The sequence below is a fragment of the Miscanthus floridulus genome, chromosome 17 (genome assembly GCF_019320115.1).
Source record: "Miscanthus floridulus cultivar M001 chromosome 17, ASM1932011v1, whole genome shotgun sequence".
Lineage (NCBI taxonomy): Eukaryota > Viridiplantae > Streptophyta > Magnoliopsida > Poales > Poaceae > Miscanthus > Miscanthus floridulus.
Window position 1 is genome coordinate 25,287,288 of NC_089596.1, and position 71,151 is coordinate 25,358,438.

A 71,151-nucleotide genomic window follows, 5' to 3' on the forward strand; every position below is an offset into this window, starting at 1 on the left:
GAGGAACCAGGATCGTTCTCTAGCTTAGATTCTAGTAGGGGGAGCCACCACCCTTCTCGGGAATGCTTCATGGCGCAGACCCCTGAGGGTCACGTCGAAAGTGTCTCCAGGGAAGAGGTGACCCCCACAAACAACCCTGACGGCGGATCCAGGGATGAGACGGCAGCCCCATCTCGCCTAAGGATGGAGCAGCTGAGGGCCCGTCAGCAAGAGACCGATGAGGCCGGGCAAGGGCTCGTCCGGGAGTACGCGGACATCAATCGCGAGATTGAACGCCACAAAGACGGGGGGCGCGCGCGTGCCACAGCCTGCACCGTACACCAAAGGATCCTCACCGATGATGGGACCCTTCCTCACTTTGCCCAAGCCAGTCAGCACATCTCCGCAGCAACCGCATTGCTGCATGGCCTTCCGGAGGCCGCGACGTCCGAGGATCGCCGCGCCCGCCGAGAAATTCATACGTTGCTCGAGCGGGCGGCGGCGCAGCAGGCGGAAAGTTCGTTGTCTCGACGACGCGAACCCGACACCAGCCAGCACATGCCCTCGGTGCGTCCCACCAAAGACGCGTCCGTCCACCAAACACCGCCAGGCGGCAGGCATCCCTCCGCCATCCCAGTGCATCAACGCCTCGGCTGTGACCGCGACGTACGCAACATCATCGACGCCTGGAGACGCGCCCACAGTGACGATGGAGAAGCAGCACGCCGCGGCTACCATCCCCGACGTGGTGGACGCTACGACAGTAACGAGGACCGGAGCCTAAGCCCCGGCCTACCAGGCCCTTAGGCCTTCGGTCGACACATCCTCAACGCTGCGTTCCCCCTAAGGTATCGACCGCCTACCAACATTCCTAAATATTTTGGTGAAACAAATCCTAGGCTTTGGCTCAAAGACTATCAGCTTGCATGTCAGGCCGGTGGTGCGAGTGATGACAACTTCATTATTTGCAATCTCCCGCTATTCTTGGCAGATTCGGCGCGAGCATGGCTGGAGCACCTACCGTCCAATGCTATTTAGTGTTGGGCGGATCTGATGGAGATCTTCATGGGCAACTTCCAAGGCACGTACAAATGCCCTGGCAACCCATGGGACCTCAAGAACTGCCGCCAGAAGGCCGATGAAACCCTCCGCGGGTACATCCGGCGCTTCTTTCGATAGTGCAACGAGCTCTCGAATGTCGCCGACGCTGACGTGATAGGAGCCTTTCTATTCGAGATGACCTGCGAATCCCTGGTCCACAAGCTAGGACACATGGGCCCATGGACTACCAAAGAACTCCTGGACATTGCCACTAGTCACGCCTCTAGAGAGGAGGCGGTCGGAGCCATCTTTGATCGCTCCGACGGAAAGACAAGGTAGGACGAGGACGCCGGCAAAGGCACCTCCAATCGTCCCGCCAAAGGGAAAAATAAGAAACAACAGTGCAACAACTCACTCGCGGCCGCTACTGACCGCAAAGGTGGATGGAAGCCAGTGGAGGGCACTCTGAACCACTTTGAGAAAATGCTCGAGGGGCCATGCCCAAACCACGCCTTCCCGACCAAGCATCTATACAAGGAATGCGGCCTTATGCGCAAATACTTGGCCGGGGGCCTGAACAAGGGGGAGCAGGGGAAGGAGCCTGTTCCCACCATTGACGACACAGAGGAGAAGGATGACACCTTCCCAACACCGACCGGCACCCTCATGATCTTTGGAGTATCAATGGCCTACGACTCCAGGTGCCGCCAAAAGGTCGCACGTCGTGAGGTCTATACCGTAGGACCAGCCACACCAGCCTTTCTCCGATGGTTGGAATCTGCCATAACCTTCGACTAGACTGACCATCCAGATGCCATCCCACACCCGAGAAGGTACCCGCTTGTTGTCGATCCGATCGTCGGGCCAAAGCGGCTCACCAAAGTACTGATGGATGGGGGCTACGGCCTCAACATCATGTACGCCAAGACGCTCAATGAGATGGGCGTCGACCGAACGAACCTCCGTCCCATCCGAGCACCTTTCCATGGCGTCGTGCCTAGAAGGCAAGCCATGCCACTGGGGCAGATCGACTTGCCCGTCACTTTTGGGGATCGGTCCAATTACCGGACTGAGACCCTCACCTTCGATGTAGTGGGGTTCTCAGGGACTTTCCACGCCATATTGGGGCGACCATGCTACACAAAGTTCATGGCCGTACCCAATTATATGTACCTAAAGCTGAAGATGCCGGGCCCCTGCGGAGTCATCACCATCGGCACCTCCTTCCAGCGCGCTTATGAGTGTGAGGTCGAATGCTGTGAACACGCATCCGCGGTCATCGCCTCTGAAGAGCTCACCACCCTTAGGGAGAAGGTCGTCGAAGAGGCACCCGACGCAAAGAAATCAACCGGGTCGTTCGAATCGGCAGAAGGCTCCAGGGAGGTCCTCTTGGATCCCAGCAGCTCCGAGGGCAAAAAAAGTCCGTATCAGGACCGCGCTCTCCTCCGAATAGGAAAGCACGCTCGTCGACTTCCTCCGCACCAACAAGGACATCTTTGCATGGAAACCCTCGGATATGCCAGGCATCCCGAGGGAGGGCTGTCAGGGTCTGGTCAGTAATGACCGGACGCGTCCGATCACTCTTGGATGCTTACTGTACTCGACCGAATGCTGGATACTCAGGGTCTGGTCAGTATTGACCGGACGCGTCCGATCGCACTTTCTCAAGTCTGGACCCTTATGGAGTCGACCGGACGCTGGCCCTCAGTGTCCGGTCACACTAGACTTGTTCTCCTCAGTCAAATGAACTAACCGGACCCTACGGTCAGCGTCCGGTCGCACCGGAGCCAGCGTCCGGTCAGTATTTGACCCTCCATTCACTTTCAACTTTCGAACATATATGAATGAAGTTTGCTCCAAAGGATCTTAGGCATTCATAGGAGCTACCTAGAGCTAGTTTTAACAAGTGTGCACCACACCTAACTCACTAGACTCAACTAGGTCAAGCTACCCATTCATACCCCCCTTAATAGTACGGCCAAAGAAAAAACAAAGTCCTAAACTACTCTAAGTGTCTCTCCAACTCCAATCGACACTTAGAACTAGTTATCCTTAACCTTGTCATCCATCCTTTGAAAACCGAAACGATTTCCATCGTAGGGGCATGACAACCTTGATTGCCCAATCGATCTCCATTACCATGACCTAACTTAATTGCCTCTGCAAAACACACGTTAGTCATAGTAATCTTGTATTGACATTAATCACCGAAATCCAACTAGGGGCCTAGATGCTTTCAATCTCCCCATTTTTGGTGATTGATGACAATACTACCTCGAGTATGTTATGGAGTGAGGTTTTTGATGGGCTTAGTTCATATAAGCTTTTGTCGATAAGAACAAAAGAGTTAGGCAAGCTTATATGACCCAAGCCAACACAATGTACTCAAAGGATATGAATTAAGCATGAGTACAAATCACAAAGCTCATTTGCTTCGAAGTATAAACGCGGAAGCAAAGCAAATGAGCATAACACAGTGATATGACATATAGATAATGCAAAGTAGAAATCACACATGTCATATATCACAATCACGTAGATAGCACTATCACATAAATATAATAGTATGCATGAAAGTAAACACACAAATGCATAAGTAATAGTGTATCACACAAATAAAACTTCAAATGTATATAATAAGCTAATACTATATAACTAGCTCCCCCTAAAACTCGCTCCCCCTGAGTCTACATACTCAAACCCTCTCCCCCTTTGGCGTCAAACACCAAAACCTAAGGGTCGGTCGGCGGGGCTGCAGCGGACGAGTCAGGCGCTGAAGTACGTGGAGCAAGATGGAACTGGGCGCCATCATCATCTGACCCTGAGCTCTGAACTGACTGACCCTCTATAGCAGGGAGTGTCGCTGAAGCGGTCTAGGTCTGAGCTAGGGCTGGTGCTGCCTGTGAAGCTGCGAGAATGTGTCGTAGGATCTGACAAGGCAACAGACGAGGGGAGCCTCTGAGTAGTCATGATAGCTGGAGCTGCTGTAGACGAACCAGCGGTATGCATATGAGGTGGAGTAGGCATGCTGGTTAACTCGCTGAAGGATGCTCCAAGACTCCTGGAGACTGACGTCTTAGGCACGAATAGCGAGGAAGACTACTCAGGTGTGAAGCCCGTCTGAAATGGAGTGAACTGTGGGGCTACACCAGGTGAGGCTAACCACTGAGACACTTGTACAAGAGGTGAAGTAAACTGAACTAGAGGCTATCCCTGACTCTGAAGCCCGATGGGCTGTACTGCTGGAGTCATCGAAGTGGTAGGAGACTGTGCAAGCTGGGGCGAAGGCTATGGTGGTGGGACCCCAATAGCTGTCACTACATGCTGCATGAATCCCATGAGCTATTGCTGCATAAGTAACTGCTGGTGCTGAAGGAGCTGCTGAGCCGCTGGAACTTGTCCTGACGAGCCTAAAACTGCGCGAAGTTGGCAGCTGTCTCCTATGCCTATCGTGTCTAGTCCTGCTGCATCCGCTCAAGAATAGCTATGAGAGCGGGGTCTGTCTATAGAGCAGGTGGAGCAGAACTGGAGCTACCGGCCTCTGCATCGTGTCTGCATGGAGGCATCTGAGGTATAGGTTGGTAGTCGTCGTCAGAGCTGTCACTATACTCGCTCACCTCCTGCTGTGCCTCTAGCTCCTCCTCCTCTGTGGCGACAATCCTCTAATAATCTCATCCTGCTAAGCTATGGACTCTAGCACATCGGGACGATGGCTAGGCTGTCTGGGTGCCTGAGGAGCGGTGTGTCTGATCCTCTGGATAGGTTGTAAGCTAGGAACTCTAGTGGTGGCACCTATATACTCATCCATCATGCCAGGGGGCTTATCAAGCATAACTATGTGGATGAGGAACATGATCTAGTGAGCATAGGGAAGCTGCCTATGACCCTTGAATCCCTCAGCTATTGTATCCTCCATCTCTGAAAGCAGGAGATCCCAGATATCAAATACTGTCTGCTGCAAGATGGCATTGAGAAGCCAGAGCTATAAGCGATTCAGGCCCTCCCTGTATCCCAACCTAGGAAGCAATGTCCTCCTGATGATGGCCTCTAGCACTCTCGCTGTTAGGAGTCAAGTCACTAGGGTTCCTGCTCGACCCCTCACCAAAGGGCTCCTTGAAGCAATGGCGCACTAAATATGTAGGGGGCACCTGCCCTCCATGAGGACGCCTAGGAGGCCCCTGCTGTCCATAACAAACCTCATGCATCTTGATGGGCTGCTCCTGTAGCCTTAGTATCTCTCTGGCCCTGCCACTCATCACTCTGTAGTCTTATCTCTGAAAGCAAAGTGAATAAACTGTGATGTGGATCGATGTAGAGTGAAGCATAAAACTGACAGACCCAAGATGGTACATATATGCCCATCCGTCAATCAAATCTGTCAACCCTAGCAGATATGATAAGTAAGGCCGAATGTGCATCCTCCGGCTGTGGCCACAATGGACTCTATGCAGCAGACTCCTCTGCGATCTGAACACTGCCCCAATGTTGAGATAAGCATTGTAGAAATCCTCCTGTGTGGCGTGTAGAAACTCTCAGCTACTCTCTCATCCCTCCTCGGAGGAAACCAAACCTCAAACTCAACAAAAACGCAGCTGCTGAACCTGCCTGGCTATAGCGGCCCTCAGTCGAGGTGAACCACTGGAGGCGGACCCTATGGTCTGGGCGAGGGCGTGACCCCCCTACGCTGTGTAACTGGCCTTGGTGGAACTATAGCACTGGTATGACTCGAGCGCCGTAGATAGGTGCCAGCTCAGTCTCCTTGGTCTGCTGGTCTGCAGGAGCCTGCTCGCTCTCCTGAGTCTGCTGAACTGGCTCCTGCGCTACTGACGGACCCTCCTCAATGGCAACCCGTCGTCCTACAAACGTGGCAGTCCTAGCTAGACTTACCGTGACGACGCTCAACATCCTCAATCAGTAGCTCTCAGTGCTGGTGAAACGGCTGATCTGCAATTACAACTCCGCTGTGGGCACCACCTCTCTCGGCACGCTCTGCGGCCTCTGCAACAGCTGCTGCTCTCGCTGTCTCTGCATCGGGGTAGGTACTTCCATCCACTTCTTGGATTGTCACCCTGCTTGGTTGACTTGCCCTTTGACTCCGGCTGGCTGGCGAGGCAAGGGCCTCTGATCATCATCACCTGGGCCACCACCAACATTCTTGGTGGCGGGCCATATGAACTGACAAGATGATGAACTGACGCTGATGAGGATCAACAGACAAACTGAACCTCTCGAGGCTTGGCCTCGATCCTTACTCTATGAGCTTGGCTCCGAGTTGACTGCCAACTGCCAAAAGAACCACAACGGAACCGACTCGCTGCACGATAGAATAGATGGATATACAGATAAATATAGTATGTCTAATAGATGTGAAACCCTAATAGAGAAAGCAATGTAGATGCGAACTTGAATCGAATGGCTTTCTACCTGACGATCCGCGAACCGAGAAAAGATAAGTTGTCGCGCGGGGAACTCGGAACCGGCTAGGGTTAGGTCAACAGCCCTGAATGCAATGGGGAATCAGTGCATTGAAAATTTGATCTAGGTCACAATTGTAGGGATCAAGATTGAAAATAAATCTTGCCTTACCAATCAAGGAGATGGTAGGGCTAGGGCACTTGGCGTGATGACCAGCAACCTCGGCAACGGCACCGAAGAACTCAGCGGGCTCGGCTTGGGCGGCGACGTGGCGAGAGGACCGGGCGAGCGTTGTGGTGCGTGAGCTATGGTGGCGCGGGCTGTGCTGGAAAGCTCAGGAGAAGCTAGCTGGACGGCGGTGCGGCGAGCTTGGGCGCGAGGTGGCCGACGCGGTGCTGCAGAGGCGCGGCGAGGCAGTAGCACGGCGGCACGGTGAGCTTGGGCGCGAGGAGGGCGGCGGCACTGGCTAGGGCAAAGGCAAGGTGAAGGGCTGAACAGGGTACGGCTACGGTTAAATAATCTCCCAAACGCGACAAAAAGGAAACCGAAAAGAGTCCTGAAGTCATGCGAGATCCACTGATCGGACGCTCCGGTGGTAGTGACCGGACGCTACCACCCAGCGTCCGATCGATTCCAGAGAGGTCCAAATCCTCTGGAATCGGGACCGGACGCGTCCGGTGGTCCATGACCGGACGCAGACAGGGTCCGGTCAGTACTGCTTGTCCTTCCTTCGATCGACCGGACGCTGAACCCTTCCTGACCGGACACACAGACGCAGCGTCCGATCACTCCTTCACCAGCAGTTCACCTCCTTTGAACTGACTGGACGCTGGACAGCAGCATTCGGTGCAGCGTCCGGTGCACCTTTTCTAGCAAATCTTCAAACTTCCTTCACGCTGCCTGTTCCCAATCAAGTCCCAACTTGAATAAGATCCAAATAAACACTAATTGGGACTGATGTGAGTGACCTCTCTCAAACCCTCATATTTTTCAAAATATTTTGCCTTAGGCTATAATTCTTTTTAAGAAAATAGGCAACAAGAGGGCAAATGGAACAAAACGACAAAACAACATTCATGCATATGCACTACTTGTAAGTAAATCTAGTTGCTTGTCAAGTTTGATCCAAGGTTAAGCTTCTTCACACACTTTTGGGCGGTTATCTTAACCATGTTAGACAAGCCCTATATGCATTGCCACAAATTAAACATGTTGTATATTACAATGAATGCAAGGGACAACACAAGCTCAATTTTTAGTGAAGTTACTAAAATCAAGTACATTGAGCTCATTCCGCAATCTACAAAATGTAGCCTCATCTAGCGGTTTAGTGAAGATATCCGCTAATTGATCTTCGGATCTTACACCTTCTAGTGATATATCATTTTTAGCCACATGATCTCTTAGAAAGTGATGTCGGATATCTATATGCTTGGTGCGAGAGTGTTGAACCGGATTATTTGCAAGTTTTACCACACTTTCATTGTTGCACAAAAGAGGTACTTTCTCTAGAACTACTCCATAGTCTAGCAAAGTTTGTTTCATGTATAATATTTGTGCACAACAAGCACCCGCGGCAATGTATTCTGCTTCGGCGGTGGACAAAGCCACACTATTTTGTTTCTTGGAGGACCAAGACACAAGTGATCTACTAAGCAAATGGCACCCTCCGGATGTGCTCTTTCTATCAACTTTGCATCCGGCGTAATCCGAATTGGAGTAGCCAATTAATTCAAATAAAGCTCCTTTGGGATACCAAAGACCAATGCTTGGTGTGTGCTTAAGATACCTAAGGATTCTTTTTATGGCAATTAAATGAGTTTCCTTAGGACTAGCTTGAAATCTAGCACACATACACACACTAAACATGATGTTGGGCCTAGATGCGGTTAAATATAACAAGCTACCAATCATAGAATGGTAGAGAGTTTGATCAACCGAGTTACCTCCCTCATCTAGGTCGAGATGTCCATTAGTAGGCATTGGTGTCTTGATTGGCTTACATTCATCCATCTTGAATCTCTTGAGAAGATCTTTTGTGTATTTCTCTTGAGAGATGAAGATGCCTTCTTTCATTTGCTTGACTTGAAAACCAAGAAAGAATGTAAGCTCACCAATCATTGACATCTTGAACTCCTTCGACACCAATTCACCAAATTCTTTGCATGAGTCTTCATTTGATGATCCAAAGATGATATCATCAACATATACTTGACAAATGAAGATATGCCCATCAAGCTTCTTGGTGAATAGTGTGGTGTCGACCTTCCCAATGGTAAAGCCCTTCTCAATGAGGAAGTCCCGAAGGCGCTCATACCAAGCTCTTGGGGCTTGCTTAAGCCCATATAGTGCCTTGGACAACCTATAAACATGATTAGGATATCTAGGGTCTTCAAACCCAGGAGGTTGATCAACATAGACTAGTTCATTAATAAAGCCATTTAAAAATGCACTTTTCACATCCATTTGATATAATTTCATTTCATGATGTGATGCATATGCAGGAAGGATATGTATGGCTTCTAATCTTGCAACCGGTGCAAAGGTCTCTCCAAAATCCAAACCTTCAACTTGAGAGAACCCCTTTGCAACTAGTCTTGCCTTGTTCCTCACAACAACACCTTGATCATCTTGCTTGTTGCGGAACACCCACTTCGTTCCAATGACTCTTGCACCTTTTGGTCACTCTTCAAGAGTCCAAACTTCATTGTGAGTGAAGTTGTTCAACTCTTCATGCATGGCATTGATCCAATCTGGATCTTTAAGAGCTTCTTCTACCTTGGTAGGCTCATAGCAAGAGACAAAAGAGTGATGAGCAATAAATGAAGTAAGTTTTTGAGATTGAGTCATCACACCCTTTGATGGACTCCCTATGATGAGATCTTGTGGATGATCTTGTAAGAGAGGTGTGTTTCTTCTATTGACCACTTGAGGAGGAGGTTGTGGAGCATCAACATCTTGTGCTTGTACCACCATTTGCTCATGGGAGATATGAGTATCTTCATTTTCCACTCTCCCATCTTTTTCACCATCTTGTGGTACATTTGATGAAGAAGGTTGGTTAATGACTTGTACATCATCTTCATCATCTTTTGGCTTGATGTCTCCCACCAGAATATTCTTCATAGCCTCCCTCAATGGTTCATCACCTACATCATTAAGATTCTCATGTGCTCCTTAGGAGCCGTTAGATTCATCAAATTCCACATCATATGTTTCTTCAACCAAGCCGGTGGCATGATTAAATACTCTATATACTTTGGACTTCAATGAGTAACCAACAAGAAAACCTATATCACAACATCTTTGAAACTTCCCTAGGTGTTGCCGCTTCTTGTAGATGTAGCACTTGTAACCAAACACCCTAAAGAAGGAGACGTCCGGCTTCTTCCCATTGAGCAACTCATATGGTGTCTTGACAAGGAACTTTTGAAGAAATAGGCGGTTGGATGCATAACATGCGGTATTGATTGCTTCCGCCCACAGAGCTTCAGGGGTGTTGTACTCATCTAGCATTGTCCTTGCAAGAGTGATCAAAGTCCGGTTCTTCCTCTCAACTACACCATTTTGTTGAGTATAGGTTGCGGAGACTTCATGTTTGATTCCAACTTCATCACAATAAGCTTCTATGTTTGTGTTGTCAAACTCTTTGCCATTGTCACTTCTTATCTTCTTGAGCTTCACTTCAAATTCATTTTGAGCTCTCTTGGCAAACTTCTTGAAATAAGATGCAACTTCGGATTTGTCATGAAGGAAGAATACCCATGTATACCTTGAATAGTCATCCACAATCACAAGACAATAGAGATTTCCTCCCAAACTCTTGTATGTTGTTGGTCCAAATAAATCCATGTATAGGAGTTCTAGCACTCTTGTGGTTGACATGAAAGCTTTGGTTGGATGAGTGTTTGCAACTTGCTTGCCGGCTTGACATGCACTACAAAGCTTGTCCTTCTCAAACTTCACATCCTTCAACCCTCTCACCAAATCATTCTTCATAAGCTTCTTGAGTGAGCTCATCCCAACATGAGCAAGTCTTCTATGCCATAGCCACCCAAGTGTTGTTTTGGTGAATAGGCAAATCTTCAAGTTTGCATCTTCGGAGGTGAAGTCAACTAGATATAGGTTGTTGTATCTAAATCCATTGAATATCACTTGATTGTCATCTACCTTGGATACAACAACCTCCTTCTCGGTGAATAAGCATTGGAAGTTAAGATCACACAATTGCCCAACGGATAACAAGTTGAAGCTCAATGAAGCAACATAGAGCACATTGGAGATGGAATGATCATTTGATATTGCCACTTTGCCCAATCCTTTAACCTTGCCCTTTGAATTATCTCCAAATGTTATTTTCTCTTGTCCATCTACCTCTTCATCTAGTGAGATGAACATACGAGGATCACCGGTCATATGTTGAGTGCAACCACTATCAATAACCCAATGACTTCCACCGGTCTTGTAGTTTACCTACACACATGAGATTCAAACTTTAGGAATCCAAACTTGTTGAGGGCCCTTCACCTTCTCAACAAGTGACTTAGCCACCCAAATCTTCTTAGGCCGACTCTTGTTGGGGGGTCCTAAGAACATGACTTTCATCTTTCCACTAGAATCTTGTCTAAGCATGTAGTGAGCATTGAAAGCAAAGGGTCTAGCATACTTGGGCAAGGGTTGTGGTGGTGGAGTTTGACACTCATGAGCAAAGTGGCCTTCTTATCCACACTCAAAACATCTCTTTGGCTTTGGCTTTGGCTTTGATTGTTGGTGTTGAGCTTGAGCCTTCTTCTTCTCTACACTTGCCATATATCCAATGCCACTTCTATCCATCTTCATGACGGTATTCATGAGTAGCTCACTTTGGAGATGCTTGCCTCTAGCAAACTTGCTCAATCCCACCTTGAGATGCTCTTTCTCCATCTTGAGCTTCTTGTTCTCTTCCTTGAGAGTCTTATTGTTCTTCTCTTCCTTGAGTTTCATATTTTCTTCTTTGAGCTTCTCATTCTCAAGGATCAACTCTTTGTCATGATCAAGAGTTTCTAGCACAATGGTGTTGTGACTTTTCATCTCTTCAAATTCTTTCATGAGCTTCTCATTGTCACTCTTGAGCTTGACATACTCATCATAGTCATTGCACTCAACCACTTGCTTGCCTTTGCTACTAGATCCATGCTCAATGCTCTCATCAATTAAATCATCACATGAGGGAGCTATATCAATCTTAACAACATGGTTAGTAGCATCATGTGGCTCATTTGGTAAGAATTCTTGTGCAATAACAAGAGTATCATAATTGATCTTTAGAGTTGTATATTCATCTTTTAGCTTGTTGTGACTAGTGATAAGCTCATTGTGCACCCACTCAAGTTTATCATGTTTATCTTTAAGCTCTTTCTTAGAGGATTTTAGCTCCTTGAGTTTGGATGATATAGAATCATTTGTTTCTTTGAGCTCATCATTAGCCTTTTCTAATGTATCACACTTAGCTAAAAGTAAATCATTTTTAGCATCAAGTTTTTCATTTGTAGCTCTATTCTTTCTAATGATCTTAGTGTATTTTCTTAATATTTTGACAATATCATCATATGTAGGTGAGTCATCATCGCTATCGCTATCATCATCACTAGCTTGCTCATCATCACTACTATCATCACTCTTAGTTACCTTGCGTTCACCCTTGGCCATAAGGCATAGGTGTGTAGAGGATGATGGCGATGGTGGCGGTGAGGATGCACGATCAATAGCAATGGCGGCCACCTTCTCATTGTCACTCTCATCATCGGATGATCCACTTGATGAATCAATGTCCGTGAGCCAATCACCGACAATGTAGGCCTTGCCACTCTTCTTCTTCTTGTAGAAGTCCCTCTTTTTGCCATCTCTCTTCTTGTATGGCTTGTTCTTTTTCTTTTCATCTTCATCACTTGAATCATCTTTCTTGCCCTTGTTTTTGAACTTGTCTTTCTTGGGCTTTGTGCATTGATGAGCTAGGTGGCCAAGTTCGCCACAATTGTAGCAATCCATCTCGGAGATTGGCTTTCTTCTTGAGCTAGTGAAGAACTTCTTCTTGCCGTCAAACTTGATGCCACTCTTGTTTAGCCTTTTTAGCATCTTGGTGGTCTTCTTCACCATGAGAGCAAGGCTTTCTTCATCATCTTCATCACTTGAGCTCTCATACTCAAGTCTTGCTTTGCCCTTATCTTGGCTAGCTTTGAATGCTAAGTCCTTCTCTTTCTTCTTTGTAGAGGATGAGCCATCTTGAGGTGTGATGTGCATGTACATCTCATGAGCATTGATCTTTCCCAAGATTTGTGTCGGTGTAGCGGCGGAAAGATCACCTTGATGTAGCATGGTCACAATGTGCCCATATTTGTCAATGGGGAGGACACTCAAGATTTTTCTCACAACATCGGATGGTGACATTTGAGTAAGTCCAAGCCCATTGACTTCCTCTACAAGAACATTTAAACGAGAATACATCTCATTAGCACTTTCTTTGGGAAACATCTCAAAAGAATTTAGCTTTTTAATTACAAGATGATAGCATTCCTCACGCTCACTCTTGGTTCCCTCATGGAGCGCACAAACGTCCGACCATAGTGCATGGGCGTCTTTGTGGTTCCTTACACGATTGAACACATCTTTGCAAAGGCCTCTAAAGATGGTGTTGCGAGCCTTTGCATTCCATTTTTCATAGTTTACTTCATCACCTTGAAGTTGTGCGGCATTCTTAGGTGTTGGGAACCCTTGAGAGGCGTCTCTAAGAATTCCAACATCTAGAGCTTCTAGGTAAGCCTCCATGCGAATTTTCCAATATGGAAAATCATCCCCCTCGAAGATAGGAGGAGGTCCATCCCCGTGAGATATCTTGCTCTAAGCGGTTAGGCTTAAAATGTGAGCACGAGGCTCTGATACCAATTGAAAGGATCAAGATGCCCAAGAGGGGGGGTGAATTGGGCTAATTCGAAATTCTCTTGCAATAATCAAATCCTACGGATAGCCCAATTAACCCCTTGTGCCTAGAAAAGTGTTTCTATCAAACTAATACACAACGAACTTGCAACCTATGTTCCAAACTTACTCTAGCAAGCAATTCTATGGATGTAAAACAAGTATTGAATTGCTCAAAGTAAATACTCAAGGTAAGTGCTCAAAGTAAATAGAGAGAGAAAGGAACGCGGCGATGTTTTGCCGAGGTATCGGAGAGTCGCCACTCCCCACTAGTCCTTGTTGGAGCACCCATGCAAGGGTGTAGCTCTCCCTTGATCCGCACAAGGATCAAGTGCTCTCTACGGATTGATTCTTCGACACTCCGTCATGGCGACTCACCCAAAGCCGCTCACAACTTGAGTTGGGTCACCCACAAGCTCCGCCGGGTGAACACCAAACTCCCAATCACCACCAAGCCATCTAGGTGATGGCGATCACCAAGAGTAACAAGCACGAACTCTCACTTGACCACGCGAAGCCTAATGAGAAGATGGATGCACACTTTGCTACTCTTGATTTGCTAATGAGGTTTCACTCTTGGATTCTCAAATCACAAACATCTCACTAGGACCTTGCTCTTCTTAGCACTCACAAACGTGTTTCTCAGCTGTTGGAATGAGCAAAAGTGACTCCACTCATGAGTGGAGCTTCTATTTATAAGGCAGTCTGAAAAACGAACTGTTATGAGCTTCTGTGGGACGACCGGACGCTCTGATCATTTTGACCGGACGCTCCGGTCAGTTCAACCCACGCAACAGTTTTCAAGTGGTGACCGGATGCTGTCAGGGTCCGGTCAGCAATGACCGGACACGTTTGGTCGCTCTTGGATGCTTACTGTACTCGACCAGATGCTGGATACTCAGGGTCCGGTCAGTATTGACCGGACGCGTCCGGACGCACTTTCTCAAGTCTGGACCCTTACTGGAGTCAACCAGACATTGGCCCTCAGCGTCCGGTCACAACGACCCTCCAGCGTCCAGTCACACCAGACTTGTTCTCCTCAGTCAAATGAACTGACCGGACCCTGCGGCCAGCGTCCGGTCGCACCAGAGCCAGCATCCGGTCAGTATTTGACCCTCCATTCACTTCCAACTTTCGAACATATGTGAATGAAGTTTGCTCCAAAGGATCTTAGGCATTCATATGAGCTACCTAGAGCTAGTTTTAACAAGTGTGCACCATACCTAACTCACTAGACTCAACTAGGTCAAGCTACCCGTTCATACCCCCCTTAATAGTACGGCCAAAGGAAAAACAAAGTCCTAAACTACTCTAAGTGTCTCTCCAACTCCAATCGACACTTAGAACTAGCTATCCTTAACCTTGTTGTCCATCCTTTGAAAACTGAAACGATTTCCATCGTAGGGGCATGACAACCTCGATTGCCCAATCGATCTCCATTACCATGACCTAACTTAATTGCCTCTGCAAAACACACGTTAGTCATAGTAATCTTGTATTGACATTAATCACCGAAATCCAACTAGGGGCCTAGATGCTTTCAATCACCATCGGCAGAATCTGTCCTAGGAGGGACAACCACCTTTGTAGGACTGATCACTTTGGGTAAGGTTGCAATTGGATTGAACACAGTGTCCTCCCAGTCATTGCTATCAATTGAATTGTAATGGTCCATAAAAAGCACATAGTTCTTGACCTTAAATGCAACTTGCTTCATTATCTATGCTTCTTTATTTGATTCAATCAAACATAAACTGGTTGACAAGTCCATCTTAGGCAACAACCAATTCACCGGGACACCGAGATCATAACCTAGCACCACTGATATCTCATCTACTCCAGAAAAAGACCAGTACTTCACCTTGACATGATCGAACCAATCAACCTTGCCATCGAGCTACACTAGATCTACACCAGACCCACAAAAAAAGCCACCATGATGTGCTTCCACTGAAAACTCTTCATCGTTAGGCCCTAAAGAATGAAAATCAACCCTAAAATCAGGCATAGAACCAGAGCATAGCCACCAAAATAGTATGCTGCCTACCAGACCTACTACTACGGCTCCAAATTGATAGCAATAGTTAGCATTGAGTATAGGGATACAGCTCCAGGACACTTACCATAGATTGGTGTCATTTCCCCTTTCAGCCGTCGATGACCTAACATGGTGCTGTCGCGCCGCAATTTGTGCGACCGGGCGGCACCCACTACGGAGCTCGCTGCCACCGACGGACTCGCGCCTTTGGCTTCACTACTCCCTTTCTGTGAGTTCGCCGCTGCCCCGACCCACCCTCGTCTTCTGTCCCAGCTAAGAAAGATTGGGGAAGAGAGCGGCTAGAGTTGGAAGTGAGGAAGACAACGTTCGCAGTGGTTTTTTGATAAGGGGAAATTGGCTCCGGACACCGTTCAACCGTGGCTTTTGTCATAGAGCACCAAAAAAAGAGAACTTCATGGAAAAACACTCTTCAATCGTATCAATATGTTGTTGCACGCCACACATCTTATTTTATTCAATTAAATTGGAAAGACAACCGAATGATGATTTTGCCCCTTATCTCTTTAGGTGGACTCACACACACGCACAGAAGCATTCATCCAGAAGCATTCATCCCATTCTTCCCATTCACTTCTCTTATCCAAACTGCTCTCTCTCTCTCTCTCAACTTCCAGGCGGCAGCGCAAGCACAAGGAAGCAGCAGGCCCTCCCCGTGCAGCCCACGCCCGGAGCCCACCCACAACGCATGGCAGATCTTTCATGGGTTCCTGAGGGGTAAGTTTTCTCCCAATTTCTCTAGGGTTAGTGCTAGCATGGGCTCGTATTTGCAAAGTAAAGCATAATATGTTTTGATTCCGCTTCGATTTGTGCCAATGTGTGTGTAGGATGGATCCCAATTCGTCCTACAGGCTTGCTATGCGTGTGGGTGCTTATGTGAAATTTACTGATGATGGTGGTTGTGAGTACCATCAGGCATGTAACATTCCTAGGATTTTAGACTGGGATATGACAAATTGGAATGACTTGCTGATTGACATTGGTACAGAAATTAATCTAAGCTCTAAACACAAGTTGCGTGTCACTTATTAGGATAATATGAGTCGCACTTATGAAGAGATCACTTTTGACCAAAAATTGCTTCATGCAATTGATATATATTGGGAGATAAGAAGGCTCTCAGTACAAGTGTGTGTTATGAAGAATGATGATTCAGATTGCTTGCATGATATTGGATGGCTGCAGAGCATGCCTTGTGTGCTGCAGGGAAGCACCGATGCCCCAGCCAACCAAATTATTGCACAACCTCCACTTGACATTGCATCATCACTTGTAGAGCCTTCAGTTCAGAACAATGCTAAAGTGGCATGGGTGGATGATGATATAGAGTATGTTGGGCTAGATGATGAGGATTCAGTATATGATTCATCTGATTGTGAAGTGTGCAGTGATGTAGATTGTGTTGGTTTAGAGGATGAATTAGTTGTAGAGGATGCACAGGGTTGTGAGACAATTATCCATGCAACTGACCTAGAGAAACCAACAATAAAAGTCGGTGTAACTTTCATGGATAGTACTACTTTTAAGAAGGCTATTAGGCAATATGCAATAAAAGGCGAATATGAAATTGTAGCTCCCTATTCTAAGGCAAAAAGATATAGAGGCTATTGCAAAGCTAATGGGTGCAAGTGGCGGATACATGCTTCACAATTGCAGGATGGAAGGACTTGGCAGGTACTGATTTTTGTGCTGATTTTTGTTCTGATTGTTTTTTTACATATACTTTTGGTTGATCTTTTGTCCTGATTTTTTCCTTGACGTAGATAAAGAAGATTCCTGTTGATCACACTTGTCAAAGCACATGAAAAGTTGAGAAGAACTGCATGGCGACAAATCATTAGGTCAGGGATAGGGTTCTTGATTGGCTTGCAAAGGACGCTACAATTGGGGCTAAAGCATTGCAGAAAAGGCTACAAGAACAGTATCATCTACAATTATCATATTGGGTGGTGTGGGATGGAAGAAATATGGCTTTGAAACAACTCAAAAGGAGGTGGGATGATAGCTTTGCACATGCTTTTAGATTCAAGGCTGAGGTAGAGAGGACCAATCCTGACAATTTGGTTGACATTGAATATGAGCAAGATAGGAAGAAGATGAAATTTACCAGAATGTTTGTTGCCTTCAAAGCCAGTGTGGATGGTTTTTTGAATGGTTGCAGACCTTTTCTTGGTGTGGACTCCACCCATTTGACTGGGAAATGAAAGGGTCAACTTGCATCTGTGACTGCTATTGATGGGAACAATTGGATGTTTCCAGTGTGTTATAGTGTGTTTGGATCAGAGACAACTGAAAATTGGGCTTGGTTTTTTAGTAGACTTCATCAAGCTATTGGATCACCTCCAGGCCTAGTGATATCAACTGATGCAGGCAAAGGAATTGATTCTGCTGTTACTAAAGACTTCTGTCGAGGACCTAATACCGGGGTACCCCAGAAGGTGGAACAAATAACCACCGAACGTTAAAAACTTCTGGATGCATAAGAGCGTTGTTTCACCTCTTGTTCGAATGACAGGAGCTTGGTTCTGCCTCGCCCGACGCCTTTAGGGCAGGCTTGGTCTCGCCCGGAGGCCAAGGGATAGACTCCACCTTGCTCGACGCCTTTTAAGATAGCTCTGCCTCGCCCGAGGGCCCAGGGCTAGTCTCCGTCTCGCCCGACGCCTTTTTGGCGGGTTTGATCTCGCCCGAGGGCCGAGGGATAGACTTCGACTCGCTCAACACCTTTGAGGTGGCTCTGCCTCGCCCGAGGGCGCAGGGCTAGTCTTCGTCTTGCCCGATGCCTTTAGGGCAGGCTTGGTCTCACCCGAGGGCTCAGGGATAGATTCCGCCTCGCCCGACCCTAGGGGGGTAGGGTCAGTCTCGCCCAGGAGATAGGGATTGGTCCCCGTCTCGCCCGATGGCAAGGAACGAGCCTCACCCTTCTCCATATCTAAAGACTGGATTCATCTTACCTAACCACTTCTCCCCGTTCCCTCAAGAGGATAGGGACAGGGCACGACAAGACGTTCGGGTCAAACCGTGGCTCTAAGAGCTATATCCTGCGCTCTGGCAGGAAAAGTACTGCCAGGGGATGACGGGACAGGTACTTTAGACCCTTCCAGGCGCCATAGGGCCTGAAAAGTTGAATAGGTGCATGCTCCTCGCCCTGTAGAATTGTAGGCGCTGCCTTCTGCCCTGGGACGCGGAATCCGACGAAGATATACGACAACCGCTACACTCCAGAAGAAGATTTGCTATCTCCACGAACGACGGATATTCCGACACCATGCCATGGACCCGAGGGAGCGGCGCCCGCTTCCCGACCCCTCAGGTTTGCCAAGATAGAAGGCCTTGACCACGACATTACTCCGGACCCCGACCCCTTGTCCCTCTGACGAAGACTCATAGGAACCAGAAGGCGTGCGGAGCAAGGTTGGGAAAGCCCAATAAGTCAAAACCACTATACTACAGCCCATACCCTGTGTAGGGCAGCATTCTATAGTCAACCTAACATTCTACAGAGACATCGACAATGTTGTAGGCACTTATCTTCCTTAGCACTCATCAGAATGAAGGGCCAGGCCGGGTAGACGTGAACCACAAGATTAGATAAAGCACTCATCCTTGTAAAGCCAGCCCCTTGATCTATAAAAGGGGATGCGCTTCTCCCATAAAGGGGAGGGAAACAAGACCATGCACTCATTCACATAGTCAAGCGGCTATGAAGCTCTTGACCTCCTTTCAACACTTCCATCAGAGACTTGGGACCAGTCCCTCTCTTGATCATTTGTACCCCTTACTACAGACCGTTCACGGTGCTAATAACACGAGCAGCAGCAAACTGGAGGTAGGGACATTCGGCCTGAACCAGTATAGATCTTGTGTCCTTTAGCACACCATCCGAGCCTAACGCGCATTACTATAAATTTACTTGCCGGTGCTTGTACGAAACACCAACAGTTGGTGCGCCAGGTAGGGGGCTTACGTGTTCCAAATCAGGCCTCGGATGGCCACCCACACAATCACCTAGGCCCCGGGCGCACACGTGCGTTTCAGTGACCTAGATTTCATTATCACACTAGGAGGAGAGCTGGCGCTGACTCACTCAGCCGCCCCATCTCCCCCTTCCATCAACCTCAGTCGTCTTAGGCTTGAGGGCCCGCCGAGCAACTCCCTAGGAGTCCCATCATCAAGGGAGGCCTCTCACAACGCCACCCTATGTCCGAAAGGGTCCATACGGAGCGCCCCGACAACGTTTCCGATTGGTCTCCGCAACGCTGCGGCGACCGCTGGCCACCTTCTGGCGCTACGTATGGTTCAATCACCCACGGACATCGAGTTCGTGGGGGTGATTGAGCAGGATATGGAGACTCCCTATGGGCTCCTCAACGAGGAACCAGGATCGTTCTCTAGCTTAGATTCTAGTAGGGGGAGCCACCACCCTTCTCGGGAATGCTTCATGGCGCAGACCCCTGAGGGTCACGTCGAAAGTGTCTCCAGGGAAGAGGTGACCCCCACAAACAACCCTGACGGCGGATCCAGGGATGAGACGGCAGCCCCATCTCGCCTAAGGATGGAGCAGCTGAGGGCCCGTCAGCAAGAGACCGATGAGGCCGGGCAAGGGCTCGTCCGGGAGTACGCGGACATCAATCGCGAGATTGAACGCCACAAAGACGGGGGGCGCGCGCGTGCCACAGCCTGCACCGTACACCAAAGGATCCTCACCGATGATGGGACCCTTCCTCACTTTGCCCAAGCCAGTCAGCACATCTCCGCAGCAACCGCATTGCTGCATGGCCTTCCGGAGGCCGCGACGTCCGAGGATCGCCGCGCCCGCCGAGAAATTCATACGTTGCTCGAGCGGGCGGCGGCGCAGCAGGCGGAAAGTTCGTTGTCTCGACGACGCGAACCCGACACCAGCCAGCACATGCCCTCGGTGCGTCCCACCAAAGACGCGTCCGTCCACCAAACACCGCCAGGCGGCAGGCATCCCTCCGCCATCCCAGTGCATCAACGCCTCGGCTGTGACCGCGACGTACGCAACATCATCGACGCCTGGAGACGCGCCCACAGTGACGATGGAGAAGCAGCACGCCGCGGCTACCATCCCCGACGTGGTGGACGCTACGACAGTAACGAGGACCGGAGCCTAAGCCCCGGCCTACCAGGCCCTTAGGCCTTCGGTCGACACATCCTCAACGCTGCGTTCCCCCTAAGGTATCGACCGCCTACCAACATTCCTAAATATTTTGGTGAAACAAATCCTAGGCTTTGGCTCAAAGACTATCAGCTTGCATGTCAGGCCGGTGGTGCGAGTGATGACAACTTCATTATTTGCAATCTCCCGCTATTCTTGGCAGATTCGGCGCGAGCATGGCTGGAGCACCTACCGTCCAATGCTATTTAGTGTTGGGCGGATCTGATGGAGATCTTCATGGGCAACTTCCAAGGCACGTACAAATGCCCTGGCAACCCATGGGACCTCAAGAACTGCCGCCAGAAGGCCGATGAAACCCTCCGCGGGTACATCCGGCGCTTCTTTCGATAGTGCAACGAGCTCTCGAATGTCGCCGACGCTGACGTGATAGGAGCCTTTCTATTCGAGATGACCTGCGAATCCCTGGTCCACAAGCTAGGACACATGGGCCCATGGACTACCAAAGAACTCCTGGACATTGCCACTAGTCACGCCTCTAGAGAGGAGGCGGTCGGAGCCATCTTTGATCGCTCCGACGGAAAGACAAGGTAGGACGAGGACGCCGGCAAAGGCACCTCCAATCGTCCCGCCAAAGGGAAAAATAAGAAACAACAGTGCAACAACTCACTCGCGGCCGCTACTGACCGCAAAGGTGGATGGAAGCCAGTGGAGGGCACTCTGAACCACTTTGAGAAAATGCTCGAGGGGCCATGCCCAAACCACGCCTTCCCGACCAAGCATCTATACAAGGAATGCGGCCTTATGCGCAAATACTTGGCCGGGGGCCTGAACAAGGGGGAGCAGGGGAAGGAGCCTGTTCCCACCATTGACGACACAGAGGAGAAGGATGACACCTTCCCAACACCGACCGGCACCCTCATGATCTTTGGAGTATCAATGGCCTACGACTCCAGGTGCCGCCAAAAGGTCGCACGTCGTGAGGTCTATACCGTAGGACCAGCCACACCAGCCTTTCTCCGATGGTTGGAATCTGCCATAACCTTCGACTAGACTGACCATCCAGATGCCATCCCACACCCGAGAAGGTACCCGCTTGTTGTCGATCCGATCGTCGGGCCAAAGCGGCTCACCAAAGTACTGATGGATGGGGGCTACGGCCTCAACATCATGTACGCCAAGACGCTCAATGAGATGGGCGTCGACCGAACGAACCTCCGTCCCATCCGAGCACCTTTCCATGGCGTCGTGCCTAGAAGGCAAGCCATGCCACTGGGGCAGATCGACTTGCCCGTCACTTTTGGGGATCGGTCCAATTACCGGACTGAGACCCTCACCTTCGATGTAGTGGGGTTCTCAGGGACTTTCCACGCCATATTGGGGCGACCATGCTACACAAAGTTCATGGCCGTACCCAATTATATGTACCTAAAGCTGAAGATGCCGGGCCCCTGCGGAGTCATCACCATCGGCACCTCCTTCCAGCGCGCTTATGAGTGTGAGGTCGAATGCTGTGAACACGCATCCGCGGTCATCGCCTCTGAAGAGCTCACCACCCTTAGGGAGAAGGTCGTCGAAGAGGCACCCGACGCAAAGAAATCAACCGGGTCGTTCGAATCGGCAGAAGGCTCCAGGGAGGTCCTCTTGGATCCCAGCAGCTCCGAGGGCAAAAAAAGTCCGTATCAGGACCGCGCTCTCCTCCGAATAGGAAAGCACGCTCGTCGACTTCCTCCGCACCAACAAGGACATCTTTGCATGGAAACCCTCGGATATGCCAGGCATCCCGAGGGAGGTCGCCGAGCATACTCTCCAAATCCTCCTGGGCTCCAAGCCGGTGAAACAACGCCTGCGCCGCTTTGACGAGGAGAAACGCAGGGCTATCGGTGAGGAGATAGCCAAACTACTGGCCGTAGGATTCATTAAGGAAGTATACCACCTAGAGTGGTTAGCAAATCCTGTTCTTGTCTAAAAAAGAGCAGGAAATGGAGAATGTGCGTCGATTATACCGGCCTCAACAAAGCGTGTCCAAAGGATCCGTTTCCTTTGCTACGAATAGACCAAATAGTCGATTCCACCTCGGGGTGCGAAACCCTCTGCTTCCTTGACACATACTCTAGCTACCATCAGATCGCAATGAAAGAGTTCGATCAGCTCGCGACATCTTTTATCACTCCTTTCGGATTGTTTTGCTACGTTTCAATGTCGTTCGGTCTGAAGAATGCCGGAGCAACGTACCAGTGCTGTATGCTCAATTGCTTCGGAGACCTCATTGGACGAATCGTTGAGGCCTATGTCGATGACATCATAGTCAAAACCAGACGAACTAACCACCTGGTCACTGACCTTGAGCAAACCTTTGCGAAACTCTGGGCAAACGGCATCAAACTCAATCCCAAAAAATGTGTTTTCGGGGTCCCGAGGGGCATGCTGCTCGGTTTTATCGTCTCCGAGCATGGCATCGAAGCCAACCCAGAGAAAATATCAGCCATCACAAGAATGGGCCCGATCCAAAACATAAAGGGGGTTCAGTGGATCACAGGGTGCCTCGCCGCCCTTAGCCGATTCATTTTGCGCCTCGGCGAATGAGGACTCCTCCTTTATCGACTCCTGAAGAAAGCCGACCGCTTCGAGTGGACAGCTGAGGCTCAGGAAGCACTTGACATGGTTAAACAATTTTTAACTAAACCGCCAGTCCTAGTCCCTCCATGCAACGGAGAATCCCTCCTACTGTATATATCGGCCACCACCCAAGTGGTTAGCTCTGCCTTAGTAGTAGAGCGAGAGGAAGAGGGGCACACCTTCAAGGTATAGCGCCCTGTATATTTCATCAGCGAGGTGTTATCTGACTCCAAAACCCGCTACTCCCAAATCCAGAAACTCCTCTACACCATCCTCATCACCAAGAGGATGCTACACCACTACTTCGAGTCACACCCCGTGACAGTAGTGACGTCGTTCCCCCTCGGCGAGGTCATCCATAGCCATGATGCTACGGGGAGAACCGCAAAGTGGGCACTCGAGCTGATGGATCAGGGCATATCTTATGCCCCTCAAACAGCGATCAAATCCCAGGTACTAGCTGACTTCATCGCGGAATGGACCGAGGTCCAGATGCCACCAGCAGCCGTCGATCAAGAGTACTGGACAATGTACTTCGATGGATCACTAATGAAGAAGGGTGCCAGAGTAGGACTGGTCTTTGTATCTCCCCTTGGGGTCCACATGAGGTACATGGTTCGGCTCCTTTTCCCCTCATCAAACAATACTGCAGAATACGAAGCGCTCATCAACGGCCTATGAATCGCCATCGAGCTGGGCATCCGATGCCTTGACGTCAGGGGCGACTCTTAGCTGGTTGTCAACCAGGTCATGAAAGAGTCATGCTGCCATGACGCTAAGATGGAGGCATACTGTCAAGAGGTCCAATGGCTGGAGGACAAATTCGACGGCCTCAAACTCAATCACATCCCCAGGCACCTCAACGAAGCAGCCGACACGCTCGCAAAAGCAGCATCTGGCCGAGAGCCTGTCCCAATAGGTGTCTTTGCCAGTGATCAACACAAACCCTCGATACGCTACGCGGGGTCGGAACAAGCCGATGATGGCCTCTCTAGTCCGACCCCGGGGGCCGATCCGCCAACTGCTCCACCCGACCCTGAGGTCATGGAGCTTAAAGAGGACCCAGCAGGGGAGTCTGACCCTCCCGATGACTGGAGAATGCTTTACCTCGACTACCTCCTCCATGACATACTACTGGCAGACAAGATGGAAGCCCGACGGCTCGCACGACGCGCCAAGTCCTTTGTTCTTGTAGAGGGCGAACTCTACAAATGAAGTCACATCGAAATTCTGCAACTCTGTATCCCTGGCGAATAGGGAAAGCTCCTGCTGGGTGACATCCACGGTGGAGTATGCGGTCATCATGCCGCACCAAGAACCTTGGTTGGGAACACATTCCGACAAGGCTTCTACTGGCCCACCGCAGTAGCCGATGCTAAGCAAATTGTACGCACCTGCGAAGGGTGCCAGTACTACGCTCGGCAAATGCACCTCTCAGCCTAGGCTCTCTAGATGATCCCCATCATGTGGCCCTTTGTGGTCTGGGGACTCGACCTGGTTGGGCCACTCAAAAAGGCGCCCGGGGGCTTTACCCACCTGCTTGTCACCATAGATAAGTTTACAAAATGGATTGAAGCTCGACCAATATCCACGATCAAATCCGAGCAAGTTGTTCTGTTCTTCCTCGACATCGTCCATTGCTTTGGAGTACCAAACTCCATCATCACAAACAACGGCACGTAGTTCACTGGTAGGAAATTCGTTCGATTCTGTGATGAACAACACATCCGGATCGATTGGGCAGCCATCGCACACCCCTGGATGAATGGGCAGGTCGAGCGTGCAAACGGCATGCTCCTTCAAGGCCTCAAACCCAGAATTTTCAACCGATTGAACAAGTTCAGCGCACGCTGGCTCGCTGAGCTCCCAGCCGTGCTTTGGAGCCTAAGGACAACTCCTAGCCGGGCCACCGGCTACACACCTTTCTTCATGGTCTACGGTTCTGAGGCCGTTCTTCTGATGGACCTTGACTATGGAGCGCCAAGAGTCAGAGCATACGACGAGCAGGGAGCCGAGGCATCCCACCAAGACGCCATGGACTAGCTGGATGAAGCCTGCAACATCACCCTCCTCCGTTCAGCCAAGTACCAGCAAGCATTGCGGTGGTACCACAGCCGACGGGTGTGAGGTCGAGCCTTCAACGTCGGAGACCTCGTCCTTCGTCTTGTGCAGAGCAACAAGGACCGCCACAAACTCTCCCCGCCCTGGGAAGGGCCCTACGTCGTCGCAGAAGTACTCTGCCCAGGCGCCTACCGGTTGAAAACCATCAACGGCGAGGTCTTCACCAACGCCTGGAACATTGAGCAGCTACATCGTTTTTATCCTTAAAATAAGCATACACTCTTCCTTATCAGTTTTTGTCATAATAAAACCCTGATCCTTAGTGACTTCCGACCCCTGCAAATCACGAGGGGTCAGACCTCACTCGGGGGCTGACATGTGGTCATAACATGTGACATATGAAATGCAACTATTACGCTTGCAAAAAAACCTCCTGTGTTATAGTTGCAAACATTTGCTAAGCTTTCCATTCTTCTCATAAATAAGTCCTAAGGGCTAAGATTTTGGGAACAAATTCTGAATACAACTAGTAGGATTGCGGGAGACCCGCGCCCCAGCGGCTGTGGCCTCTTTGCTCACTAGCTCATGTCGGAACTGGTTCGCCCATGTTCTTAGTTTCTTACGACTTAGATTGTGAGAAGGGTCGGAGGACACTAAAACCATTCCTACAAAAAGAGAGAAAGTTATGAAACTACTTGCCATAGGCAATAGATGAAGATTTGTCCATTTTTTGCGCAAATTTGTCACTTACAAAGTGATCTCATTACAAAAAGGACTAATATACTTGTAAATTCAGGACTGCTTACTTAGGGGCTTCCCCCATAAAATTATTCAATTACAGTCTCTGCTTAGCCTACTACAGGTATTACTGCGGCCGCCACGCCACGCTCTCCATCGGCGACGTCCGGGGCGTGTACACAAGCCAGCTCGTCTACCCCGGTCGCCGTGCCACGCTCTCCATTGGCGACGTCTAGGGCGTGTACACAAGCCAGCTCGTCTACCCTGGTCGCCGCGCCACGCTTTCCATCGGTGACATTCCGCTGCTTCGTAGGATCCTCGAAGGCGCCATCATCTACAACGCCTCTGCCTGGGCGTCCGGGGACTACGCCATCGTCGACGACCGTGACCCCGACAGCGACGTCTCCACTAGGGCGTCTGGGGACTACGCCATCATCGCCGGCCACAACCCTGACAACGGCGTCAGGGCAGGGAACCCCTCCCGCCAAAGGAGGAGCACGGTGAACGACGATGAAGTCAACGACGCACGGCGCCCCCCAGCACCCCTTCTCCTTCAGCAGCAGCGACTCTTCACCAAGGGCGGCATACACCATCTCATCTACATTGGATGACCTCCGGCTTGACATCATGCTCCAGATTCATAAACGGATTTGTGAGTTTTTCTCTCTCTCGGGCATTACTCTTCCTCACTCAGGAACTGCCACGACGCACGGATGCATTCGGCGGAAAGGAAGAGGAAGGAGATAGCGGCTCAGAGGCAGAAGATGAGGTGGGATAAGAACTCCCCTCCCCCTCCCTATTTAAAGAAGAGCCACTGTAGCTAAGGAAAGGCGAAAGGTTGGACGAAAACCCCTCTCCCTTCTCCTCTTTAAATACAAAATCAATGCTGATTGATACCTAAGGGGACGCGCCGGAACTGACGGGACATGCCCCGGTCGACGAGGCTTTCCTCCCCGGTCAAACTGGACACTGCCTGAGTATGGCCCACCACTGACCTGCTCCAGACGCGGCAATTAAGGCGCCCACGTGGGCAGCCAACCCTTCGCCTCCCCAAGCAGGACCACGGGACGGTCCGACGACTGGACCTCTGTGAAGCGGAGCCCTAACGGATCTCCTGGGTCGGTCATCCTGCCCAGGAAAGACGACGGATGAACGTCCAAGGAAAGATAAGCATCCCTGCCTTCTTACTTTACGCGTTAAAATTCATTCTCGAACTTCTGACCCCGTCAATCGGTGGGGACATGAGCATCACTCGGGGGCTGTTGAGGATGTCCGCCAGTCTAGACATCCTCCTCACCCGACCCCTCCATACGTTTGAACTAAGGGCATGACATACGGGACTAAAACTTTGAGTAGAACTGGACGAACTAGCAGACCCTACGCCTCGGTAGCTACGGTGCTCCTGTTCACCAGAAAAATCATACTCAACACCCCCCGCATCTCCAGCTTCGATGCCTGCCTTCGCAAGAAGGATTCGGAGGGGTCCACCTATAGAATCTCCCCCATGGGAGAAGCTGTCAGGCTGCCCAAGTCAATTAAATGGCTCGGACCACCACCGAGATACGAAAAACAAAGAATAGCGATTTTTATACAGGTTACTCCGACCTCATCATCAGGGCCCGAACCCCGCACGAACATACCGCCAAGGTAACGTTACCGACCCTGCCTTCATTTCAATTATATTATACATATACAAGACATCCTGACGCTTCGTGTCACATCATGAAATGGCCGTCGCCTCATTCGATATAAGCGGCAACAGGCTGAGGTTTGAAGGCCGGCCCATGAAGGGCTCGAGGCCGCCTCGTGCCGAACAGAGCTAGGGAGAAATAACTAAGACAAGCCCCAGCGGCCCTGCCCGACCCCGCTCAAAAGCGGACAGGGACGTCTCAACCTTTTCTTGTTCGATTCTAACCCCGAGCCAAACCCACAGAATCTCCATCGAGGAGAGGCCATCGGGTCGCCTGAGCCTGTCGAACGGCTCAGGCATCTGCTGGGAGGTGGGTTAAGAAGTTGTGGAATGCCACCAGAGGGCTCTACCGACCCCATCAGCAAATGATGGACCCGGATTCCACACGAACGTACCCGTTAGTGAGCTCGTTGAGCGCGATACTCGAGCCATCGAGGCAAGTGTCATTTACTCAGCCCCTCCGATTGCGAAAATTGAGGATGGGGTAACACGCAAATTACGCCGACCCCCATCAGACCCTAACAAGGCCCGGGGGCTCGAGCCAATCAATGCAGGGACACAGGTTCAAAGGCCCCACCTTGTCGAGCCCATAGAGTCCCCGGTTGGGGATTTCTGTTGGAAGACAGGGCAGGGAATAGTTAAATGACATCCAAGGACTTCGTCAACCCTGTCACCAAAACCACAGTTCCAATCTCCAGTAACCCCCGACCCCAGCAAATGCAGGGGGTCGGACCTTACTCGGGGCTAGTTAAGGTACGACTACCTCCTTTCTTTCTTTCAAAACAATCTCCTTGCATCAAGATCAGCGGCATGATCCGGGGGAACAGGTTGGTAAGATCACAAAAAATAAAAACAAAACAAAATTACGACACAAAATCATGAAACCGCGTCCAGACTCGAAAATACCGACACTTGTCCACATATTACATATAAGTTGCTTTCAAAATTGTTCGACTAACTACTCCCGCGGAGGGAGAACTATCTATTTCAAATTATCCGCCAGGTTTTTCGCAAGGGGAGCAACCATCTTCTCCATCTCCTCCAGCTCTTCGTCTTCATAGATGGATGGGAAACCTTCACTCATCACCTTCAGGTTGATTTCCTTCTTGTAATGAGCATGAGCGACGGTGAAGTCCTGGGTGATCCCGGCGTGAAAAGCACTCTCCTCAAGCTGACCCACCCGAGCCGTGATACCTACGGCACGAGCCGCGAGCGGGCTAGTCTCCACCGGCTCTTCCACCTTCAGGGCATCAAGGACCACCCTGACCGTAGCTTGCAGGAGATCGTGCTCATCGCTCTCAGCCTGAAGGGTCCTTCGTGCATGGGCAAGCTCCTTTTCCAGCTTGACGGAGATGTTTTTGGCGCTCAACCTACGGCTTACCGTGTCATCGAGCTCCGCCCAGAGAGAGCGGACCACCTCGATGTCCTCATCCACCTTCTGTTGAAGGGCCATGGCCCTACTCTCGGCTTTCCACTGGAGGTCCCGCTCCATCTCCAGCTCCTTTAGGACCTCGCCGGCCTTCTGATTAGCCGCAGCATTCCTCTGCAGCAGCTCATCCCGCTCCTTTTGGAGCCTGGCGATCTCCTCCCCATCCAGCTTAGACCTTGCCGACAAATCCTCAAACATCTCATGGGCCTCCTCCGCATCCTGACGCGCCTGGGCCTCCCGCTCCTGGGCGGTAGCAAGCTGGGCAGCCATGGCCGCTCGTAGCTGGGCCTCCTCGGAAAGGCGATCCCTCTCCGCCTTCTGCTCGCGGAGAAATTGGGACTTTTTCCGGCTACGAGCAATAAGAATCTGACGAGGAAGAAGACTGGTATCAGAAAAGCGAAAACACAAAAACATGCGAAGAAAGAAGAAAGCCCAGCAAATACCTGAGTAATAGGAATAACGATCTCACGGAGGGCTCCTCTGGCCTGGTCCAGGGTGTCCAGCATGGTCGAGATCCCGATGTCAAGACCCTCCCGCTCCATGCTCTCAGAATGATCATCAAGCGAGAAAAGAGCTGACGTTGGGTCCTGAGCGGCCATCCACTGGAGTGACGGTTCCCCCCGCGCAGGGGAGCGGTCTCCTCCCAACAAAGGGGTCGGGGGCGGCTCCCTCCTGACCCTATGCGGCACCACCGCCGCGCTCAAGGATCCTCCTCCATCTGGGCCACTTCGAGCACCATGGGCGCCTCCACCTGGGCCCCCGATGGCGTGGATCGAACTACGCCCTCGAGCGCTACCACGGCCGTGCTCGGCTGGTCCTAGCTTGGCGCGGTCATGACCACCTCCACCGGTGGTATACGACCCTCGGCCGGCTATACCACGTCCGCCATGGAGGAAGCAGCCTGCTTGGTAACCTCCACGGGTGTGGGCGTCACCAAAGACGCCGTCGAGTCGGCCAACGCGGCCCCGATGTCGACACCACTCCTGCCTAAAACAGGGGTGACGGCAGGTGACGCCATCTGTCCCGCTTGAATGGCGAGGCTCTTCTTGGGCGCCAGCCCCAGAGGGTGACCCATCCGCAAGAACCTATACAAAGGTAATAACCATTAGGTCAAAATAGAAATGGAAAAAGGATGAAAACAGGGGAATCAACAACTTACATTGACGTCTTCGGCCGGCGGAAGCGTTTTGGGGACCGATCCCTAGCTCCCTGCCCCAACTCATCTGGGCGGGACCATTTCGAGCCTGCCCCCTGCTCTGGGGCACGGGGGCTCACCTCATGGAGCGCGGCACTAGAGCCGCTCCCCTCCATCGTCCCATAGGGTGTGGCACCAGAGCTGCTCCCCTCCATCACCGCACAGGGCACGGCATCAGAGCCGGGCGTAGCTCCAGAGCCACCCCCCTCCACGATTGCCTCGGGGTCGGCGGCAGCAAGCCCGCCCTCCCTCATCCACCGATCCTCGGCCAGCACGCCGTGCGAAGCGGCGAACTCGCCGGCCTCCACCGACCTCATCGATTCACTTCCCTCCGCATGGAAAGGGAAGGGCCCCTACACGGATGGGTGGCCACTTGTCAGCGTGTCCTTGTCCTCCAGGACGTCCCAATCCACGCCGACAGCTACCTCATCATCGTTGTCATCATCATCATCGTCGTCGTCCTCACTGCTCACGTCCTCTCCCCGATCCTGTGCCTCCTGCTTTAGCCGTTTCGCCTTCTTCATCTCCTCCCTTGCTTTCTTGTCCCGCTCGGCCATGAGTCGATTCACCGCCGCCATGACCTTGTCCTTCGGTAGTAGAACCGGACTATCCTTGAAGACTAGCCCCCTCGGCTGGTCCCAACGTCACAAAAGCAAGTATTAAAAAAGGGAGATTCAGGAGAAAGAAAGGAGCATGGGAGAAGAGGGCTTACGAATTCAAAGAACCTAGGCTCCGGGCACATTAGGGGATGTTCGGGCATCGGATACACGATGTCGAGGACCCTGCCGGTGGAATCCTTCGTCGGCTCCATCGCCTCCTTGATGCGCTGCGCCACTTCCGAGTAAGGGAGCGCCTCATCAACGAGCGCCGTCCCCTCGAATGATATCCCTGCATCATCCAATGTAGGGGAAGCACAAGCACCATCAGTGGCGCCACCCTCCTTGCGTGGTAGGCACCGATAATCCCCGTCCCCTTTACACCCTGACCCTTCAGGGCTTGGAGGGCGGAAAGAAGGTCAGAGATGTGTTTCTTGTCTTTGGATTGGACACCCCAGCCCCACGACTCCGGAGCATCCACAATAAGACATCCAGTGTACTTCGGTAGGGTGGCACTCACATCATCCCTAACATAAAACCACTGCGAGTGCCATCCCTTGTTGGATGTCGCCAGACGCATGTATGGGTAGCCCTTCGACCGGGTATGGCACAGATGAATGCTGGCACACCCCATCGGCGCATGCACATCTTTCCCCCCAATCTCCCTCTTCGACAGACTAATATTAAAGAAATACCGCCACAAATCAAAATGGGGATCGATCCCCAGGAAACCCTCGCACAGGGCGACAAACGCTGCCATGTGTTGAATCCCATTGGGAGTTAGATGCTGCAGCTCTACCTCATAGTAATCCAGCAGCCCCCGAAGGAATCTATGCGCGGGTACCTCGAATCCCCGCTCATGGAAGATGGCAAAAGAGACGACATACCCTTCAGGCAGCACCGGCTCGCCCTCGTCGCCAGGTAGTAGCCACTCCTGGACGGCGGATAGTGGGCGGAGAAGGCCACGGCGGACGAGGCCCTCCAAACACTATGGGGTGATGTTAGATCTGCCCCACAACTCCATTAAGGCAATGGGGGGGAAGGACGGGCGTGAGCTTGACGACGGCTGCAACACGAGCGCAAGACGGACGATGGTGGCAACACGGGCATAGGAAGCTAGGGCGATTAGCGGCGGATGTTTCAGGACTCAAAGGCAGGGGAGCAAAATACGGAACCCTAGGGGCAAACCCCACGGTTTTATAGGGGGCGATGGACGTGAGAAGGGCAACCGTCCGCCTCAATCTCCGGGCCTGCCACGCGCACCACTGCGTCACATCGCGGGATACGCGCCCACAGTCCCTATCCTCTCACCCCTAAAGTCACGGTGGACGGTTCACCTTCCCCAGGTGAATCCAGACTCTCTACCCACCTGGGAAACGCAAGCCACAAAGGCCTTTTCTTTTCTCTTTGGCCCACCTAGGGCCCAGAAGCTCGGTGGTCGGCCCAACTAAGGAAGGATCCGTGAACGATCCGAAATCAAGGGCAGAAGCACCAGTTAGGTCAGCCCTGAATCAGTTCCCAGCGAACGGGATACCACGACCCACTCAGAAAAGCATCCAGTTGACGAAAAACCAAGTCCTTCAGCCTTACCCACGAAGGGACCGATACAAACCCCCGGGCGACTCTACTCGAATCACCCGAGGGCTCGGGGGCTACACCCATCGGGTGCGCTCGCGCGCACCCTCTGGCAAAGTAACTTCAACAAAATCGAAAAACACCCTCTAGAAGGTTCTACTCGAATCACCTAGAGGCTCGGAGGCTACTATCGGGGACCTAATACCGGGGTACCCCAGAAGGTGGAACCAATAACCACCGAACGTTAAAAACTTCTGGACGCATAAGAGCGCTGTTTCACCTCTTGTTCGAATGATAGGAGCTTGGTTCCGCCTCGCCCGATGCCTTTGGGGCGGGCTCGGTCTCGCCCGGAGGCCGAGAGATAGACTTCGCCTCGCCCGACGCCTTTTAAGATAGCTCTGCCTCGCCCGAGGGCCCAGGGCTAGTCTCCGTCTCACCCGATGCCTTTTTGGCGGGTCCAATCTCGCCCGAGGGCCGAGGGATAGACTCCGACTCGCCCGACGCCTTTGAGGTGGCTCTACCTCGCCCGAGGGCACAGGGCTAGTCTCTGTCTTGCCCAACGCCTTTAGGGTGGGCTCGGTCTCACCCAAGGGCTCGAGGATAGATTCCGCCTCACCCGACCCCGGGGGGGCAGGGTCGGTCTCACCCAGGAGATAGGGATTGGTCCCCGTCTCGCCCGACGGCAAGGAACAAGCCTCACCCTTCTCCATATCTAAAGACTGGATTCATCTTACCTGACCACTTCTCCCCGTTTCCTCAAGAGGATAGGGACAGGGCACAACAAGACGTTCGGGTCAAACCATGGCTCTAAGAGCCATATCCTACGCTCTGGCAGGAAAAGTACTGCTAGGGGATGACAGGACGGGTGCTTTAGACCCTTCCGGGCGCCGTAGGGCCCAAAAGGTTGAACAGGTGTGTGCTCCTCGCCCTGTAGAATTGTAGGCGCTGCCTTCTGCCCTAGGACGCGGAACCCGATGAAGATATACGACAACCGCTACACTCCAGAAGAAGATTTGCTATCTCCACGAATGACGGATATTCTGACACCATGCCGTGGACCCGAGGGAGCGGCGCCCACTTCCCGACCCCTCAGGTTCGCCAAGACAGAAGGCCTTGACCACGGCGTTACTCCGAACCCTGACCCCTTGTCCCTCCGACGAAGACTCACAGGAACCAGAAGGCGTGCGGAGCAAGGTTGGGAAAGGCCAATAAGTCAAAACCACTGTACTACAGCCCATACCCTGTGTAGGGCAGCATTCTGTAGTCAACCTGACATTCTACAGAGACATCGACAGTGTTGTAGGCACTTATCTTCCTTAGCACTCATCAAAATGAAGGGCCAGGCCGGGTAGACGTGAACCACAAGATTAGATAAAGCACTCATCCTTGTAAAGCCAGCCCCTTGATCTATAAAAGGGGATGCGCTTCTCCCATAAAGGGGAGGGAAACAAGACCACACACTCATTCACACAGTCAAGCGGCTACAAAGCTCTTGACCTCCTTTCAACACTTCCATCAGAGACTTGGGACCAGTCCCTCTCTTGATCATTTGTACCCCTTACTACAGACCGTTCATGGTGCTAATAACACGAGCAGCAGCAAACTGGACGTAGGGACATTCGGCCCGAACCAGTATAAATCTTGTGTCCTTTAGCGCACCATCCAAGCCTAACGTGTATTACTATAAATTTACTTGCCGGTGCTTGTACGAAACACTGACAACTTCAAAAGTGGGGTTGAGCATAGAGAGTGCATGAGGCACTTAGTTGCAAACTTCCAAAAGCGATTTCGAGGCGAGGTCTTTGAGAAGCACTTGTGGCCAGCATGTAGAGCTTTTCAAAGACATAGGTTTGAAGAGCACTATAATCTAATGTATGAAGCATGCCCTGAAGCTATGAAGTGGATACATGACAACCATAAGCATCTCTGGACAAGGCACTTGTTCTCTGAAGCAAGCAAATGTGACTATGTGACAAATAACATAGCTGAAACATTCAATAGCTGGGTTAGGCATGAAAAATCCCTCAATGTAATTGAGCTTATGGATAGGGTAAGACAACTATGCATGGAAAAAATGTTCTTGAGAAGAAAAATTGCTCGGAAGCTTGAAGAGAAGATATTGCCAAATGTTATGAAGGACCTCAATGCAAGGAGCAGGGGGCTGAAATATATGTGGAGGTATTCACACAAAAATGGTGGCAAAAGATACTGATATGTTAGGTGAAGTCGAAGGTGTTACAAGGGATCTAGTTCATTGGAGGCATAGTGTTGATCTTGAGGAGAGGAAGTGCACCTGCAGGCGATGGCAAGTTACTGGTCTGCCATGTACACATGCTTTGTGTATTATCACATCAATTCGGGGGTGCAAGATTGAAGATTATGTTCATGAATACTACTCCGTGCCAAAGTTCAAGAAAGCCTATGAAAAGTCTATAAAGCTAATGACTGATAAAAAACAGTGGCCTCAAGTGAATCAAGGGTTTAAGCTATGGCCTCCAGTTCTAAAAAGGCTAGCTGGGAGGCCAAGGGTGAGAAGGTTAAAACTAGTTGCAGAAGGAGGATCTGGAAAGAGAACCACAAGATGCAAAAGGTGCAAGCAGCTTGGACACATGGCGAAAACATGTAATGAATATGTTTATGATTCTGATGCACCACCTCCTGTCCCTTCGAAGCCAAAAAGAAAGAGAGGCAAGAAAAATGCCACAACAGTGCCATCTAGTATTTCTGAGCCACCACAGGAACAACCATCACATGCTGACCCATTGTAAGCTTTCAACTGCTTTATGAAATTTTTTTACCTAACTTACAAATGTTTCCACCCATAACTTACGTATCTAAACGACTTGCAGTGCTACACCAACTAGAGCCATCACTTCTATTCCTACAACAAGCCCTGTGACAAGGAGGTACATTATGACAACTTTAAATCTTCCTTTTTTAAAAAAACTGCACATGTGAATGTTTCTTTCTATGGCAATTTTGCATGCTTCTACATCTTTGCAGTATGTCAAGGAGGTTATTGGAATATGAAGCATCTACACCGACTAGAGCCATTGCCTCTATTTCGACACCAAGCCCTCTTACAAGAAGGTACTACAGCTTCAATTTTTATGCCTTAATGTTGGCCATCTCCATTTATTTGACACAACTCTATATCCATTTACAGCCGTATAAGGATGCTAGAACTTGAAGGCAATATAGGACCTGTTCAATGTCTTGCTCTATCTCCAGATCCTGCCCATGAGAAGGGAAAGCCAAACAAGTTGAAGGTTGTCAGATCCAAGAAAGCTTAGACCATTTAGTACCATGTTCTTCTAATGTTGCTGTTCAAACCATGATCTTGTGATGTATGGATCTGGTACTGTACTAGATAGCCTAATGTGGCCGGAACATGTTGTTTTGCTGGACCAGCTACTTTAGTTTGAACCTGCTATTCTACTATGATGAAATATTGATGAAAATCAATCTGTTATGATGCTGAAATGTTCCTTGTCATGCTCATGTATTGTTGCTGTAATGTTGATATGAAGGGGTAAGGGTATTCTTGTCCAGAAATCATGTTTGGATGAGAAACATTATTATAAGAGCTATAGTGTCCAGCATTATATTGTCATGGTTGAAGAGTGTGTTATAGCACAACCACACTTTTCTAATGCCTTGTAGCAAAAGCCACGGTTGAAGGATGTCCGGGAGCTAATTTTCCCTTTTGATAAATTGCGATGCGAGGAGCTTCCATATGCCACTATGGCACCGCCACGTCGGACTATGTGGCTCGCTTGGATGCACCGTAAATATTTCGAGGACTCACTTTAATAGTTCGAGGATGCAGATGTGAAGGCACCAAAAGTTTGAGAACACACCGTGCATTTTACTCAAAGCTAAACTTCGATCCATTGTCCAATTTTTCTTGCTTTCTTATTGTTGTCTCGTTGTTGCTTCCAAATATGTTATTTTAAAATTTAAATTGGCATGCTTCTCTCTCTGGGTGAGGATTTTATATCCCGTTGTTTTGTGCGAGAGGGGGAGAAACAGAAACAAGAAAGCTGTTGGGCCTAAATTGGCCCAGAAATGGCACAAGCCCAGATACTGTTCCATGGCTTTTCATTTCAAATCCCCTTCTCTCTCTACTCCCACCCATCTCTAGTAGTCCAGTCCACTCTGCGACTGTTGTGGGATCAGCAAATCAAACCAACCCATCAAACACCAAAAATCCCCGCACGAGCTCCGGTTTCAAATTTCCTCGGCAGAGCTCGCCGCCGGGGATGGAGGCAGCGCGGGAGTCCATGGCGGCGCTCCTCGACGCCGGCCTCTTCGGGCTCGCCGAAACGCTGGTACGTGCCGCGATCCCTGCCTCCCCTTCCCCTCCTTGCCTTCCATCCTCCCTGCGCCTGAATCTCTAGGGTTTCGGGGGAGCAGAAGCGGGTTCGGGGTTCGCCGGGAGCGTCTGGGGCAGGGCTAAGCCCCTTACATGCGACGTGTGCGAGCGGGGTTGGGTTGCTGAATTGGGTGATGGAGCGAGGTTTCCGTCGCAGCAGTGATTACTCATTTACTCTTCTCCTTCACTTGCAGGGGTGTTTCCTTGTGTCGTCGGCGGGTGCGGGCAACGATGCTGGCATGTCCATGAAGGTGGAGAGCCTGGTAAGCCCAAGCTTCCTTGACCAGCAGCTCTGCAAGTGGTGCTTGTTTGGACTAACTTATTGCTATGATTCTGTCAACTCCTTTTCCTGTCTCACTTCTGATGCCATATTGCGGAAACTAAACGGGTTGCAATGCACAGATTAGTTTCTTGATAGTCAATGCACGGATTGCCCCTGCACCCAGTTCTGTTCCTTACAGGGCCTTTTTTTTTGAGCTGATGTGCTTGTTGGCCTACCGCGCAGGTCCAGCATGGTGATGCTTTGTATGGAGAGAAAGAGTTCCGCAGGGCACTGGTTAAGTGGTTATATTTCCAAAAAAAAAAACTCATGATTTCATGATTGGCTTACAAGAAGTTGCAGAAGTAAACACATCAATTGCTGATATCTCCGTTGCTAATTTCCCTTTCTTCCATGGCAGAATGCGTACAAGCAAGCTATGCAATATAGTAGAAGTATCCCTAGGCAAGCAACAAGTAACACCAGAAGTTCAGTATCCGCCACAGGCCGGTCACCTTCTCCAAATTCTTCGAATCTCTTATCATTCAATGAAAATGAGGTGTGAATGGCTGAATATGGCACTCTTGTGTTCTCATGTTGATATCTATTATTCTATTTACGTCATTCAGTTTTGCTGTGCTGTTGCAGGTGAAGTTTAAGATCGCTCTTTGCCATTCTGCTCTATATGAGCACCGTGAAGCACTTCATGAGGTTACTTGTTTTTCGTTTTCTTATGTCTATTCTTCATTTTCAACCTTATTATCCTGTTTTAAGAATACAGATGATGTGATATATATGCTTTCTGCAGATGGAAGGTATTCCTTCGAAAGTGAGAACACTGAAAATGAATATGATGTTAGGGAAGCTTTATCGAATATCAAAAAATAGCCGTACAGCTGCTGTCTGTTATAAGGAGTGCTTGAGGTATAACATATCAAAGAAATTGCTTCCTTGGAGATTGTGTTCTCCAACTTCATCGACATAAGTTGCCCAATTTGTTCTTCTATAGCAAGTTCTTTCTAAACTTGGTTACAGAAACCACTCAACTTTTCTATGCTCACAAGACTGTCTACATCTCCATACTTCTCTGTCAGGCAATGCCCTTATGTTTTCGAAGCTATCACAGCTTTGGCGGAAATGGGGCTTTCAGCAAAGGAATTTTCTTTATTATTTCCACAAGTAAGTGTATGTTTTGTTTGCTTATAAGCTGTAAATAGGAAGTTCTGAGGGCAGATAAGTTTTAACTTCGCATGGTAGAATTCAGGGCTTCTCTGTGCTTCATTGTCAGATGTCCTGGTCGTCAACTTTATTATTTGTTTGAGCTATCAGAATCTATTCATGCTCTACATGCCTGCCAGATTTGCAACAAAACTTGATAGGCTGTTTCAACAAATCCGTCCGTTTTGAACTCGAAAGTTTTTCCAAGAGATGCTATTGTTTCCTCTAATCTATTGTACAACATTTGAGCTATCAGAGTCTATTCATTTTTTACATGCTTGCCAGATTTGCAACAAAAATTGATAGGCTATTGTTTCCTCTAATCTATACTACTATAAAAAACCATCACTTTGCATTTTATACCAAAAGATGTTGATATTGTCAATCCTGTGAGCAAGTTCTTACTTTTTCCATTTCTGAACGCTGAAATTTTCTTCTCATTTTGTACACAGTACCTTAGCATGATCTGACAATCACAGAACCATATCCCGTTAAACCTTTTATATTTTTTACATTTGTTCTGTTTCTGTACATATAATCCATATGGACTGTTGGGTTTCATTTTTGTTTGAACACCACATACGACACATGTAAAGCTTTATAGAAACAATAATACGCATACATCAGTTTATTCAACAACCTTTTCTCTGTAAATTTTAGTCATTAGTCAGTTAAACTTCCTTGCAGGCACCAAATAGAGGAGGCAAGGTGCCGGGTGACTTTGTAGATGCACAACGTTGGTGGAGTGTAAGTGAACAATGTTGAGGCATAAACGTGCATAGCACTCGATGCTTAGTCTTAAACATCCTTCTCTATCAAGTAACTAGATTCACAACATTGGTGGAGTGTAAGTGAACAATGTTGAGGCATAAACACTCATGCCACTCAATTTTTAATCTTAAACAGCTTACTCCATCAAGTAACTAGATTCGTGGTAGCCATCTTATGTTTGATTTGCTATTAATTCTCATAAACCATTGGACTCCAAAACCACATTTTGCATATATAAATGCTAAACTCTGTTAAATTGAAACTGTATGCCAATGAAGTCATCACCTTTTTAGCTCCCATGTTTTGAAACATTGACACAGCCCTGAGTATAGCTAGGGATGAAGCCCACTGGTGGTGTATGGCAGGAGCAAAGGGTCTTTCCTTTCTCACTGCTTGGGGCTTTTAGTTTTTTAGCCCGCTCGGTCGTTGTATACCCTAGTGACTGATTAGGGGTACCGTCGATTTGTACAAGTCGTCCGATTAATAGTGATTAATTGTCCTAGTCGGTCCCATGGCGACTAGGTTCGACTGGACGACTTGAAAACATTGTTGTATACTCAGAAACAGGTGCTTAAGCCTTAGAAAACAGGGAAGGTGTGGAGGGGTGTGTGAGTGTGTTTGGGTCTATGTATGACTCCTTTTTCTTCTACTAATACAATGATACGCAGCTCTCCTGCGTGTTCGAGAAAAAAATGCTTATTTTTGTGTGTTAGGGGTGGGGAATGCATCTGGCCTCTTTCTGATTATGTAGATTGCATAATTTGCCACCAATTCTGCAACTTATGTGCATGTTTATGTCTGCCACGTTGCACTGTCATTGATGAAGTGTGATAGATATGTTTCTTTCAGAACAGTACTTGTTATTGCAATTTTAAATTTAGTTATGGTTTTCAAGAAACTCTGTCAACTCATCCAGAGATATCATCATACTGCATTGTTCTTTTTATAGATTGGTTCAGATTGATTATTCACTTAAATTATAATTTTCTTGACAGCGGTATGTTGAGGCGCAGTGTTGCATTGCTTCACATGATTATAAAGGTAACATAAGTGTCCTTAAACATTTTATCTGAGGATTCCAACATATAGTTGAATTTTGTTGAACTTTTGAAGTTATAATTCACATTCTCATTGAGAGCGTCCATTATTATTATTGTTAGATGATAAATGATCTAGAATCAGCATTGACTCTTGGCCACTGAATGTAACTTTGTAGTTGACACTTCCTAACTTTTACTTGTATCTGTTAAACATAAACTTGTAGCTTTGAAAGTATTTTTACAGGGATGTCATTTCTTTATATTTACTAGTTAAGTGCCCGTGCGTTGCTACGGGTATACATAGAATCTCATGACAGATAGCCGCACGTGTAGAACATATGTAAAATCTCATCCATCCATTCATTAACAATTTATTTGACATAAAGCTAAATATTAACCATAGAAGAAAAGAGGCATGTTAGAAAATAATAACCATCACGCTACAAATTAAACATAAATTCACATATAGTTATTGAAAATATATTATAATATAATGAGTACATCCTCTCAGTAACATGTCCACAAGATCATCATATGCTACTTGTCTCCTATTGTTCCCAGACTTCTTCTATTATCTGAAATGCAGATGGATACGACAAATGTCAGTAACAAAGGACACAAATGTAAGAAAATATAACAGTTATACAAAACAGAAGACAATAACTTTTATAGAGTGAGGACCTCCTTGTAGACAATATTTTTCGTGTATATACCATTTATTTTCGTCTTTTTTTTCTTATCCTTGTTATCACTTGGTGGGACAGCAAGGATCCTAATGTTCGATCCAGCAGTGGCTCTAGATAGCGCAACATACAACTGACCATGAGAGAACACCGATTCAGGCAAATACACACCAGCATGGGGGATAGTCTGCCCCTGAGCCTTGTTAACCGTCATGGCAAAGCTGAGTCTAACCAGAAACTGCTTCCTCTTGAACTGGAATGGGAAAATCTCGTCATCCGCGGGGCATAACGGAATCCGTGGTAGGAAGATTCGCTTTCCGCCATGGTCTCCGACCATAATTTCTGCATCGATGGTATTTCGTTGGAACCCTTGAACCACCAGCCTCGTTCCATTGCAAAGTCCACCCGCAGGGTCGATGTTCCTTAGCAATATGACCGGGCACCCAATCTTGAGCTTTAACACATGTGGAGGGAGACCGTTGGGGGTCAAAGTGTTGAGGAACTCAGATGGGTAGTAGTTGTGTGGATCATCAACCGCACTGTCAAAGCTATGATACACTATCTCATTCCCTTGGAAACGGCTTATCATCTTCATGTTAATCATATCAACCCAGTCGTTCCGCGTAGATAATATTGCTCGTGAGGTGATGTAATTCTTGTTTGACATATTGGCATTGAGGGCAGGGAATATGCAGTCAATTAACGTATCAAGATCACTGTCTTCCTCGGTCTGTGGTATCATTATTGCAAAAGCAGTATTCCACGGGAAAAATATATTGTTCTATCTTAGGGGCAGGTTCATTATTGCAAAAGCAGTATTAAAGCATGGAATATACAGATAGGCACACATAGAGTACTCACTGCTCAAGAGTACTGGATGCTAAATCTGAACAGTGTATGTAAACTAATATAATGTATGTTCAACAATCTATATAACACTGAGGCAAGTTTAGGTAACAAACAAATAGGTGTGACCAAATTCAATAATTTTCATCAGTAGCAGCCCAAAGATCATTATCGAAATATATGGAACCAAGTTGCAGCTCTAAAAGCTAAGTGACGATTTAGATTCTGCAAACTTCCACAAGTTTCTAACAACTCATAAGTGGTGCCAAAATCATCAAATGGGACCATGTGTTCCTGAGAATTCCTTTAAAATTAAATACCTAAGAAAGTCTACTTATCAGGTCTGTGAATCAGTTAAGGATTGAAATTCATATGTATCCATATATGAGCTGCTACTGCTAAAACAAACTGACTGAATTCTAAAAATGATGTAGCCGAACCACATACCAGAAAAAGATGGAGCAAACAGCAGGGATACATGTTTTGCATTCAGTGAATCCAAAGGTTATTCAGAAGTAAATCCAAGGTAATCAATGTAATTTCTTGATTATTTTCAGTTAATCGTAGCATTCACAGGTATAGGCCGAGGTTATTCAAAATGAATCCGAGGTTTCTCACATCTAATGCGGACTCTTACTCTCACATCTACAGATTCTCTTAAAACTGCAGTTGACAGAGGCAACACTGAGGTCTATAAAATTAGTTTCCCCATAACACCACTGAAGTTAGCTTTCGAAGCCTGGACCACTGAATTGAGAGCAGTCTAATTTTTAAGGGACTATCATTAAACATTATTGACTATGTAATGGTCTATCATTAAACAGCCATCGTATGCATGTGTGTGGACCTGGTGAAATTCAGAAGATGGGTACATCTAAGATAAGCAAGTCCCAAGTTAATCTGTGATACGTACTTTTATGCAAAACAAGCAATTGGTGGCACAAGTGCAGAGGCATTTAGTATGGCCCCTGATGGTGAGCAATGGCAGTTTGTACTGGCTCAGTGACGTGAATAAATTCAAGTTTACATCGGCAACATAAACTTCCAGAGATGTTGGGCAGCATATCGATATCAATCACCAATTTGAAAGTAGCGGTAGCAAGCCAAGAACACAGAGGCTCAGCATGGCAGTTCGATGCAAGTAGCAGCATGCCAGCAGTGCCCATGAGAAGGAGATGCTAGCTAATTAGCTTAGGTGGTCAGGTTAGCTGCAAGATAGATATATGACTCCAGGGGATACAGGTTAACTGAATGACAGTATACTGAAATTAGCATATAGAATTTTGAGGTGGCTGCAGAGAGATTGTGATTCAGAGATGAAAGACACGAAGGCAGTTGCAGTGTCCTGGCATCCTGGTTTGTGTTCACAGTAACCATTATTCGGTGCAAGCCTTGTGCATGCATTTTTAGTTGTTCTACTAAAAAAAACTCTTAAACATACTCGTCGACAGGGATGATCTGATGACACCCAACTTGTGCACCACTGGCAACATGTTGTAGATAGTCAGATGAAAAGCAGTGCAGCAAATTTCTAGTTCCCAATTCTGCAGAATCGACAGTGATGCAAATGCAAATTTGTAGACAATTTAGATGGAGTTCAGCAAAGCATTGAATCTGTATACATTCTTATCCCGACCATCTATGCCAAATGTGAAATCGGCCACAATGACTCTGAAACTACTGATTTATTACCACAGTGACTCTGAAACCGCAGTGACTCTGAAACTACTAATTTACCACATCACATGTGTAATTGGCCATCTATGCTATTTTGAAATCTGAAACCACAGTGACTCTAAAACTACTAATTGCAGGGAACTGAAAGGGAATTATGCCAATGAAAAGCAGGGGGTTTGGGGTTCGGACTGCTCACCGGTGGAGTGAAGGAACGTCGCAGAACCGGGGTGGCGCGCTGGGCGGGCGAGCAGCAGGGTGTCGTGGCCGCGGATGTTTGGCGGTGCAGCACAGGGACGTCGGAGCCGCGTCCTCGACTCTGCGTGCTAGTCGTGGCCGTGGACGGCGGTTCGACGTCGGACGAGGCCGCGGCAGATCTCGGGCTTGCCGCTTGGTACGGACGAGGCTGCACCCGGCGACGCAGGAGAGGCCGCCGCAACGCCGGCGTGCACGACCCCGACTGTGTGGGAGCCGGCGTGCAGGGGCTTGCCGCTTGTGGCGGACGAGGCTGCGTCGGGCGACGCAGGAGAGGCCGCCGTGCACGACCCCGACTATGTGGGAGCCGGTGTGCAAGGGCTGGCGGCGGCGTGTGGACGAGGCTGCAACGACGGCATGGGTGGGAACGACCCCAACTATATGGGCGCCGGCGTGCAGGGCCGGGGCTGGCGGCAGCGTCGGAGCGGGTGCGGCGTCGGAGCGTGGGAGGCGTGGGTCATGGGGTGGCTGGGGCACGTCAGTTTTGGGTTTGCGGGAGGCTTCGCGCTGTGCGATGTAATTAGGGGTAAGCGGTCCAATTAGTCTAATCTGACGATAACACGTGATTCTTTTTAGTTGTAGAGATCAGTAATTGATACACCATCTGATCCAAAATGTAAAGTCATTTTAGGATTCATTTTGGTCAAACTCCTGTCTCTTTGACCATCAACAGATAAAAAAAATCATGTTCACTGAAAATGTATGGTTGATGTTATTAGATTCACCACAAAAAATACTTTCATAATGTGTATTCCTTTTCATTTGATGTATATTATTACATAATATTACTTTTTGTAGACTCCACTTGTATATCTTGGACATTAAGTTGCAGATTTTAAATCAGTAGCAATGACATGTATTCATTTCTAGCGATCACATAATAACTAGGCTTACTGTTGCTTGTTTTTTATAGGTGGCCTTGACATATATCTAGAACTATTGCAACGGTTCCCCAATAATGTGCATATCTTGCTGGAAATTGCTAAGGTTTGTCTTTCTTCACTTCTCTAATCTCCCTTATTGAATTAAGGGCTGTCAAGGTCTCTCAGATTTTTCTTGGATCATATATCCCTTCAACTTTGATGTCAGTGTGCTTGTCAGTGTCTAGAGAACATGTGAAGTTAATTGTTCATTTCCAGCTTTATTTTGGTGGTTTTTATGACCTTTCTTCATGTGTTGATCCTGATTTTTGAGCTTCTTGTTTGAAGGTTGAAGCCATCATAGGCAGGAATGCTGAAGCGATAATGAACTTTGAGAAGGTAAATTGAAAATGTACAGAGCTAAAGCCCCTGATTCGGAAATCGCGTGAACAAGTAACAAGGTTATATAAACATTTGCTATATTCACTGTTGTTTCTTTCCTTTTTTTTGCAGGCCCGGTTGATTGATCCAAACATCATGACATATATGGATGAGTATGCAATTCTTCTAAAGTCAAAATCTGACTACATCAAACTGAATAAGTTGGTACATGATATGCTGCATATTGATCCTGCAAGACCAGAGACATGTGTTGCTCTTGCAGCAATGTGGGAAAGAAAGGATGAAAGAAAAGCTTTGACATATGCAGAAAAGGTAAATACCTTGTGGGTTTGATGGAAACTCACCTTCCATCTAATGCTCCTTACGATGTCTTCCTTTTCAGAGCCTCCGAGTTGATGACAGGCATATAACTGGCTATATTATGAAGGTAATACTGCAAGATATTGTCTATGCAACTGGATTTACATTATTATGGTAATTCCTCTTGCATTACAATTTGCGAAGCACAAGGATGGTTGCTGCTTATTTTCTCTGGGAAGTTCATGTTTAGATTTTGTGTCTGCTACCATCTTTGCTTTTTTAGGATCGCCATCTTCCATTGCTAGGGCATATCATGATTTTCCCTCATTGGTTTGTCATTGTTTGCCTACTGTTCTTTCAAGGGCAATCTGCATCTTTCATTGAATCGACCAGATTTGGCAGTGACAGACTTTAGGGGGGCTCAAGAATTGAGAGCTGATCTTCGTTCTTATCAAGGTTGGTAGGCTTGGTGCATCTGATATTCAAAATCTATTGTCATATTGTTAGTCTAAATAGAGGTATTCTCCAGGTTTGGTGCGTGCTTATCTAGCACTTTCTAAATGCAAAGAAGCATTATTCACTGCACGTGAGGCAATGAAGGTTCTGCATCAGTCTGCAAAAGCTCTCAAGCTAGTTGGCGATGTTCATGCAATTAGTTCTAGTGGGAGGGAGAAGGTAATCTTATTTTGCCATGGGTCACTGATTCAAGGATTATATATTTTTTGGGGTTCTGGAAGCAATCATGCCGCTAGATAGCTAGTATGTTTAATCAGCTGAAGGTGGGCTGCTGTACTGCAGTCAAAAAACTACTGTCCTAGCTGCAGGATAAGCCTGCAAAACTTATTAGCTAAGGGACATTACTAGCCTACCAAAAGTCTGTCTTGGAGCAGTCCAGTTTGAGCCGAGCACTCTAATTTGGAAGAATTGGGGTCCCAGGAAGTGCAAATTCTTCCTTTGGTTAGTTGCACATAATCAATGTTGGACAGCTGATAGACTTGCTAGAAGAGGTCTTCCTCATCCTGAGCACTGCCCCTTCTGTGACCAAGAGGATGAAACCATTCAGCACCTCCTCTGTTACTGTGTCTTCTCTCGGCAATTCTGGTTTCAATTATTTCGCACCTTTGCACTACCGGATATTGCACCTCAGCCATCTGCCACTGGGTTCTTTGACTGGTGGCAACAAGCCGGTAGCACTCTTGACAAAAGAACCAAGAGAGGATTCAATTCATTGGTCATGCTAGGAGCCTGGATGCTTTGGAAGGAGAGAAATGATATTGTGTTCAATGGTGCCTCGCCTAGGATAGAGCGGGTGCTTCTCCTTGCACAAGAAGAAGCTGCTCTCTGGAGGTTGGCAGGCGCTAAAGGCATTAGTGAACTGGTCGCTGCTCGTCCTGGGGTTTAGCAGCGCCTGTTGAGGGAGGTCGTCTTTTTACAGTTTTAACAGGCGCGTATGTAATCTAGAGATGGTGTGTGTGTGCTGTTGTATGGCTATATAAGCCTTTTATCCCCTTTCTTAATGCAATGATACGCAGCTCTCCTGCGTATTCCAGAAAAGAAAAAAGTCTGTCCCCACTGCACTTCTAGTCTAGTGTTCTCACTGCAGCTTGACTGCTATTCAGCCTTTGAAAGTTGTCTGCAGTTTGCAGACTTCTACTAGTGTTCTCACCAAGCTGCAGCCTTGACTGAAGATTGGTCTGCATTTGCAGACTTCTGTGCAAGACCAGCAGCAGATTATTCAACAAAGGATCCTCTTAAGACAAGTATATGTGCTTTGTAACCTGCTTTCTTTTCTCAATTAAGTTACTGTGACTTCATTGAAATTGACTTGTATATATCTTTTCAAATGGACATCTTGTGATTCAACTCTGTACACTATTATTGAATGATACTACCTGTTGGTCGATTGTGCTGATATAGATATCATTGCATCACTTACAGGCAAGAAAGTTCTATGAATCAGCCATTCGTCTTGAACCTGGATTTCTTGGAGCTGCACTGGCCCTGGCTGATCTGCATGTTGTGGAAGGACGGAATAAAGAGGCTGTTATGCTACTGGAAAAATATCTAAGACAATGGGCAGATGATTCTCTACACATCAAGTTGGCTCAAGTACATGCGGCAACAAATATGCTTTCAGATGCACTTTCCCATTATCAATCTGCACTAAGGTGCGCATTAGTAGCAATTCAGCAGTAGCATTCATCATCTATTAACCTTTTCGTTGCTGTTGGTTTGAATCCTGAAGATGTGGTACATAAATAAAGTTTAGTATTATGAATATGTAGGAGTAAATCTGATTATTGAGGTAAGATTTTAGTGATAGTTCCTGGAGTTGGGTTTATGTACCATCTACAAAATGTAAATAAATAACTAAATTGTGGAAAGTTTTGTACTAATCATGTTTCTCCTTCAATTTTAAATTGAAACTTGGCTCTTGATGTTAGTACCATGGTTTTTCTTCCAACCACGGCCTGAGATAGCTATGACAGGATTGGGTGGGTTAGCTCAATAATTTGTATTTTCAACTAATATTTTGATTATTCTGCCGATTTTGGAAGAAGTGAACTATTCTGAATTGACAATCAGATAATTCGCTTCCATCCTTATCCTGCAAGGCCCAAACCGCATGCTTACAGCTCAAAAGCTACCCAAGAAGCATCAGAGTTTTGTAATTGATGTATGAGTAAATAACTTACTTTCTTTGTTCTGATAAGCTTTGTTCCTGTTTATTTTAATCCAACTTTGTGGTACAAATCAACTGGTCTGATATTGCCCCTGCGGTTACTGACTCCGTGCTTAGTATTCTGCCTTGTGCTTTCCTATTTCTTGGTATTACCTTCTAGTTCATGAAAAGGGAACTCAATTGTGTTTCAGAATAAACCCACAAAATGAAGCTGCAAAGAATGGATTGGAGCGCTTGGAAAAACAAATGAAGGTTTGTGCAGTTCATAACTACTCCCTCCATTCCAAATTATAAGTCATTCTTTCTAAGTAGGTAACTCTTCCTATGTATCTAGTTATACGTTATATTTAGATACATAGAAAAAACTATTGTATTTAGAAAAGCCAAAACGATTTATAATTTGGGACTGAGGCAGTATATCATACTGATTAGCTCACCAACTTTCAGTTCTTGTTTTCATGTTTTGCTTCGGTCTACCTTATATATTCCTTTTGCTTTCCCAACCTTATTTACTCGTTTCTAAATATCCTACTGGTGCAAGATAACTAGCATTGCCTCATTGCCTACACTTGTTTTTCATGTGCAGGGAGTGGACCCTGATGCTCCGGAAGAGGAGGAAGAGAATGAGGAGGATGATATCGATGATCGAGATGAGTTTATTTGAAGCTAGAAGATGCTGCATATATTCAGCCTCTTACCTGGTTTCATTACAGGTCTCTTATACTTGCTGGAAGCTGGCGCTGATTGATCGCGATCATCTTTGTATAGCGGTGGCAGCAGTGGCTGTGTTACTTACTTGTAACTGAATAGCAGGTGTTCTAGCGTTGCTGTGCTCAGAATCCAGGTGTTTGTTGGGGCGAAATATGCCCATGAGCTTGTAAAAATGCCGACCCAAACGGTACAATTTAACTTACTAGATTTTGCACGTGATGTATGCTATTTCCTTTTCACTTTCGTTTTGCGAAAAGTCGAGAACGTACGAATAGTCGTAAAAGGAAATATAACTACTACATCACAGAAGTTCGAATGAACCTGCTTGTACACTTTCTGAATACTACAACTGGGATGACTGAACTGTGAACAAAATCTGCAGACTAATCAATCGATGCACATGTGGTCTAGATGCTTTTATTAGCAGAAGAGCAGACAATGGCAAAACAGTATCCTTATTGATACTTCAGCAAAAAAAAGTGTCAAAATGTTTTCAGCTGAGTAGAATGGGCACATAACTGCACATGTATGATGCAGAAATTTGGAACTGTTGCAGACTCCTACATGTCTATGCCATCGTGACAGGAATGCATAAGCGCCCTAGTTTTTCTTTGGGTATTCTCTTGCACCAAATATGGTTGACCCAACTCTTACATTTGTGCTTCCCATTTCAATCTGCAGGCACATAGAAACAACGTATATAATTATTAATGCAGCTATCAGCCTACCATGTCTCTTCTCCACTCACAGATCACAGTATCTCCCTTACCGCTTGTACAAAATCAGCTGACATGCCCATAGATAGTTCGCACTGCTCTTCGGGTATTCCAAGCTCCTTGCACACCTCTTCCCGGCAGTTAGCCAGTGTCTATGGATTTAACATACGTAATACACATTAACGCACATATGAATGCCATATTGCCACTCCAACAAAATTTCTGTATCCCAGAATATATTTTTACCTTGAAATTCTCAGGCGTTGAGGTGTAATCGAGCATCCCAATTGTCATCAAACCAGAGAACACAAGGTTTGGGCAGTTCAATTTGACATGCTTTGCTAGTTCGGCACATCCTGAGGGATGTACTCCAAATTTCGCTGCAATAGAAAAATAGTATTCTGAACTACATACATACATGAGCTCTGGGCATGCTCGCAGATCAGCCTACAGCTTCCAAATGCCTATCGAAGACTAAAACAATGTGCTGCATATCAACTATCAATGCTTAAAACTAAATGGAACACAGTTTCCACATTCCGAAACCACTATAACCAAGCCCAAAGTGAGAACTTTCATCCTTTCAGTATCGTATTGAAAAAGGAAACTAAAGACCAAGTTCACTAGTAATGAGAAAGGAAACAAGAGTACTTACATTCTTCTCCACTAGTGTTGACTTGGACCAAAATCTTAAGAGGTTTTCTCCCCAAGTCAGCTACCACTCGATCAAGACGGTTAGCAATCTGAAAGAATGATTGTTACATCTAATCTGGTTACAGATTCAAGATTGAAAAACTGAGAGGACATCATGACGAGTAACCCAAAGGTCTATGACACAGCTATCGTTAGTTAGGACCTAAGTTATGCAACAAAATCTTGCTGTACAGAAGAATGATAAATCTGAAGCCTATATACACCCAAGTTGAATATACATAATGAACGGTACTATCTTGTATAGCCAGAAGATAACAAGCTATACTCGATGCTGATAGGAATGAGTCTGACAGTATAATGTTTTCCTCCTTTTTGACTCAGCAAAGGAGACACTTTTACTTGAAGGTAACCAAGTGAGTGGCGGAGTGAGCTACTGATGTATGAGTGCCTCAAATGTAAGTGTTTCCCAAGTTCAAAAAAAAAAAAATGTAAGTGTTTCCCAGAACCAAGAAAGCAATTTATGGAATCACCAGATAATATTAAATTGATCACATACCTTCTCATCATCTACACTCTCAACCATATCAAGGTTTGGCACGCCAGCTAGAAGTTAAAGGAACGAGAAAAGAAACATTAGCTCAAACCATGAACTAGAGATAAGGGCATAAGGCACAAGTGCCAAAATCTGTACAGAATCAAAATAAAGTAATAAGATACAAGACAGGAACTCTGCAAAAACAAGAAAATAGATGCCCCCTCTACTCTTTTTTACTTATCATTTGATGATGCAACTGCCGTGACATTTTAAAACATTAACCTCCTATATATGCAAAGTCGTATTTTTAATAAAGTCAATACCTTTGTATTTTGAACAATTTCTGACATATAAGTAGAAAAATAATGGTAAAAACAGTAGTAGGAGAGCATGCCAATGTATATACGTAAAAAATAACAGAAGTAGTACGAACCAAGTAGGGCTCTGGCTTTGTTGCTTTGCAGATTCCCAATGAAGTGCCACTCAATATCCTCAGGAAGCTACAATGAGAAAAACACTTGATTAGACACTAACATGATTTGATTGAAAAAGATTAGGTAATTGACAGCAAGTACACCCTCCATTCCAAATTATAAGACGTTTTGGCTTTTCAAGATACATAGCTTTCACTATATACGTAGATATACATTATGTCTAGATACATAGTGAAAGAAATGTATCAAAAAACCCAAAACGTCTTATAATTTGGAATGGAGGGAGTATTAGAAAGCATGCCCTGCGAGGAAACTTAGACATTGGATCCATTAGAACTTCAGAAAACATCCCCAAAAGTAATGAAAATGGAAAGGTTGTCTACTTTCATCAGCTACTGGATAATAATGATTGACCAACTGTTGTCCAACTAGCACCCCCATATCACAAATTTTATACCCTCTAGTTGCTGGCACGGACCTACTTCTCATGTTAAATGGAGAGAGAAGTTAAAGATGAATTGATAGCATTTCCACCACATTATCATTTACTGAAGATACATTTAGAATATGAACAAAGCTGCTATACACTTTCCAGGATCAAACGTAGTAGTTTGAATAGTACAGAAAATATGTCCATTTCATTAGTTCAAATGCATTCTGATGTGGTGTCTCTAGCAACCAAACTTGTGGTCCTTTCCAGCTTACCAATTATTCTACTTAACCTGCAATTGACTGTAAGGGAAGTCACTGACATCCATGTCATTTACGGCTGTGCAGAACAACTTGAAATGCTCGATTAAATTCACTCTTTACTGCTTTGAACTTTCATGCAAAAAATAATTCTTTAGTGAATCGAATTTGGCTGCCAAAAAAATCAATATTTGGCACCCATTGGTATTTAGATCTTCCTTTTAATCCTAGGAACAAAAAATTCGAAGCTCGTCACTCTCAAGATATTGATCACACGAATCCGGATACTAATGATGCAGTTGCCAGGACTCAGCGAGAAGCTTAAATTAACGAGATGCTGTCTCTAATTTCAGTGTTCCATCCATCAGGTTATCAATTTGCATGATATGGGACCAAAAGCAAGGTTTTGGTGGAGCGAGAAACCGGGTGACAATTCAACCCAACCTGAGGCGCCTTGTCGATGAGCTCCTGGACGTAGTTCTCGCCGAAGCAGCGGTGGCCCGCGTCGTAGACGCCCCGGATGACGGGCACCGGCTTGGTCTTGCTCACCGCCACCACGCGCACGGACCCCGGCGCGCGCCCCGCCCGCGCTGCCGCCTGCTGCGCGCGCGACAGCACCGAGCGGAGCGCCGCCGCCGCGCCCTCCGCCGCGGCCACGGACGCCATCTCCGCCTCCGCCGACGACCCGCCCTCCGCCGACGATGCCACCGCTGCCGTTCAGGCGGAGCTAGAGAAAATACGGAGGGGGTGCGGCCGTGCGTGCTAATGGCAAAGTAATAGTGCAACTTAATAGCATAATGGTTAAGATTTTACGATTAAAAATTGAAAACAAGCATTTTTTTTACATAAACAATGAAAATAGCGGTATGCTACCATTTACCAAAATACAGGAGAATGTTGGCAAACTGCAATTCTCAACCACAAGGTCCTCACCGACCTAAATGAAAAAGAATAAACCATTTAAGTTTAAAAGCCTGTTCGCTGGTTGGTTTCTGGGCTGATAAGCTCGGCTGATACTGATTTATTGTGAAAGGAAAACAACGTTGGCTAGTTGATAAGCCATGGCTGAAACCAACCAACGAACAGACTGAACAAAATCTATGAAATAATTCATTGATGAAAAAGGAAAAATAGATTACTTACCCCTTATATAGACCAAATCTACACCCTTTTCAAATTATTACAAATTATGTAATATCATATAAATAATGAAAAAACTATCAACGACCTAACCCTAGAATCTGGACAAGGACAAACAACCAAGAACCATATAACCGAAACCAAACTGGATGATTAGGTTAATGGAAATTGGAAGAGCTAAGAGAATCTTTGATTTTTTTTACTACTATCTTGTGGTCGACGATGAGAAGGGTGAACGTCTGGACAGACCACACCCTGTCCTACCCTCACACCCTGTCCTATCCTCATTGAAAAAACAAGTTAAAATACTATTTTAATTGATTTATTATAAAAAAAATATTATTTTAATTAAAAAATAAGCTAAAAATATGGATGATAAAAAAAAACCAACATGACCATTTTCTCATCTTATCCTCTATTTCCCATCATCCAACGCCACCTAAGTGTGGGCCGCTAGGCTAGCAGTGCCACGTGAGTGGTGCACGGCTGGCGGCAGCCGGCGACCATCAACGTTTCGTCCTGGAGAATCCAAATTTTATTTTGGTCACTGTAGCACTTTCATTTGTATTTGGTAATTAGTATTTAATTATGGACTAATTAGGTTTAAAAATTTTGTCTCGCGATTTCTCACTCAACTGTGTAATTAGTTTTTTTCGTCTATATTTAATACTCTATGCATATACCGCAAGATTTAATATGACAGATACTCTGCAGAAAATTTTGGCAACTAAACAGGAGGATGCGAATTGATGCAGCGACTGGTCGTCTCTTCTGGGACAATGTGACCTTTGTCGTAGGCTGCTTGTTGGAGGAGTTGCCGTGCTGTTTGGCTTTTCTCCATTGGCTGAGGCCTGGTTCAGTTCAAAAAAATTTTATCTCAAACTATCACATTAAATCTTGCGACATATACATGAAGTATTAAATATAGACGAAAAAAAACTAATTACACAATTTAGTTGAAAATCGCGAGACGAATATTTTAAAACTAATTAGTCCATGATTAGCCATAAGTGCTACAATAACTAATATACGCTAATGATGGATTAATTAGGTTTAATAAATTTCTCTCGCAGTTTCCAGGTGAGCTATGTAATTAGTTTTTTTATTAGTATCCAAAAACCCCTTCCGACATCCCAAAACATCCGATGTGACATCCAAAAACTTTTATTTCGCGAACTAAACACACCCTGAGATGGGTTGTGGGTGCAAACTGTTTGGGCTTGGGGTGCAAACAGGGTGGAAATCATAACTTGTTTTCGAATTTTTACTGGGTGCGGCCGCACCCACACGATACTAATAATATATACATACGCCACTGGCCGTGAGGGGTTGGTGGTGGTTTGGTGTGAGCAGCCTCAAAGCTGGCCTAGTTTGACCCTTCAGAGGATTGGAGGGGAATGAATTTCCCCTTTTTTCGTTTTTTTTTTTTGGCTTTCCTTTTTTACTTAGAAAAAAAAATGCTCATAGTTGACTAGTTGGTAGGGACGAATTTAGCAGTGGTGCGGAGGGGGTGCTGCTGATCCCATGGAGCCTCTTTAGAGCCCCTCTAACAATTTTTGCCATTGTTGCTTTGAGGAGGAGAGGTTGGAGGTTCAAGAACCCTTGAACTTTCAGATCAATGTTGCTTTGAGGAGGAGAGGCTGAAGATAATCTTTCAACCCTTGAACTTTCATCCTAGATCTTTGTTGCTTTGAGGAGGAGAGGCTGAACTTTGAAAGATTCTAATATGGCTAGAGGGGGGTAAATAGACTATTTAAAAATCTAAAAATCAATTAGAGTAATTTGATTAGTATGACAAATAGCGAAATGCAAACTTGCTCTAGCTCTACAAGGGTTGCAAGCCACATATCCAATAATTCTAGTTGCAATGATTACTAGACACACAACTTGCAATGTTACTACTCACTAAGAGCTCTCAATCTTGCTACTCTAAAGAGCTCCACTAGATGAACTTAAAAAAACAAAGCAAGCTCTCAATTCTAATTATACTAAAGAGCTTGTCACAACTAGTTTGCAAGAATATAAATGAGTGAGTAGGGTGATTATACCGCCATATAGAGAAGTGAACCAATCAAAAGATGAATACTAAAACAATCACCGGGAGAATACCAAAGGGCAAGAGACAACCAATTTTTCTCCTGAGGTTCACGTGCTTGCCGGCACGCTATTCCCCGTTGTGTCGACCAACACTTGGTGGTTCGGCCGCTAAGAGGTGTTGCACGAACCTCATCCACATAATTGGACACCGCAAGAACCTACCCTTAAGTGAGGTGACTCAATGACACGAGCAATCCACTAGAGTTACATTTCGGCTCTCCGCCAGGGAAGGCATAAGACCCCTCACAATCACCACAATCGGAGCCAGAGACAATCACCAACCTCCGCTCAACGATCCTCGCTGCTCCAAGCCATCTAGGTGGCGGCAACCACCAAGAGTAACAAGTGAATCCTGCAGTGAAACACGAATGCCAAGTGCCACTAGATGCAATCACTCAAGCAATGCACTTGGATTCTCTCCCAATCTCACAATGATAATGAAACAATGATGGAGATGAGTGGAAGGGCTTTGGCTAAGCTCACAAGGTTGTTATGTCAATGCAAATGGCCAAGAGAGTGAGCTTAAGCCAGCCATGGGGCTTAAATAGAAGCCCCACGAAATAGAGCCGTCGGGCTACTCACTGCACTGAACATGGGCCGACCGGACGCTCTGGTCAGATTGACCGGACGCTGGACCCCAGCGTCCAGTCGCGCGATGCACGCCACGTGTCCCCTTTCTTCAAATACTGAGCGCCCGATCCCAACGGTTAAGTGATGACCAGACGCGCTACTGCGAAGTGACCGGACGCTGTACCTCAGCGTCCGGTCGTTTCCAGTAAGGTTCCATACACAAAATTTCACGACCGAATGCGTCCGGTCATGCTCGACCGGACACACTCAGTGTTCGGTCACTCAACGTTTCCTCTGTGCGCCTCACGTCAACGACATCAGCACTGACCGGACGCACCCTGCCAGCGTCCGGTCACTTTTAGCGCCAGCGTCCGGTCGAAGACCGAAACCACGCACTCACTGCTGCCACTGACTGGATGCAGGACCCCAGCGTCCGGTCACCACATGACCAGCATACGGTCCACTTTGTGAGACCCTGTCTTTTCTATATAGGGCGCCGGTGGCACCGTCGGACACTCCGCACTCTACGGGTGGACACTCCGCCGGTGAAGTTTCTAACCCTTGCTCAAATGTGCCAACCACCAAGTGTATCACCTTGTGCACATGTGTTAGCATATTTTCATAAATACTTTCAAGGGTGTTAGCACTCCACTAGATCCTAAATGTATATGCAATGAGTTAGAGTATCTAGTGGCACTTTGATAACCGCATTTCAATAAGAGTTTCACCCCTCTTAATAGTACGGCTATCTAACCTAAATGTGATCACACTCGCTAAGTATCTTGATCACCGAAACAAAATGACTCCTACTATTTATACCTTTGCCTTGAGCCTTTTGTTTTTCTCTTTCTTCTTTTCCAAGTTCAAGCAGTTGATCATCACCATGCCATCACCATCATCATGATCTTCACCATTGCTTCATCACTTGGAGTAGTGCTACCTATCTCATAATCACTTTGATAAACTAGGTTAGCACTTAGGGTTTCATCAATTAACCAAAACCAAACTAGATCTTTCAAACTTGAACTTTCATCCTAGATCTTTGTTGCTTTGAGGAGGAGAGGCTGAAGGTTGAAGATAATCTTTCAACCCTTGAACTTTCATCCTAGATCTGTCACTTTGGTTCTCCATTTTAAGCCAGCTTGCAGAGAGTGGGTTTATCATGTTTGCTTACATGCATCATCTTTCTCATGTAAATTAGATTTGTGAAATTGTGGCTGAATATTTGGTTGAAACTTGATTAGGTGCTAGGTTTTGCCGCACCTAAACCAGCTTGCTGAGAGTGGGTTTATCATGTTTGCTTACATACATCATCTTTCTCATGTAAACTAGATTTGTGAAATTATGGCTGAATATTTGGTTGAAACTTGATTAGGTGCTAGGTTTTGCCGCACCTATACTACACGGTTGTGATATTTCTAGGCATTTAGTCCTTAAGAACATCTATATATATAATAATATTAGTGGACACACTTTCTAACGCCCCAGAGTCCAAACGACTCAGATCCATTCTGCACACTTAGCGAACCACACCTCGCTTCACGTAAAAGGATTAACCCGGGGATGGTGGGATGGACTCTAAAAGCCTTATATGTGGTCTAACCCATCTTTAACAACCAAGGTAGGACTAAACCCCCACAATATCTCATTAACATGCACATGGGCCACTATGGGCCAAATTTCAAACTAGGCCGGATGTGACATACACCCCCCCTCAAAGGGCCTGACGTCCTTGTCGGACCAACACACCCACAACTGGGCAAACGATGACCAGGAACGTTCCCTCTTAGCACATGGGACCGTACGTCTAATCCAAGCACATGTGCCACGACCCGTCCCACTTACGTTTTCATCCTCGCTTCGCGTAAAAGAATTAACCCGGGGATGGTGGGATGAACTCTAGAAGCCTTAGATGTGGTCTAACCCACCTTTAACAACCAAGATGAGACTAAACCCCCATAATATCTCATTAACATGCACATGGATCACTATGGACCAAATTTCAAACCGGGCCGGATGTGACATACACCCCCCTCAAAGGGCTTGACGTCCTCGTCGGCCCAACACACCCACAACCGGGCAAACGATGACCAGGAATGTTTCCTCTTAGCACATGGGACCGTACGTCTAATCCAGGCACATGTGCCATGACCCGTCCCACTTACGCTTTCGTCCTCGCTTCGCGTAAAAGAATTAACCCGGGGATGGTGGGATGAACTCTAGAAGACTTAAATGTGGTCTAACCCACCTTTAACAACCAAGATGAGACTAAACCCCCATAATATCTCATTAACATGCACATGGATCACTATGGACCAAATTTCAAACTAGGCTGGATGTGACATACACCCCCTCAAAGGGCCCGACGTCCTCGTCGGCCCAACACACCCCCACAACCGGGCAAACGATGACCAAGAATGTTCTCTCTTAGCACACGTGACCGTGCACCCAATGCAGGCACATGTGCCACGACATGCACCAAGCAGGGCCTACACGTGCGATAAACCCCATGTCCACACACCTGGCCCGCACGCTCCCATGGCCACAAAGGTTTGCTCTAATACCATTTGTAACGCCCTAGAGTTCAAACGGCTCAAACTCACTCTGCACATTGAGTGAACCACACCTACCACCATCCCACTTACGCTGTCATCCTTGCTTCACATAAAAGGATTAACCCGATGATGGTGGGATGGACTCTAGATGCATTATATGTGATTTAACCCACCTTTAACAACCAAGGTGGGACTAAACCCCCATAATATCTCATTAACATGCACATGGGCCACTATGGGCCAAATTTCAAACTAGGCCGGATGTGACACACTTGAAATATGTTGAACTTGAATATTGAAAAAACTCATTTCATTATCGAAACAAAATAAGACCCCCTCTTAAAAAACCATGCATATAGAGAATTGATCAAAACCAACCTTTAGGGCTATAAGGTTAAGGGTAGATGTGACCATGAACCAAATTTTGCCATTCACTAAATTAGTACCCCATGTTGCCACTACATTTGTACATCTAAAACTAGACGGCCAAATTACAAAATGAATAAACAAAAAGAAGATAAATATAAACATAATAGATGATTTCAATAGATAATACAAAACAACATTCCTATTTAAATAAATCATCACAGACCCACAAAGTTTTCTTTTATTTTAGAACCTTAGGTTGGAAGAAGTGGATCAACATCCTAGAATGTCCTTATAGCGTGTATTTAGTTTGGAGATAGTGAGATATGATGGTTCCATCATTGTTTTCGAGGATGATATCGTCCTAGCTAGCGTTTGGTTCAAAGGGATGGATTCGTTCCCCCTTTTTCTTGGGGTGTCGGACTACAATTGGATGGATGGATTGTTAACACCATCATCTCTAATCCCGTTGGCCTCACATGTCAGTGGTGGACCCTATCGGCCAACCTTATCTTCTTCCCTTCCATTCCCCACACAATTGCCCCAATGTTCGCCCCATGCACCACCATGGCTTCACGCCCCACCCGTAGAGCCTGCCCCATGCACCACCATTGCCTGCCCGTACCCCATCTCTGTCGGCCCTGCACGCCACTTGCCCCCGTACAACAATCGCTCACACGCAATGCAACACTACTACTGGACGACCACAACGTAGCTCATTGAATCTCTAGTAGGCATGGAGGAAAGGCATTGCCATGAGCTCACATTGTTGAAGAAAGACATTGAGTCGTCGAAGGAGGGTGTGCGACCATGAACTTGCGTAGTCGAAGGAGGGGCGCAACTTCAAGCTCGGTCAGTGTTGCTAGAGCCGAAGCCACACTGTCCACACGTGGAGACAGAAGGTACGCAGATGGACAAGGAGCGTTCATAGAGGACGAGCTCATCCCCTCAATTTCAAGGGACGAGGGCAACCTAGATTTGAGGGAAATATTCCCCTTGGGGATGGTCTGTCCTGCTAGTCAGAACCAAACACCCCCAGATATAGGTTCGTCCTATCTCATCCCTAGTAGTCCCTTAGAACCAAACACACACATATTTATTGTGTACTTTTCTTAAACTAGACGTCAAATTGTAGAAGGAATAAAAAAGACAAACACAAACATATATGTTGTAGAAAGAGTGAATAGAGCACAAGATAAGCCCGCTAAAGAACGGTGAAAGGGTCGAGATGGCGGACTAGAGGGGGGGTGAATAGTCCTTTCTAAAATTAATCACATCGGCTAACCGAAACAAGTACGGAATTAAAACTATTGGTCTAGCCAAGACTACACCCCTCTATTTATGTTCTCTAGCGCCTTCTAAAGATATTAATTAAGCAACAAAGGTGCCGGGCTAACTAGAGCTCACCTAACCAATTTTAGAAGCAAGGTCATATAAACCTATGTCACTAGTATTTCAAGCAATGAGGGAGCTCCTACACATGCTAGTAAGTAAAAGCACAAAGGCAACTAAGCTCACTAGCAATGCTCAATAACAAGGCAACCAATGCCAAATTAGAGAGCGCAAATACTTAGCTACACAAACTAAGCAAAGTAACTAACAAGGTTACATAAACCAAATTAGCCACGTAAGGGAGCTACTTCTATGCTACACAAGCAAGAAGGTAACTAGTGAGCTACACAAGCTAACTAATTATAAGAGCAACTACACAAGCACAATGTATATAAAAGTAATCACAAGCTTGTGTAAGGGGATTGCAAACCAACAGGAAGAACAAGGTTGACACGGTGATTTTCTCCCGAGGTTCACGTGCTTGCCAACACACTACGTCCCCGTTGTGTCGACCTCTCACTTGGTGGTTCGGCGGCTAATTGGCATCACCCGCCAAGCCCGCACGTCGGGCACCGCAAGAAGCTACCCCGAAAGTGAGGGTAGCTCAATGACACGCTCAACTAGAGTTGCTCTTCGCGGCTCCCATGGGGCAAGCATAATGCCCCTTACAAAGCTCTTCTCTGGAGCACCACACAAGCTTCTTGTGGGCTTCGACGGAGACCACCACCAAGCCGTCTAGGAGGTGGCAACCTCCAAGAGTAACAAGCACCACCGGCTTGCAACTCGATCACCTAGTGCCACTTGATATAATCTCACAATGCAACGCACTAGAATCGCACTCACTCGCAATCGATTCACACTCTTGCAAGCACAAGTGAGTTAGAGGGCATCCAAGCACTCCTACACAAGCCACATAGGCATGAGGGTGCTCAGCAAACAGCCCAAGGCCGGCCACCACTTCTATTTATAGCCTCATGGGCTAAACTAGCCATTACCCCTTCACTGGGCAAGATTTAGGACGACCGGACACGCAGGTCATAACGACCGGACGCTGAAACCCGGCGTCCAATCACTTACAGAGAGGTTCCAACAACGTTTTTCAGTGACTGGACGCGTCCGGTCATCACTGACCAGACTCTCCCAGCGTCTGGTCGCTTCTGGACACGCTAAAAGCACTGACCGAACGCTGGGACCGGACACTGAAACCCAGCGTCCGGTCGTTTTTCGCGCAGCATCCGGTCACAGACCTTTCGGCGCTAAAACGACTATAACTCTTAGCTCTGAACTCTGATTTCGATGATCTTGGACATTTTGGAAAGCTTACTCAGAGGGCTACACATCCCACATGCATACTTGATCCAAATCACAATGGATCAAAGCAGTATTCCAATCCAAGGACCATCATATAGTTCGGAGTACACCAAAAACCTTTTTCTCTTCTCTAAGTTGATTCACAACAACTCTAACTTCTTCTCCTTTGCAAATATGCCAACACCACCAAGTGTACATCACCATGTGTATGTGTGTCAGCTTTTCACAAACATTTTCCAAAGGATTAGCCACTCAACTTGCCACGCCACTCGATCCTAACAATGATGCAAAGTTAGATCACTCAAGTGGCACTAGATGACCGATATGCAAACAAGTTTGCCCCTCTTGATAGTACGGCCATCTATCCTAAATCCGGTCATCAACTTCTCTACACATCTATGACCGGTGAAATGAAATGCCCTAGGTTATACCTTTGCCTTGAGCATTTCATTCCATCTCCTCCAATATCGATGCAACACATGCACCAATATGATCAACAATGATATAATCCACCGTATCATCACGTGATCATATTAGTTCATCGATCTTGACTTCACTTGCTTTTCACTGTTGCCTTCATCCATCGGCGCCAAGTCTTGCTCAAGCTTCACCGCCACGCGGTCCATCGCTCCAAAGCCTCTGACTTGCCCTTCACGCTTGCAACCGGTCTATCAAGCCAAGTCTTGTCTTGATCTTCTCCACCTTTGATCACATGACTCAATGTCATGTCTCATGTGCATTTAAGCTCCTTCATCATCACATGTGTGAGCTTTGCAACATCTCCAAGCCATTTTTACCTTCATGGCATATGTTGCTCACACACATATACCTGTAGACTAATTACCTGTGTATCTCACATAAACACAATTAGTCCACCTAGGTTGTCACTCAATTACCAAAACCAAACAAGAACCTTTCAAATGGTTAATTGATTGATACATTTAGTCACAAGAAAATCCATTGATTAAAATCTTGGGCCAATTGCTTTCTCCGGTAGCGGTGCCAAAAATGCTTGTTGGTGTGCACCCGAGGGGAGAGGTGGAGTTGATGATGGGGTTTGGAGAGAGGAGGAGGCGATGGTTTGGAGACAAGGAGGCAGAGTGGGTGACGGTGTGGGAGAGGAGGCAGAGTGGGTGACGGTTTGGGAGAGGAGAAGGTGGAGTGAGCGAGGCCGGTCATATTACATATTGTAGAACCAGAGATAGAACCAGAGGCGCCTCGCTATCCAGCTGCCTCTACAATTGGCTCTTTGAGGCTATTGGAGTTACCAGTCGCCTCTGGAAAGGATAACATTTTTAGAGGTGGCAGGTAATTCCAACCGCCTCTATAGAGCCAGCTGTAGAGGCGGCTGGGTAGTGAGCCGCCTCTGAAGATGCATCTACAGAGGTGGATTTCTTCATAGGGCACTATAGAGGCAGCTTAATCATGAGCCACCATATAGTAAAAGTGCTCTTGTTCATGTAATTTCAGATATTTATCCAAAACATGTATTATAGTCTAACAACAAGTTTGTTTGTGAGCACCTCTTCCGGGGCAATAAATTTGCATGTACACATGCATTTCTTTCTTGTACTCTCAAGTCTCGTATTCATACGAGAAAGAGTGTCAACCAATGGGGCGGGACAAAAATTTGAAGGAGAGAAATTGTCTCTTTAATATTAGATAGGTATAGATGGATATAGATATAAAATAAATATAGATAGACGAGGATAAATAGTTCAAGGACCTATAATACTATATTTGTTGTTTATTATTTTTTACAAAAATTGGGATATAAAAAAGAGAAAAAAGTCATGTACACAACCATACGTAGGTTTCCATCTATTTTTTTGTGAATAGGGAATTTTATTAATAATCAAGTAGCATCATTACAAATGAGAGACAAAACGAACTCTGGAAAAGACAAAAAAAGAAGACTTGACAACGGCCAGAACTAATAGCAAAATAAGTTAGATATAGATATAAACACAGATAGATATAAATATAGAAGTAGATATAAACACAGATAGATATAGATATAGATATAGACATATTATAGATATATAGGTTTTTTAGATAATGGAAACAAATGTTTCGTCTAAGCATTAGACCAAGCTAAAGTCCAAGATCATTGAAATCGGAGTTCGAAGTAAAAAGTTACGATGGTTTTCGTGTGGTTTCATATGTTGCCCTAGGCACCTGCGGAGGCTCTGCACCATGGAGGCTCCACTCTGTAGGTCATAATGGCTAGTTTTTGAACTCTAACGGCTAGTTTTTGTGGGGTGGCTGTATATACCCATCCCATATCTCCTAGTGGAGCTGCTAACTCTCATATCATTCTAAACACATCCAAAGCCTTGTGAGAGGTCTCCCCAACCATCCCTTTTGTAAGGGTTGTGGTTAGTGTGGGAATCAAAGTGTTGGGTTGAGAAAATTTGATATAGTGAGCAAAAGAGAGCAAGCCAAACCTTGGGAACTTGCCAGACTTCCCTAGTCATTCGTTGTGCATTTGTTACTTTTAGAGGTGAAGCCTCCTAGATGGCTAGGTATCACACGACGAGCTCCCATGCTTGTGGTGAGCCACGAGAAAGTTTGTATTGCCCAAAGATCTTAGTGAAACCCTCAAACTCAACCTTAGCGTTGGACTTGAGAAGAGGATAGGGATACAAGAGACCCAAAGCCATAACACCAAGGTGTTAGAAAGGACATTAATGTAACACCCTAGGTGTTAGCCTTGCATAAATTGACTTGCATTGCATGAGCATGAGCATCAAGCATTCATATTTAAGCTTTTACAATTAAAACATGTGTTTGAAACATTTGCAACATTGCTTGTTATTTCATGTTTCCATGTGTATATGCATATGATCATGAGTGAATACATGTAAATGGTTTATGTGAGTCACTAAAACACATTAGCTACACTTAGGTTAACAAATGGAACATTGTTCATGAAGGTCACCTTCCATGATCAAGTACTTAAGTGATGTTATATGTGTTGACCTGGATAGCCCTATGTGTGACCAAGGCATGAAATGAGTGTCTAACCTTACCAATAGCTTAAACATGTTTAGAAGATCATGATGAACAACTTTGGTATTCATGGTTAGGGGTAAATGGGTCACTAGGTCATGGTTCAAGTACAAGTCATCTTTTGAATGAAGCATGTTTGACCAAGTTTGAATCATATGCTAGAGACCTTGCATGTAGGTGGTCACTAAAGCAAAGTTGTAGTATTTGACATGGGGAACAACTTTTATTTTTGGGTCATAAGATGATAAGGTGCATAGCTTAGTCTTTTAGAGCTCACAAAAATAAAAAAAATGCACTGTTTCTAACACTTAGCTAATATTTCTAAGTCTCGATGCATGGAGAGTCTGACGAGCTGACTTTGGAGATGATTTAACTTGGTCTTGGTTGAGAGTTGGAACATGATCCTTTAAGAACATTTGAAACTGGTACATAGAGCTATAGTTTGTTATTGACTGTTTTTGATTTTGCTACACGGTTTAAGAGAACGAGCGTCACCAAATCTTGCTGTCAGGCTGCTCGATCGGCGCTGATGTCTGAACTAAACCGGCGTCAGTGGTCGATCGACACCAGGATAATGCCGCCACGTGGATGCGAGGATGGCCACGCGTCACCGGCGCCCTGCCCAGCGCGGCCACGATGGGCCAAAGCGCACTACATCAAGCCCTGTGCTCGCCCACACTGCCCTATGCTCCCATTTCGTGTTCGACTTCCTTCATCGCCCCAGCGTAGCCACCGCAGCGGCCGCCAGCGCCATTGCCGTCGTAGCTGCTCCACCGAGCTCGCCAGCGCTCGTCGCCGCCCTAGTTTCCAATCGGTCGCGCTCGCAGCTCCACCTCAACCTTCCCCACCGTTTCCACCTTGCAGCACCCTCATTCGTGCCCTAGGTGAGCCGCTTTTCGCTTCGCGCCATCGCGGGTACGCCCTCGCCGGAGTGCCGCCATGGCCGCTGCCGTGGCTGTGCCTCGTCGGAGCACCTCCAGCCGCCTAGGTCACTTAGTCACAGTCACAGGGTCACCATAGTTCTATAGAGCACTTCATTTGGCTTCGCCGTGGCTGGAGACGGCTGGCACACACAGAGAAGCACCGCCGTGCCACCATGACCGACGACGAGCCCGCTTCGCCTCACCTGCACGGTCACCACCTAGATCATTCGACGTGGTTTGAGTAGTAGGTCATGATGGTGCCCTTGGCTTCACCGGAAAAACTCACCGGCGACGAGCCGCGGCCAACCAGCGTCGAGCATCGTCGCCGGCTCTGTTTTGTCTCGCTGACTGGTGGGCCGACTAACCAGTGGGCCCTGTTGCCAGTGACAGCAGTACAGAAGCTAGTCCATTTATTTTCTGTTTTATGTGCATCTTTGAAATTTGATAAGTTGAGCTATGTAGATTCAAAAATTGTGAACTAAATTTTGTAATGTTCCTTAGGAAGTGTAGTATTTAGGAAAATATGATATTAGCACTTGTAGTAGAATTTTTGGAGGATTTAAATTAAAACTTGAAATGTGTTTTTGAATGTATGTAAACTTGTTTATTTTATATCTAGAGTTCCTGTGCTCAAAAAATTATGAAATTTATGTGGTGAGCTATTCTTGACAAGTATAAGCTCTGATAAAAATTTGGGGGGGGGTCAGTGCATGTATAGATTTGTAGTTATAGATTTTCCTTTTATAATTAGGTAATCCTTGTATGAATTTTTATAAATTAATTATGAATCCAATATTCATGAAATTTGTTGGAGGTTGTCCTAGTAACATATGTATGCTAGTAAAAATATAAAATCTATTGCTTGACACTTTTCACTAGGATTTTCTATTTATGCTATTTCAAGCCTTTCCGCCTTGACATTTTTGCATAGGATGTTTTACTTGGTAGAATAGCATGAAACTTTTACAGTAGTCTATTGATAGCATTAGTAAGGCATTGTAAATTGTTGAGAATTTACAATGCACATTTGGTATATGTTTATTATTTACCCTAATTATTTCATTAAAATAAGAAAGGCATTGAAATAATTAGATTGTGATTAAGCATGATGTTTTCTATGGTTCTTATGATGCATAGTAACTGTTGAGGTCAATGGTAAAGTTTAGAAGCCATTGATTATATACAAATGACTATTTATCGCTTTATCATTCGAATACGAGACTGCATATATAGTTTTGATCGCATGGGTGATTTCATATACATAATGGTCTCTACTGTAAAACTTGTTAATAAGAAAGTTGTAGATAACTTGCTAATCTACCTGGTGTTAAATTTTCACAGTCATAGGACTTAGGGTTTTCGAGTTCTAGCTGTTACAAGTTTGCTGTCTAAGAGGTTTACTTTCTGGACTGATTTGACTGAGTGAATTGTTTGCTCAATTTAACTCCTGAATCATAGTGAGAGTATTAAAGGAAAGTTGTAGATAAATTTATAAGCTTTCCAGAAAGTCCAAGACCACCACATTTGGATAAGTAAAACTTAAGTTATGAGTAAAACAAGTAGCTGTTGTTTTGTAGTGTAGTAAATGAATTGTTGAGGTGTCTGGTTTAGTAATTAAGAAGAGATATGCACATACTCAGTAAAATGGGAAACACTTGTTATTACTTTAACAACATGCTGTTAAGAATACTTACAAGAATGCATTCTTCATATAGCATCATACTATACTTGTCGGCATGTATGCATTCACAATATCTTATGATATATTCATGCATCTAGGATCGATAGAGGAGATAACGTTGCTGGAGTTCGACGAAGTAGAGGAAGGGGACCAGTAGGAGAATCCTCAAGCCGTAGCTCCTGAAGAAGAGGAGCAGAACCCAGAGGAGCTTCCGAAGTGCCCTGATCACCGCCCCACTTTCTTTCTGAAAGGCAAGCCCCGGGCATTCTAAGTCTCACAGTATTTTACAAAATATTACTCAAGTCTTTATGATTGATGCATTAGGTTATAAGAGTCGATTGGAACCACTTGATGCATATAAATTCTTTGTCCAGATATATACACCTTTAACCCTATGTAGATCCAGGATCGAATATATGCTTAGCCATGCTTAGACCGGTAGAAGTCAGGTGATTTTCTGTCACCTGCGAGATATAGGTGGATATCGAAGCACGGTTGGCTATATTTGCTATCGTAGAACAGAACCATAGGGTAAAAGAAAATCAAGGCCGGGCGGAGTCTATGTGTAGGTTGACTCATGTGATTCCGTCTGTGCCGATCAAGGACCGTACCGTTGTTGGAACTTACTAACAAGATTGAACGTATGCCTATCACTTAGCTGGCCGGATAACTCATTCTGACCGCGAAGCCGAGTAGCTCAACTCAGGCCGGGCCCCATTCTGTTGTGCGCTCCTTGCAGGGAGCCAGACTAAGCCCAAGGGCAGGCTAGGCCTGAACGTCCTGACATTTGGTGTCCCCGATTGTGCGGCGCGGTACGAACCCGTGAAATGTGGACCTGAGTTGTACCAAAGGTGACCTAAGGCGACTAATGATCTGGTCTATCTGGGTTTGTGTTAGGAATAAATTCCCAGCTGGTTGAAATCGATTCGAATCGCCATCTCTCCCGGATAGTGAGAAACTTGGCTAGCTCCAGCATCGTAGTAACTGTGTTATGGAACATTATGGTTCGAATGAATATAGAATTACAATACCTGCTATGGTTACTATTGTATGCTATTAAAATGATATACCATATGTTTGGCACATGATAGTTGCTAATTTAGAGATGGATAGTCATAATTAACTTGATAACAGGATTATAATTGTATAATTGAGTTAATTGTCGTTTATGCAAAATGTTGCCAAGCTACATCCACTTATATAGCCTTGCATGATCCTTGGAGTCATTTTATTTCTGGTTTATGACGGGTAAGTCTAGCTGAGTACCTTCCCGTACTCAGGGTTTTATTTCCTATTGTTGTAGATGGCACTGTGTATCATGGTTATTGCAAGAGTTGCTTTTATCCCGCTGTGGATGAGGAGTAAGCCTTGGGCATGCTTCTTTATTAATCCTTCTACATGCTTTTGATGGACTGTGATCGTATGTTGGCACTGTATTAAACTATGTTGGAAACTTTACTTTCAAACTTAATTTGCTTTCGCTTTTATCCATTAAACTTGGTTTGTAATAACTTTGTTTCATACTCTGATGATGGAAATGTATCTGTGAACTTTATGTAACATGTGACATGTATGTTGAATCATGTACGATCTTGGTTGTTGTAAATCGTTTATCGAGACCCGTTGTGGTACTCGACGGACTACCGGGTTTATATGGGTTCAAGTATGATAGTGCGACCGCTTGCGGGCTGCCATCGTACTTGTACTCTTATAAATTGGTCGGTTCTGCGACAGTTAACATTAAGCATGCCTACGTTAACTTGGTTAATGTAGGGTAATGGTAAAGTTAGTGTAGAAAGGAACTCCAAAAACATATGAAGGAACAAAAACCAAATTTGGGAAACGAACAATCTCAGGTGTTACATTTTAAAACCCTAACTCTCGTACCCAACTCTAGTTGTTCTACAGGAAGATGGGTTACAGTGTCACACCTTAATAAAGCACATTTAACCTTAATATAGTTTAAAGGATGCAAAAGTGGCTTGTATAATACTACAGTTAATATAATATAATACTATAAACGTTCTACAGGAAGATGGGGTCACACCTTTGATCTTATATTTTATTATCCATAGTATTATATTATTATTTTTTGTGAGACCCAATACATAGACATAAACGTTCGGACACTCACCTCCTATAAACATAGCACGCACACCCTCTTGAGTACCTTGGAATAACCGAGATGCCTCGATATTGACCAACACGTCGTTTACCAAAAAAAAACTATGAATAATATTATTTTTAACTAATATTATTCATAGTATTACTATTTTATTCATAGTATTATTATTACGAGCTAAAAGTTTCTAGTAGTGTATGTTTGGATCAACCTGATGATATTTTATCCTAGCTTCGCCCTAGTATATATCTAAATGTATAGTATCTAAAAAAAGTCAAAATCTAAAATATCTTATAATTTAAAATAGAGAAAATAGTGTAGTACGGGAGCGCTCTGGTTGCACGGGCTGTGGCTACAGCTGCGGTAGACATAGGCATCTGCTTTGGTGATTCACGGTAGCAAATGCCTACGACTGCAGTAGCAGCCGCGGTAGCCAAGCGTAGCCTTTATATAGTCAGCTAATGACAAGGACTGAAGGACGGGACCTGTACTGTGGCTGTACCGTATACTGCTGGCTTATGGATCGCAATCCGCAAGCTGTGGCCAAGCTGCAAGCGTAAATAAAGGAAAAAAGCATCAGCCAACGAAAATGTACAGAGCGCGCAAGTGCCGCGCTGGAACTACATCCTTGCGAAATTCCCACTTCTGGTCTGGGGAATCAGGGTTTGTACAATAGTTTAGAACACCAAGTGCAACAGGTTGAAATGCATAAAGACGCATACTCAAACTGTGGAGTCTCAACCAAAGTTTAATCCACCAATCATTCAACAAAAGAAGGTAATAACTTCTGGGTATTGATCACATGAGAAAGAACTCTGCATTTTCTAAATTACAATTCTCGTCCATTTATCTTCATAAGGAACTGGACAGCTGGTATATGTAAAATGAAAATCTAAGTGTGCGCGGACTGCGAGCACTGGCCCGCACTCTGCACAACTCTTTCAAGGGCTCAACCTATCTAACTAAATAAAAAACGCAAGTGAAGAAGAAGTAAAGAAGCAAACAAAACTGAGATGCTGCAAGTGAAGTCTCAGCCCTAACTAAAAAGCTCAGCAGAACCAAAACCGCAGCTCAAATGTGGAGTTTATTGAATTCAGAACTCGCTGCTGCAGCGCTGTTCCAATCCCTGTCTCCATTGTGCGTGTGAGATTCAGGCTCAGCCCTAGCTGGCGCAGAGCAGTTCTGGGCAGCGGCTCTTGCTGGAGCTGTTACAGTGGTAGAATTCACCACATTTGGCCTGGCTGAGCAGACAGGAACAGCAGTTCGAACTGTAACGGGTGCAGCCAACCAAGGAGGTCGCTGCTGGAACACTGAACTTGGTGAGTTTACAGGAGGTGCAGATCCAAATCTGGGTAGAGTTTGCGAGCGGGAAGACCATAGATCAGGCAATGCAGGCGGATTAGTATGAGGAGGATTCCTTCTAAGTATAGGCTCATCATGCTGGATGGAGCTAGCATAATGCTTTCGCTGGACAGAGTTCTGTGCTGCAACTGAAGGACTAACACAAGACGAGGATGGCATTAGCTGTTGTTCATGGGGCTGCTTCAAACCTGCCTGCAATGTTTGCTGATCTTCGTTTGGTTCCAACTTGTGGGATGACGGTTGTGTGGTAGAGCTTGGGACAGTGGGAGTGTTATGTTCTTCCTCAGGGGAAGTACTGCTCCCAGTACAGCCTTCTTTCCCATTTTTGGTTGGTTCTTGAACCTTGCGTGGTGGACCACCACATTCTGATGTCCTAAAGGAATCTAGGGTAGTGCATGGCGAGAATACCACAGCGTCAGGAAGCTCAACTGTTTCAGTGTGGTCCTGCCTTTTCTCATAAATTTTGTGAACAGTAACCGGCAAAGGACTTCTTGGCACATAGGAGACAGGGTAAGGTGAGAAGTACCGTGGCAGGGCAGGAGCAGCTTCAGGAAAACATGGAAGAAGACCTAGAGCATCCTGGTTAGCCGGATTGGAGAATTGCCCTCGAGGTGGAGGGTACATGGGGAGCATAGCTGCTGGTGGGGGAAACCTTGTATTACCCATAGCTGGTACCACTGGAAAGTGGGGTGTTGGCTGTGTCGCTTGCATCCGATGCCACAGATGGTACATAGCTTGATCTGGTGGAACACTAGGATAAGCCTGATTTTGCATATATGGCCGGTAGAATGATGTATTTGGTTTAGGATAAGATCTCCATGATGATGAACGGTTATTGCTTTGCTGTTTTTCCTTTTGATATGGCACCTTGCCACTATTTGCCTGGCTCAAGCTTGCAAGAGTCCGAGTAACTATGACCTGTTCCTGCTCTTCATCATCCTGATCAGCCGGACACGATGAGGACGATGGCTCACCTACCCTGGGCACTGTTAGGAACAGCAAATTAAATAGTCAGCAAGCAAATTAAAAATGTCGCTACACACAATTTACGGATTAAATATTAGATAGGCACATAAACTTTTGTGAGGATAT

At 46.5% G+C, this 71,151-nt stretch overlaps 4 protein-coding genes and 2 pseudogenes across 8 annotated transcripts in view; 2 read left to right on the plus strand and 4 right to left on the minus strand.

Annotated features, from left to right (window-relative positions):
• Positions 1-28,669: 28,669 nt before the first annotated feature.
• Positions 28,670-29,622, minus strand: LOC136515432 (uncharacterized). Its single transcript, XM_066509017.1, has 3 exons — positions 29,560-29,622; positions 29,345-29,482; positions 28,670-29,284 (listed from the first exon to the last, which is right to left on the minus strand). The coding sequence occupies exons 1-3, from the start codon at positions 29,620-29,622 to the stop codon at positions 28,670-28,672; spliced, it is 816 nt and encodes a 271-aa protein (XP_066365114.1).
• Positions 29,623-34,376: 4,754 nt separating this feature from the next.
• Positions 34,377-35,775, plus strand: LOC136515434 (uncharacterized; annotated as a pseudogene).
• Positions 35,776-36,445: 670 nt separating this feature from the next.
• On the plus strand, positions 36,446-48,817 carry LOC136514783 (anaphase-promoting complex subunit 7-like). Of its 4 annotated transcripts, XM_066508491.1 has the most exons (20): positions 36,446-36,813; positions 37,052-37,120; positions 37,363-37,413; positions 37,538-37,675; positions 37,765-37,827; positions 37,925-38,040; positions 38,211-38,295; positions 39,022-39,081; positions 40,101-40,146; positions 44,517-44,590; positions 44,812-44,862; positions 44,977-45,017; positions 45,102-45,177; positions 45,248-45,292; positions 45,528-45,621; positions 45,695-45,840; positions 46,872-46,925; positions 47,104-47,333; positions 48,040-48,100; positions 48,435-48,817. In XM_066508491.1, exons 1-20 carry the CDS (start codon positions 36,745-36,747, stop codon positions 48,510-48,512), a joined length of 1,647 nt encoding a protein of 548 aa, XP_066364588.1. In that variant the 5' UTR covers positions 36,446-36,744; the 3' UTR covers positions 48,513-48,817. The 4 variants fall into 4 exon arrangements, with proteins under 4 accessions (XP_066364588.1, XP_066364586.1, XP_066364587.1 ...); XM_066508489.1 differs by having other exon boundaries at positions 36,456-36,813; positions 44,977-45,177; XM_066508490.1 differs by lacking the exon at positions 46,872-46,925 and having other exon boundaries at positions 36,463-36,813; positions 44,977-45,177.
• On the minus strand, positions 40,786-42,086 carry LOC136518206 (uncharacterized; annotated as a pseudogene).
• Positions 48,818-48,998: 181 nt separating the features above from the next.
• Positions 48,999-52,364, minus strand: LOC136514784 (uncharacterized). The gene is made up of 7 exons (XM_066508493.1): positions 52,033-52,364; positions 50,898-50,964; positions 50,486-50,532; positions 49,931-50,018; positions 49,522-49,655; positions 49,329-49,427; positions 48,999-49,234 (listed from the first exon to the last, which is right to left on the minus strand). The coding sequence occupies exons 1-7, from the start codon at positions 52,252-52,254 to the stop codon at positions 49,160-49,162; spliced, it is 732 nt and encodes a 243-aa protein (XP_066364590.1). The 5' UTR covers positions 52,255-52,364; the 3' UTR covers positions 48,999-49,159.
• A 17,118-nt stretch (positions 52,365-69,482) lies between these two features.
• The window catches only part of LOC136517494 (double-stranded RNA-binding protein 2-like), a 4,776-nt gene continuing 3,107 nt past the window's right edge, over positions 69,483-71,151 (minus strand). For both annotated transcript variants that reach the window (XM_066511063.1, XM_066511064.1), the window contains exon 5: positions 69,483-71,045. In XM_066511063.1, the coding sequence (XP_066367160.1) occupies positions 69,769-71,045 (1,277 nt within the window). In that variant the 3' untranslated portion in view covers positions 69,483-69,768. The remainder of the gene's footprint in view (positions 71,046-71,151) is intronic.

Coding starts and splice junctions, on each gene's coding strand:
- LOC136515432 (XM_066509017.1), bottom strand. CDS start 29,622: ATGCTGGACACCCTGGACCAGGCCAGAGGAGCCCTCCGTGAGATCGTT. Junction 29,483..29,559: donor TCGTTATTCCTATTACTCAG/GTATTTGCTGGG, acceptor CTTCCTCGTCAG/ATTCTTATTGCTCGTAGCCG. Junction 29,285..29,344: donor CCCAGGAGCGGGAGGCCCAG/GCGCGTCAGGAT, acceptor GCAAGGTCTAAG/CTGGATGGGGAGGAGATCGC.
- LOC136514783 (XM_066508489.1), top strand. CDS start 36,745: ATGGAGGCAGCGCGGGAGTCCATGGCGGCGCTCCTCGACGCCGGCCTC. Junction 45,178..45,247: donor CTTTGACATATGCAGAAAAG/GTAAATACCTTG, acceptor CTTCCTTTTCAG/AGCCTCCGAGTTGATGACAG. Junction 45,841..46,871: donor GTTCTAGTGGGAGGGAGAAG/GTAATCTTATTT, acceptor CTGCATTTGCAG/ACTTCTGTGCAAGACCAGCA.
- LOC136514784 (XM_066508493.1), bottom strand. CDS start 52,254: ATGGCGTCCGTGGCCGCGGCGGAGGGCGCGGCGGCGGCGCTCCGCTCG. Junction 50,965..52,032: donor TCATCGACAAGGCGCCTCAG/GTTGGGTTGAAT, acceptor TTCTCATTGTAG/CTTCCTGAGGATATTGAGTG. Junction 49,235..49,328: donor CAGCTGATTTTGTACAAGCG/GTAAGGGAGATA, acceptor ATGTGCCTGCAG/ATTGAAATGGGAAGCACAAA.